This window comes from Emys orbicularis, chromosome 17 (assembly GCF_028017835.1).
Source record: "Emys orbicularis isolate rEmyOrb1 chromosome 17, rEmyOrb1.hap1, whole genome shotgun sequence".
Lineage (NCBI taxonomy): Eukaryota > Metazoa > Chordata > Testudines > Emydidae > Emys > Emys orbicularis.
Window position 1 is genome coordinate 20,937,683 of NC_088699.1, and position 71,511 is coordinate 21,009,193.

Consider the following 71,511-nt stretch of genomic DNA (forward strand, 5'->3'; position numbering starts at 1 on the left):
CATAAGCACCATGTGAGAGAGAACAAGAGTCCCTAATATCTTTCTGAGGGAGAAATTTACCCGTGCCTCTAAACTTTCCCTTACTCCCTGCTGCAAAGTAACTAAAAACTGCCTCATTCTGTTGTAGCTACATAATGTAGTACAAATGACTGTGTTGTGATCGTAGAGCTCTGAACAATGCCATGCACAACAGAGTGGAATTTAAATGTAGTCTTCCTCCTACCCTAACGAGAGTCTCCGATAAATGTCAGTAAAGTCCATTCTGAAACTCTGCCCGTGCATTTTCATTAAGGGTTTAGAGCATGTTGTGTGTTGCAGATATGTACGTTTTTGGCATACGCTTGCAGTTGGTAAGAGAAAAGATCCAGTCCCCCTGCTACTTGCCTGGCCCTCACTTTGGTAGCAAATATGTGGCTTCCAGGATGTTATTTAACTTGTGTTTTTTTTCCCCCTCACCCTTATAGTTACTATGTGGGCAACCTGTTGTAACTGGTTTTGTCTGGATGGACAACCTGAGGAGATGCAGCAGCGGCCGCAGCAGGGTGCCAGACCCCAGGCATATGCCAACCCAGGTTACAGCTCCTACCCTTCTCCTACAGGTTCTGAACAGAACTGCAAGGCGTGTGGGGTGCACTTTGCAAATTCCTCCAGGAAGGTAAGGGGTGAATTTAGCCACTGATTTGGGCACCCATTTGGTTTGACTTACATAAATGATCTGGGAGTCAGATTGTGTATTTACAGAGTCAGTTTCAAGAGCCTGCAAAACACACCATCAAAGGAGGTCCTTGATTTAGGGATGTAGAGCAGAAGACCACTTGCCTTGCTTCTTTATTTCTTAGTCACTTTCACAATTAACTGGCACAAATGAAAATAACCAACAATTATTGTTGTTAACGCACAGTAGACTTGGCTGTACTAGATGCTTTAATAAAGGACAGCAAGCTACTTATAATCAGTTAAAGGGATACCAGCTTAAAAATGTGTTGCCTACTGTTATTGCAATTACCACCTAGGATTACTGAGTTCATTTGTAGATTGTTTACTTTGTGCATTTGATAGTAATTCATGCTATAGTCTGTTTTTCCTGGTCTTCTTGTGGGTCTTTACACAGTAATAGGGGAGAAGAAAACATTTTAAAAACAGGAAAATGTCATTGCAAAACCACAACAATTAGGCAGGCGTAGTACCTGAAATCATCATAACTCATGATTTTCAAATTGACTAGGTTTGAAGGTGTGTGTCCCTTTAAGAAGCAGATATGGCAATAAGCAAAATCCATCATGCTTACAATGAAAAAAGAGCCAACTCTTTAAAACATTAGTCTTCAGCTAAAAAGCCATCACTGTTTGCAGGGAGTGAATTGCCAGTTTAGCATTCATCCCTGAATTGCTGCGCTTCTTTTTGTGACAATCTTTTTTTTTTTTTTTTTTTTTTTGGTTTTGTTTTACTTGTTATCCCAGTTTGTGTACTAGATCCTTGTGCATTGTAGCTGCCAAAACTATTAGTGTCACAAGATTCAAAATTAATCAGCAGCCTCTGGCCAGGGAAATGATTTAAACGGGGAAGTTCCCAGAGTGCTTCCTGAAAGTCTTTAGGAGCTGGTTAGAATCCACACTCCATGACTCAGCCAGTATCTGATCTGTACCATGTTCTCAGAGTTAGGGTGATGAATAAAGAATGGAGGCATTTGACCTGGATAAATTAAACTTTTAAAAAGCTCTATTTTAAGGTACTGCTTCATGACCTAGACCTCAAAAAGAGCTATAAAACCTACAATCAACTCGGCAACTGCTAAGGAGTCACATTCGTTTTGGCTCTACCCCTTTTTCAGGCATTGGAAATTTTGGACTGGGAAATTCATCGAATTGGACTTTGCATTTTTAGCCACGTTTGGATGCTCACATGTGTCTGGGAGAAGATAACTCTTGATAAAGCTGTTTTACCTGTCTGCCCGTAGAGACAACATGGATATGTCTTGTGTTATATTGTGAGAATCTTGCATTGCTTAAGAAACTAGTCTAAGGATTAAAATTTTGGAAATAATTTTTTTCGTAAGCAGGGTTCAGGCACATGTGTACTCAGAACTCTGTTCTGAAAGTAGGCAGTTTATCTGTGTATTGTAGTATATACCACTGCACTAGGCATCCTCTAAATATTGTCCCTAGTAAGAGAGTATTTCTCTACAGAATACATGGCAAAAGAATTATTCAGAATCAAACTTTGACTCCTTTTCCACAACAGGAAATAAAAGGTGAGGAATAGGTGATTTTTGTCAGTACAGTGAAAGATATGAATGAGAGAGAGGCAGCCATCGTCCCAAGGGTGGTACATTATTGGTAATAACAAAGACTTTATCTCTTTGCAAAAATCTAATACACAAACAATGGAACCCTGATTTTTTTTAAATGTGTATTTTAATAGAATCCACCCTGAAAGTGATGACCTACTACTTGAGTTATCAATAGCATCCCATAGGGTTGGTGTCAAGTTCACTGAAAGTAGAATTGTTCATTGATTCACACTTCTTGAGTTACTTATTCTCTACAGCAAGACTTCGGTCTACCCACTTGCTCCATAATTTACTCAGATTTGTGCTTCTAAATAAAACCAACAAGTGTATGTAGTGTTGTGAAGATTATATTTTACTCGTTTGTTTACCAACATGCCATTAATGTTATACAGTCTAAGGTGATACCACTTTAGGCCACCATCAGGGAAATATGGAGATATACCTATCTCATAGAACTGGAAGGGACCTTGAAAGATCATCGAGTCCAGTCCCTTGCCTTCACTAGCAGGACCAAGTACTGTCCCTGACAGGGGTTTATTTATTTATTTTTTATTTTTTTGCCCCCGATTCTTAAATGGCCCCCTCAAGGATTGAACTCACAACCCTGGGTTTAGCAGGCCAATGCTCAAACCAATTAAAGGACATGTTAGAATCTGTTTCCGCTGCAGCAGGATCACAGAAAACTCTGTATCCTATCCTAGGATGGCTGAAGCAGTTACCCAGTTAATAGTTAAATCAAGCCACTTGTATATAAAACATCATGAATATGAAAGCGAAGCCCTTTCAAATGGGAGGCCATACAGATAAATGAGTTTGTTAAAAGTGAGATTCAACAGAACGTTGACCTCTCAAGAAATATATTTTTTCAGGGCATTCAACCCCTTTGATATATATATGTCCTAATACATTGGAAAACTCAGATAGTTGTTAAAAGGATCAGGGCAGAGAACAGTGAAGACGTTTGCAATAAGGTAAATATGGAAATTTTCTTTGTATCTAATAAGATGCCTTTATATAATCATTGAAGCATCTTTAAAGGACATTAAATTGTTCTTGGTAGTGAAAACAATCTTGTTTTCCCTATTCTCCAAGCTAACTTCTGATCCTGGCTTCCTGTTTTCACAGGATGATCATTCATTTAAGTCAGGCGTTGCTGATTTTTTTCCTGCTGTTAGCAAGGTATGCCAGGCATTTTTTTTTTTTTTTTTTTTGGACAAGGTCAAGTTCTCCTTGCCTCCTCCTCTTCCGCCCCCTAACAAAGATTTACGTGTCTCAGACATTGGCTGACATTTTCAGGAAGACCATTTTCTCTGAAGCATACTTACAGAAAAAGCTTCTGGCAAGCTCAGGTGTAAGATATAAAACAAGAGCTCTAGTTAAAGCTTGAATGTTGGCATTGACTCACCTTTATCTCAAACAAAATGATGAGCCAAGTGAATTGAACAGAAGTTCTATAATTTCGGGAACCCTAGTCGTTATTGCAAACTGAACCTTTCACAATTTACAGCGTGCTGTCAAAGATTAAGTTCTAGGCAGTGTTTTGATTAAAATATAAAAAAATTAGCTGAGGCATTTGTGACAGATATGGCAATTCCCTGCAATATCCTTGGAAAAAACATATAGAATTACATTTAAGTATATTTGGAGTCCATTGTATTAAATGCAAAGGTTATGTATTATTCTGGGCTGGGACTATGTGTAACTTCTCTAGGGAGATGTGATGGAAGGCCTGGATGATCAAAGAACTATATTAAACAATATATGTCAGACAAGAATGGACTTTTGGGACAATAAATGGGAAGTATCTACAGAGAGGTGAATGCAAATTCTCCACTTCCAGTTATGCAAAAACACAGCCTTTTGAAGCTACGCCCTGAGGAGTGGGCCTTTGTCTGCTGATTATCTGTTACATGAGGCCGAGATCAAAGGAAAGACTGGTTGTTCTGGTTCTGAGCTAAGGCTATTATGAACTTGTAACCACAGGAATAAACCCTTTGTGGGGTGTGAAGGACTGACTCCTACCAGAGACCTTGTTAGAGTTGAGGGCTGATCTCTGCTAAGCTTTTTAGGATGCGTATAGGTTATTTTGTTGTTTTCAATATATTTTCTCTAATGCTTTCATCTTAAAAATAAACACACTTGCTTAGAAAGAGCTGTGTGATAACTTGTAACTGTTGGCAATTACAGCTGTTCATAGCCTTCAGAGAGAAAGCAAAGCACACTGGCCTGTTGTAGGCAGTCTGATTTGCTGGGGAACTCAGTGTAGGTAGGTAACTGTGCAGTCCTGAAAACCCTGGGTGGGAGGGAGAGTGGACACTCATCTCTCAAGAGAGGTGATGACTGAGGAACTGAGAGCCCAGAGCAGGTGTGCTTGAGGAATACAAGTTCAGTTGCTCTGAACTGGGACGGTGTTATTGCTGCTGATCCCTTGCTGAGATCAATTAGATGATGTATCTCCTGTACTATGCCACTGTGGTATCTGAACACCTCTGGAGTGTTAAATGCAGGGACATTCTAGGCGAAGGGCCCTCAGCTGTGGAATGAGGTCCCTCTAGTGTTCCTTCAGAGCCAGTCTGCCAGGTTTTAGAGTATGGTGAAAGTCATATCTGAAAAGATGAGTTTACCAGATTCTTCTAAACTAAAGCATTGTATCTCCCCTCTCATCTTCTCTGATGGCTAACTGGAAGAGGGAAAGTATTGGCCAGAATAGACGTTCTCCATTAATATTTGTGTAATGTATCCAGATGCCCCTGTGATGAGCAGTCAAGTATCAGGGGGTAGCCGTGTTAGTCTGTATCTACAAAACCAACAAGGAGTCTGGTGGCACCTTAAAGACTAACCGATTTATTTGGGCATAAGCTTTCGTGGGTAAAAAAACCTCACTTCTTCGGATGCATAGAGTGAAAGTTACAGATGCAGGCATTATATACTGACACATGGAGAGCAGGGAGTTACTTCGCAAGTGGAGAACCAGTGTTGACAGGGCCAATTCAATCAGGGTGGATGTCGTCCACTCCCAGTAATAGATGAGGAGGTGTCAATTCCAGGAGAGGAAAAGCTGCTTCTGTAATGAGCCAGCCACTCCCAGTCCCTATTCAAGCCCAGATTAATGGTGTTAAATTTGCAAATGAATTTTAGTTCTGCTGTTTCTCTTTGAAGTCTGTTTCTGAAGTTTTTTTGTTCAATGATAGTGACTTTTAAATCTGTAATAGAATGACCAGGGAGATTGAAGTGTTCACTTACTGGCTTACGTATGTTACCATTCCTGATGTCCGATTTGTGTCCATTTATTCTTTTGCGGAGGGACTGTCCGGTTTGGCCAGTGTACATGGCAGAGGGGCATTGCTGGCACATGATGGCATATATCACATTAGTGGATGTGCAGGTGAATGAGCCCTTGATAGTGGGGTCCCAACCACATCAGCCACACCATCAAGGGCTCATTCACCTGCACAGATCAAGCTCAAAAACCACACCCTGAATTCCTGTTCTAGAACAGCTGACTCAGAAGCGTGAATTTATAAATCTGCTTTCTTTGAACTTTACGCACAGTGGAGTTGAAGATTTTCTCATTCACCATAAGTAATTCATAAAACAAAAAAGAGTTTTGTCTTTGGTTCAAGAGTTTCTGTCTCTTGCTTTCAAGTCCAAGTTCCGATTCCTTATTGCTAAGGCTACGATTTAGTCACAGAGGGCGTGAAGTCCCGGAATCCGTGGCTTCCAGTGACCTCCATGATTTCAGCCTGCGGCACTTGGGAGCTGCGGGGTCCCGCATTGCCCGTGAGGGGCAGGGAGCTGCGGGGTAAGTGGCAGGGCCCCTGGAGCTCCAAGCCGCCGCAAGTGGTAAGGGAACCCCACAGCTCCTGACCCCATGGGCAGCGAGGAACCCTGCAGCTCCTGGCTGCCACAGGCTGCGGGGGAAGCCTCAAGCCCCCGGCCACGGCGGGTGCCCCTGGAGCTGTGGGCGGCGGGGGCAACCTGCAGCTCCTGGTTGGTGGGGGAACCCAGCAGCTCCTGGCCGCTGTGAGCCCTTGGAGCTGTTGGTAATGGGGGCCCCTGGAGCGCCTAGCCACACGTGCAGCTTCCCCACTGCAAGCTATATGGGAACCCGCAGATCCCCATTTTGTCACAGATAGTTTTAGTAAAAGTCACAGACAGGTAACGGCTTCCATGAATTTTTCTTTACTGCCCGTGACCTGTCTGTGGTGTGACAAAATCTTAGCCTTACTTATTGCATAACTCTAAAGAGTCTGGACGGGAGTGCACATTTATGGTGAATTCTAAAGGAAAAAAGCCAGTGACTAAATGGATGTGGGAATCAGGGGGATTAGTAATAGAATACAAATCCAGTTCAGGTTTGTAGTGATAGACAATGATCTATTGGCTGATCTGTTACATAGGCCACCAAAGTTTGGTCTCAGTCCAGCTGCCAATGGATAATTGATCCCGACACAAAAATCTCCTTCATAACTGGCAGCCTCAAGAGAAAGGCAAAGTACTGACTCAGCTTGCTGAGTCACGCCCTAGAGGTGGTCACTCGAGAGGTTGAGGCAAACTGCCAGACTTAGGAGGGGACCGAAAGTTTGTACATTACTGCGTATGCTGTACCTATGTTGTAGAGAGGGGAAGTGTCCCAAGTACGGTGGACCTGGCACCTTTTACTAGCACTGAACCCATCCACACATTTAAAAGAAAAAAAAGGCAGGAGAGAGGAAGGACTCAAGTGACTGTCCTAATGATGTCAAGTATCAGAGGGGTGGCTGTGTTAGTCTGGATCTGTAAAAAGCGACAAAGGGTCTTGTGGCACCTTACAGACTAACAGACGTATTGGAGCATAAGCTTTCGTGGGTGAATACCCACTTCGTCAGACGCAGACGTCACATGCTTCTTACGAAGTGGGTATTCACCCACGAAAGCTTATGCTCCAATACGTCTGTTAGTCTATAAGGTGCCACAGGACTCTTTGTCCTAACGATGATCCTATTGTAAGTGCTCTGACTTTCAGAAATGCTGAACAACAGAGTTCCAGCTGTCAGCAGGAGCTGCGAGTGTTCAGAACCTCTGAAGATCAAGCCCCTGTGCCCAGGGAGATGAGGGTAGTAGAAAAACTTAGCTATGAACCAATAGAACTTAAACATTAAAATTGGTTTTGATGCCCGAAGCCGACGGGCTCTCAGAACAGCTCAGATTTTCCAAAATGCTGAGCGCCCGGCCACTGTCATTCTGACATTAAAGGCCAGGTTCTTAAGCACTTACCTTGTTGCCAGTGTGCTGGGCTCCTTTGAAAACCTGGCTACTTATTTTGATGCCTAAATAGAAGCTGGATTATTTTGAAAAACTGGCCATTGTTGTAAAACTTGTTCTTGTTTTGTTTTCCTCGTGGCAGAGGCCTCTCCCAGCAGATAATTTATGCATGCTACCTGTTTACATTTTTAAACCAGCACACTGATCTGATTTACTTTGGAAGGTCTGTTACCTTATAGGATAGATAGATCTGTTGCATCCCATCTGTGATTTAGCTGGGCAGATATAAACCATTGAAAAGTGTTGCAGTGTTGGTGGAATTCATTATTGTTTAAAAACATTTTTGTGATTTGTGTAACAATTTATCGAATGTCTTTTATAAGACCTGTGTGTTGAATCCAGCCACATGTCAGAAATGCTTCTGTTTGTTCATTTTCTTTCAGTCAACAGCACACATTGTGTGCTTGACATAGCTTTCATAAATAAGGTGTTGATACCCGTGACCCAACGGAGCTGGGTTTTGGGGTGTGGGAGGGGCTCTGGGCTGGGGATGAGGGGTTTGGGGTGCAGGAGGGGGCTCTGGGTTTGGGGAGGCTCAGGGCTGGGGCAGGGGATTGGGATGCGGGCTTACTTCGGGCGGCTCCCAGTCAGCGGCGCAGTGGGGGTGCTAAGGCAGGCTTCCTGCCTGTCCTGCCACCACGGACCATGCTGCGGAAGCGGCCAGCAGCAGATCCGGCTCCTAGGCAGAGGCACGCAAGCGGCTCCGTGCAGCTGTTGCCTGCAGGCACTGCCCCCCCAGCTCCCATTGGCCGGTTCCTGGCCAATGGGAGTGTGGAGTTGGTGCTCGGGGCAGGGGCAGCGCGCGGAGCCCCATGGCCCCCCCACCTAGGAGCCAGACCTGCTGCTGGCTGCTTCCGGGGCATAGTGCACTGTCGGAACAGGTAGGGACTAGCCTGCCTTAGCTGGGCAGCACCGCCGCCGGGACTTTTAACGGGGTCCTGACCAGAGCCGCCAGGACCTTTAATAATAATAATAATAATAATAATTAATTAATAATTAATGGAGATATCCCATCTCCTAAAACTGGAAGAGACCTTGAAAGGTCATCGAGTCCAGCCCCCTGCCTTCACTAGCAGGACCAAGTACTGATTTTGCCCCAGATCCCCAAGTGGCCCCCTCAAGGATTGAACTCACACCCCTGGGTTGAGCAGGCCAATGCTCAAACCACTGAGCTATCCCTCCCCCCTAGTGCCGTACATCCTACAACCCAGTATGGGGTCACGACCCGCAATTTGAAAACCACTGATCTAGGACATGGGCTTCAATTTATATTATCTCCAGCTTGCATGTTGTGTTAACCCCAATACCGTTCTTCTATAATCACTCTAAACCTTTGTGGCTTGGTTTCTTTTTTTCTCTCCCTCTTCTGTTTGAGCAGCACATCTGCTTTGACTGTAAAAAGAATTTTTGCACTTCCTGTTCAAGCCAGCCTGAAAGCAGTCCCCTTCTCTGCCATCTCTGTCAGCGGTTCCAAGCCACAGCCTTTCAGCGGGAGGAGTTGATAAAGATGAAAGTGAAGGATCTACGAGACTATCTGGCACTACACGAGGTTTCCACAGAGTTGTGCCGTGAAAAGGAAGACCTGGTGTTTCTCATTCTTGGGCAGCAGCCTGTAATCACCCAGGAGGATAGAATACGAATCCCGCCATTAAACTCTGGCACATCTGGACAGCAAAGCTTTGTTATTCTGCCACAGACCAGCACAGCATCTTCTACCTCACATGATGCCTCTCCAATGTCTGCAGACTCCATCTTGAGTCCAATAACTCAGGAACATCAACAGGTACACCAGTGTCCAGTTAGAAGCACCTTTCGTGTACTTATTCCCTCTCATTGTCAGATTAATTATTGAGATGCTCCTTGTGTTTTTCCCATCAAAATTCAGCACATACCTTCCTTTATTAAAGATCAGTGCCATGAGCATGCAGGGCTTCTATTTACCACAAATGACAGTGCTTCAGCTGCATATTATGCACGGCTGTCCCCATGTTCATAACAAAGCTAAGTTCAGGGGGTCAAATCCGGAGGTCCTTGCTTAGGCAAACACCCATTGACTGCAGTGTTTGAGTAAGGACCTCAGACATTTTGCTGTAGAACAATTCAGAAACTAAAGGAATTCATTCTAACTTGTGGGTTTCATTGTTGCTGTTTGTCGGTTGTGGCATTTGTCCTTCCTGCATTAATGGATTTTAATATTTTTTTTTGGACGTTCAACCTTACTTTTGGATCTGGTTTGATATATTGGATACTTCAGTCACTGTTTTAAGGCAGTCTGGTCATTGCTTTGTGTTCCACCCTTACATCAGCACTGGATACCTCTGTGACTAATAAGTCATATGGCTATTTAATATCTATACTGATGCTAAAGCATATTTTACTTCATTTTCTAGCCAGGATGTTGATATCATACTGATAACTACAAGCAGCTGTTAAAATGTTATACCCTCATTCTGTATTTCCTTATTTCTTGTGCCAGAAGGCATCCAAAATTTCAAAGTGATATTGGAGTTGAAACAGTGGGGGAGAAGGATGGCTGAGGGGGCTCCTGGAGTCTGATCATGTACTGATTTGGGTCTGCAGAAATGCTTTGACTGAGGCCTAAAGTTATTAGCCCTGGCACAGAGACTGCCAGAAACTGTCCCGCTGAATTCTTTCAGAGGAAATCAGTCATCTGATTATTTATATTGCCTTGCTTTGTTGTTAGGCTTTCTACTGACTGCTGTGGAATGTTTCCTTAGGGTTTGTCTATACAAACACTAAGTTCACAGCAAGGTGGGGTGTAAATCTACCTCAAATTAGCCTGCTGCACACTAGAAGTGCCCTACTGTGCTTTAATCTACTCCCGTTTCAAAGTGTGCACTATGGAACTTTGAGTGCATGGCAGTAGGGTCCATGCAGACACTTAGTGCACTAGTGCGAGGTGGATTTACACCCCACACTTCCTGTGAACTAAGTGTTTATTTAGACATATTCTTAATGTTTAACATCTACTTTGGGCCTTCCTGGTGGGCTTAATTCTCCCTGGGCCAGCTCAGAAAGTGCACCTCTTAGTTTCTCATGAGCTATCATGAGGCATGGTATCTTTAAAAATGCAGTTCTTCTTGAGGACATCTTTCCCGCGTGGAGGTAGAAGGGCTTTTTACTGCCATCGCGTTAGCTCACTTTTGGAAATACATGCGTTCACCTATAAGTTTTCGCCAGTAAATTTCAGCTGCTGGCTTGACTCCTGTTTTCATCCGGTCACCTTGTGGGAATTCTCAGTAATATCAGCTCTTAAAATGCTTTTCATTTTCCTAGAGTTTTACAGATATTAACTAATCACAGCTCCCCTAAGTAGTAGGGGAACATTCTCCCCATTTTTACTAAAAGGCAAACTGAGGTGGAGAGGATAAATATCATGCCCAAAGCCACAGATGGGGAATCAATATGAACTGGGATTAAAGCTCCGTTCCTTTCACCCAGTCCAGTGTTCAGAACTCCTGCCCTCCCTCCACAGATGCCATTGTCCTGTCCCCATTGCAGCTTCTCACCCCTACCTGTCCACACAGCGCTCAGCTCTAGGGAAGCCATAAACTCCAGAGCAGCTTGAGGTGTGGGAGCTGGAGGAGAGAGGCAACTAATCCCTCACTTAACATCTCCAACACAATACCCCAAACCCAGCAACAACGTGCAGAGAGCACTGTGCCCTTATGGTCATTGAGTAACTGATCTGAGCAGTCTTGAAGAGCGCCATCAAGTGGTCTCTCAATGAGCAACACAGCACAAATTCTTGACATATTCTAGTGATTGTGCTGTCATGACATCACACATGGATGCCACCTCACAATGAAGGATTGTAGAGCAGTGTCAAGACTTCACATCATGATAATCAGGTGGCTTTGTGCAACGCCATTTTGAGTCTCTATACCATCTGTCTCCTCCCAGTCCAGACTCATAAGCCCCGTGAGAACATCATGTGGGGGTATATTGTACATCATCAAGTATTCTAACAGGGCTCAATATATAATAAGGTGGGACCTGAAAGGGCCAAATGTAACAACACTAAAGTTTCAAATTGAGCATGCTCTGTGCTCAAGCCCATTCATTTCCCCTCTGGATATGCAGGGAGATTCACTGCTGGTGAAAGATTTATTTCCTCTTCTAGGCAAATGGGCATGTGCCTCCAAGCCAAGACGATATGACAGAAATTGAGAATGCAGCAGAAGCACCAACAGAGGAGGAGACACAGGTTTGTGTGTGTCCCCTAAAATCAGACCATAGAAATGGGAAGGGTTCTTATAAGGATTATTTCGTCCATCACCCAGCTAGTGCAGAATTGCCCCTACCGAGGACACTGCACAGAGTAGCAGAATAACCGTTTGGAATACAGCCACCAGAAGACACTTTTGTGTACATGGAGAATGGCAGAGAACTTCGTGTCACTTTAACACAAGTGTCCTCCATAATAGAGGACATTATAATGTAACTTTATAATAGGAGGAGGTGCTTTTATCTCCCTCCTAGAAGGCCCTTGTGTTCCTCGTAACTGGAAGGATTCATATTGCAGTATGGAGGGATGAAGATCATTCACCTCCATGGATGAGTTCCTAAGAAAAGCTGCTTTGAATTCTGTCATCACATTGTGAGGTCAAATGTTCATCTGTCTTTGTTCCATTTCAGTCTGTTGACTCGGAGGATAACCTGGTACAGGGGCGGAGGGCCTCTCTTTCTGACCTCACGAGTGTTGGAGACATTGATGCGCTCTCGGTGCGACAGCTGAAGGAAATCCTGGCTCGCAACTTTGTCAACTATAAAGGCTGCTGTGAGAAGTGGGAGCTGATGGAGAGGGTGACCCGTCTTTATAAAGAGAAAGACCTTCAGCATCTGGGTAAGGTGGAGAAACTATATCCGTTTGCCAGGCTAACTGTCTTTCTCAACTCTCCGCTTTGGCATCAACGGTAGCAAGCAACAAGTCAAAGGGAGAAGGGGCTATGGTCTCCTTTCTCTTCTGATTCTTCCTTCCTTCACTCTTCTCGAATGGCTCCTCCAAAAGTTTCTGCCTCTACCCTTTGCAAGTGAGAGTTGGAACAGACAGGAGGCATCAAGGACTAAATAAACAAGGCAAGAGCATGTCAGAGTCAATGCTGGTAAACTATGGTTAGGCTTAGAGAGACAAGGTGGGTGAGGTAACACAAATTATCGACCTCACATGCCAAAAGATACAAAGTAAATATCCTTAAATCAAACTCTTAAGTTCTAAAGCAGCACTATCTTACTTTGCTTCGGTGTACATTTTGCTTATTGATGGAAATATTTTTTCATCAGTTTGTTTGTACCGTGAAACCTCTGTTTACCCATATTTACCAATGATCTAAATATGCCTGCCAAGCCGATGGTTTACCCCTGCATGTGTTTACCCACATAAGAGCTTTGTTAGTGTGGTTCAATTCAGGAAAGCGACTGCTTCGTTGTGTAGTGAGAGTGGTTGACTCTAGTGACAGAATGTGTTCTTCCTGCTTGTTAGCCCCCGCCAAAGCCAACATAGCTGTGGAAGGTTGAGCTACCACCTAATTCTTGTGCATCATCCCCAGAACCGTTACATTCCAACAAGATGCATCCATGCGTACCTGTGGCCAGCAGTCTGCACGGGTTATTACTGAGGGGCAATTGGAAGATAGCTGAGTTATACAGGTGTCACTGAGGGCTTTGATAGCTCTGCAGATCATTTGTTCCTGGTGGTGACTTGCATTTTAACTCTCAGAACTCAGGTTGAGTTTCAGGGCTAGTAGTTAGCCTCAGTTTACAAGTAAATACATGTTTTTTCTATTTGTTATGGAATCTGAGAGGAGATAAACATGGAAACCCATTATGCCAATTGTTGAGAATCATTTTAAGAACAGAATTTTTTATTTTCAGGTTTAGAGCTGTATTTATTTTTGATCATCACTTACAGGGGAATATCAACTTAAATCAAACCTCTCTGAATTTTGCCACCTACTATCATTACAGTAAGATTATAACTAAAGGACCAGAAGATTTTTTTCCCCCTGCATTTTGTTTACTTTGTGCTTTAGACAAGCACTTTGCATATAGTCACTCAGTTTGCCTCCTGTGGGGGATCTTTCGTACCAGAATATAGTGAGAAAAACATTTAGAGAAATTGTGTAAAATCACAAAATTGGAGTTCAATTGATGTCTTTTTAGAAAATACAGAAATAATTTAAGATAGTCATTTTGCTTTGTAAGGTCTTAAATTAACTGTACTTTTAAGCAGACAATCTACTAGCCTACCCATAGTCCTCCTACATACACCTCTACCTCGATATAACACTGTCCTCGGGAGCCAAAAAATCTTACCGTATTATAGGTGAAACTGTGTTATATTGAACTTGCTTTGATCCACCGGAGTGCGCAGCCCCGCCCCCCCCAGAGCACTGCTTTACCGCGTTATATCCGAATTCGTGTTATATCGGGTCACGTTATATCGAGGTAGAGGTGTGATGCAGCTTTTCTCCTCTCTTTTTATATTGCAGTTTCTGACACGGATGATCAAAATGGTAAGTAATTCGTTTGCTCAACGATCTCACCACAAAGATTCTCGGGACTAGTTGTTGCTGTTGTGCGCTCAGATAGGGGAGTGTTTGTTCTAGGCACAAATTTTCAGCTCCTCCTTCCCAGATGATCAGGTAAATAGTCCCACATTGGTATCAATGCAGGAGCAGGACTGTTTACAAGTCTCCAGTTGTGAAAAGATGGAGCTTCTCAACTTTAGTCTCACATAATTATATATAATTTGACACTGAAGCCACTATTAATATATGTGTATTGGATAACACCGAACATCCTGTCCTAACGCCATGATGTCGTTTCCTTAAATCTAATACGTAAACCCCTTTTTGTCTTCAGTTTCCTCAGGCAGTGCTGGGCTCCCTAGCACTGAAGAGAATCTCTGCAAAATCTGCATGGACTCACCAATCGACTGTGTCCTGTTAGAATGTGGCCACATGGTCACCTGCACCAAGTGTGGAAAGCGTATGAGTGAGTGTCCCATATGCAGGCAGTATGTGATCAGAGCTGTCCATGTATTTAAGTCCTGAGTGAGCTGGAGGAAGACCAGTGTTGCCTTAAAGCCTCATCTGCTGTTAGAGATGGTCAGAATCTCTACAGGTAGGTCAGAAACTGGCATGTAGGACCTCACAAGAAATCCGAAGTTCATAGGCGAGATGAGGAAAGGAGAAAGCTTGGGGAATTGTTCTGATTGAAGCCATTGACTGGCTGTGCCCTTCACACCACAGTGCTTTACCCTGCAGTGCCTAGACTCCGGGAGCCCGCTGTCAGCAGCAGACACAGAAATAATTAACAGCTTGCATTCCAGGCCAGCTTGATCAACTGCTGATGGGGGGCAAATAATCACTCGGCTTTCCAAAACTAACACCAGATTCTGAGGCGTATTTCCTCCACAATAATAAATAAGGTGGACTGCGGTTTTGGCACATGACATTTTCTTTTGTTTTGCTGCTACTGAATTCTGCCCTTCTGGTTCCCTCTTTAATTTGCTCTGTTCCAGGCCACACCTCCACTGATATTTTTATTTTCAGGGAACAAAATCTTATTGGGCTGGTTCCCTCTCCCTACGCTTTTTTTTTTTTTTTTTTTTTTGGAATGTGTAACTTTATTTTTATCTCTAGTTCCTTATGCTTGCAGGCCAGGCTGAACTTTTCTCCTCTCTGTTGCCTTTAGCTTTTTCATATTCAGAATTAATTTCTAAGCCTAGCCCTGTACGGTTATGGTGAAACATTCACTATTGCTACACATTAATATGAAAAGGAAGCAGGACTTCATACTATTAAAGATACATTCTTTCCCTTTGAAAGATAAGAGGCAGTGAAGTGGCTTAGGACATAGAGCCTCCGCTTGACGCTTACCCAGCATAGGCAGTGTTTATCTCCCTCCCTCCTACAATTTGCCGTTCCTTGGGTTATTCTTTGTTATAACACCACAGGATGGTGTGTTGCCTGCCGGGTCTGCAAGCAATCCCTGTAGAACTGAACTGGCTGTAGAGTCAACCTCCTCCAGCGACTAACACATTAGGACCCTGAGGCACTAGTCCCTTACAATGCATTGCTTTGCTTGAACGCTAGTGGGAAAAACACTATGGCTGTAGTAGTGTGATTTTTGGTCTAGGGCTGCCTACACTCCTAAAAAGGAGTGGTGAGACATTTCAATTGTGAAGCCCTGAGTGGTGTATTCTTATAATGACCTCCTAAGGCCTAGAGATGAAGCTGTCAAAAAGAGAGAGAGACTGTGAAGTTTGGAGGCAAGTGTAGGATGACTTTTTCCACTGTGAATCTCTACAGCTGGGTTGTGTATTTTCAGTCTCATTTCTTGCTGTCTGCTGATTTGTCTTATGATTTGAGGAAGATCGTGATGATCAGTCCCCAGCCTTCCTTTTTCCGCCTGTTTACCAATTCACCGTTCCACAGTCCTGATGTGTTGCCAAATATGCAAAGACTGTTTGCTGAAGAGCACAAGATAACTTCTCCATTTTCCTTTTATGGGGATGAGGCTATAGATTCACCCTTGCAAAGAATTCTACAAGGTAGACAGGGGACATCAATCACAAGCTGTTCATGACATCTGTGGTTTAGAAAGTCTCAGTGGAGCTATTGCATTGTTTTTTTCCCCTCTCTGGAGTATTAAAAAAAGTGATCTTACAAGGTATCCTGGAAATACTCCATTCTGAACTGCCAGAAAAATAATCAATTTCAAAATCATCCTATTATGCCTTAACTAAGACTTTTTTCAGCTAAATTATGGTTACACTAGTGTCATATCTTATCCCAAAAGGCTACTGGAGCCATTTAAGGCTTAACATTTGCTTCAGATTGTTTTTCACAGATAGCTGTAAGCCTTACATGAGTTCTTCTTACATTGTTATAGTACGTGCATGGGGATTCAGAATGAATGTGTGTGTGCATACATGGTATGGTATTGGGCCAGGCGCTGCAGCTCTATACAACAATTTCTATTTGGCCACTCTAATAAGAGTGGACATTCCTAAGCTCTGCCGCACTAGATATGTATGTAAAGAAGCAGCCTCTATTGATGTATCTATGCACACTTGTGGTAACAGCTGGTAATCTTAAGTAACTGCAAATGTATGTAATCTTTGCAACTATTTAACAGTGCTGTATGACCGTAGTTAATGCCTCTGCTGCAAGAAATGCATGGTGCGGGTGAGGGGGTCTTTCTTACGGAAGAGAGTAAACCATTCCTGGTAGCTGATAAAGTATCATTCACGTATAGATATTTAAAGGAAGCTTTACCTCTGCATAGTGATCTGCAGCACCTGGACAGTAGAGGGCCTTTACTTTTATTGGTGGTGACTCCTGTAGAGGAAGGACAGGAGCCTAGCCTTGCCCCGCAGATCCATGTCCCTGCCCCTTCTTTCTGTGTTTCTCTTTATTTCATGTTAAGAGAGCTGTTACTTCTGGACATTGCCATGTTTTATAATCTCTGGCTCAAGGCCTCGCCTAGCCTTTCTTAAACAGAGGGGTACTGACACACTCATTGTGCCAGCAGCTAAATTGTATTCAGTTCAATACTTTTCCCATGTAAGTAATTGCTATTGAGCTGTTCAATCATGAATGGGAAGAGGTTGTTTACATCAATCTCTACCTATGGGCTAAACTTACCAACCCCAGTCTAGCATATTCACTGTGAAAAATAATGCATCTACAGTAATCCATGTTCAGCAATAACTGTAGGATAGGGGAAGACACTTTCCCTATTCAGTGAGCAAATTTAAGGTTCTTCTGCCTCTATTCTACAGCAGAAAGGCCCCACTGCAGATCAGTCTCTGCAAGAATGATTTTAAGAACAAGATGTACAGGCCCCCCCCCTTGCAGTTTGCCTTCCTTTTCCCATTGCAAAAATTGATTTTTTTGCTGTGTGGGTGACAGAATTTATTTTAAAGTGAAACTTTAAAAAAGCCCCAGGAAACTGGTTCATAATCCAAAGGAATATACTGATCTGAACTAAAATGTATGAAAATATCCAAGTGCTTTATGTACATTGTACACCTTTTGTTCAAATGTTTTGAAAGTTAATGTTCTACTTGAAATGGCTTCTATTAAATTCTTTAAATCCTAGTTGATAGTTAAACAACTAGTTTTGGTACAGAGTTCTGCTTTATAATTTTATAATAAAGTGAAAATTTGATTTATCCAACTAGTTCAGTTTTGAGTTTCTCTCTTTTTTGGGAGCAGCATAGGGATGGGCAGAGATGTTTGATTTAGTGATGCTTTTGAAGTTTAAAAGATAAGGATAAGCATGAAACAAAATACCACGATGCTGTGTAGTATAAAAACTTGAATATAATGTAAATTCATCACCAAGCTCCTGTTCCCTATACCCAACCTGAAGCTATTCTTCCTCAAAGATGGAGAAAGCTCAACTCTCAACAGTAGAATTCTTAACCTTTATAGCGAAGTAGTCACCTATTGACTTCAGTGGCAGTTGATGGACTTGAGGGTGATCAGCCTTTTGCCATTTTCATATTACACATTTGATGCAGGTGTGTGTAAATATTGACAAGAGCCACCACAACAGCTGCAAAGCAATTTATAACCAACATGCAAAGTCCAACTACATCCTAAAGCAAGTAAGGAAATTCAAATAAAAATATACATCAATAGGCCTCACCAACAAATGTCTGAAGTAATTTTGAGTAGCTTACTAAATTGATTCCAAGAAGCCTGTTAGAACAGGAAGAAACTGGTGTGTTTCCTTAGAATTCCCAAGCAAGGTTAACATGTCTTGGCCTAAGTTTATCAAATTGCTTTATGTACCCTAGAGCTGAGTGGCACATGCTCATCACACCTGATAATGAGATCCATTAGATCAGGGCTTCTTAAATTAGGGGTCAGGACCCCTGAGGGTAACAAGGTTATTACATGGGGGTTATAAGCAGTCAGCTTCCACCCCTGCACCCCACTTTGCCTCCAGCATTTATAATGGTGTTAAATATATAAAAGTGTTTTTAATTGATTGGGGGGGTTGCACTCAGAGGCTTGCTGTGTGAAAGGGGGGCCCCAGTACAAAAGTTTGAGAACCACTACATTAGACCATCTCTAAGATGACCTTTTGAGAGGCAGGGTGGTTAGTCCACATACAATGGAACTATACTTCAGACAAAACTCTGAACACTGCCTCACTTGAGGTAAACAACAAATCCACGTGTGGATTAGAGTAACGTTCCTAGACACCAGCAAGCCAGAGCTCTCCAGTTTATGCTAGAATGGAAAAGTCCTTAAGTTAGAGGCAATGCCTTGAGAAACAAGTTATTACAAAATGAGCAGGGTGGGGTGAGCATCCCACCACATCTACATGCTTCTACCATTTTCTTTATAATAGGCCTAGGAAAATCTTCAGTGAAACAAATTAAGGCACTATAAGGAAAATTGTAAGTGCTGCCATGAGTGTGAAACAGTCCAGTCCAAACCTTGGGTGCTGAATGGCCTTCCCTGGGCTAAAGGCCTCAAGACCCTGCTATACAGGATGGAGAAACCACATGGTGCCTTCACTGCTCTGCATTACAGGTGGTAGAGGTTGAGAGGAGAGCATAGAGGCTTCATGTTATCCAAGGTGGGGCAGGGGAGACTATGCATTTGCTACTTCACACACAATGGCACGGGGAGCACGAGCATCGTGCTATCACTTTAACCTGACCCAGTAGCTACAGGTTTGGCTGGTCTGAGCCAGCCTTGCTTGTAACACTCTAGAACTATCACAACAGTATTGCAGCAACTTTCTCATAAAGCACTTGGACTCCAAAATCCATGATTTTTTACTTTCAAAGTTATCAACCCCCCATTAAATAGCCATCTATTTCTCTGCAACCCTATTTTCTATCCGAGTCCCACCCCCAGGCCATACATGAGTTGTCTATTCATAAAGTTTAGTGTCATGGAATAGTCTGCAGTATATTTAGATGGCAAAACCTGCAAATAACTCCTTGAAATTTGAACAGCAGCCAAGAGATTAGATTACCTCTACATGGCACTGATGTAACCGACTACTACCGGAATAGTCTGGTGTCCACAATTCAAGGAGGTTGAAAAACTGGAGGGGGTTCAGAGAAGAGCCATGAGAATGGGAAAAGATTGGAAAATATTCTGGCTATTGATGGGGATCCTGGAGTCCGTTTAGCAGAATCTTCTCTTGAAGGGATGATTTGATCACAATCTCTAAGTACCTACATGAGAAACAAAAGACTTGAGATCGGGCTCTTCAATCTAGCAAACAAAAGTATAGCAAGATTCCAGTCTCTGGAAATTGAGGTTAGACACATTCAGACTGGAAATGAGGCACAAATGTTTACAGTGAGGGTAATTAACCATTGGAACAACTTACCCAAGGCTGTGGTGGATTCTCCACTGCTGGCCCCTTTAAGACTAACTATTTTTTTCTAAAACACATTAATTCAGGGAAATCCTATGCTCTGTTATATGGTCATAGTGGTCCCTTCTGGCTTTATAATTGATGAATTCCAGGAGCCAATGCGCAGAATTAGCTCTTCGCTAACCTTTGACTCCAGCAGCCTGGTTGTGACGAAAGAATATCTTGGTGACACAAACCCTTAACGGAAGTTTATTTGGCCCAGTTTTAAAATGAAACACTGTCTAAACTGTTTCTGGATGCTGACCTATAGCTTTGATTGTTAAAACAGGTTAGCCAGCAACAGTCTTAAAATAAACCCGAGGAGAAAATACCAAGCAGTATAAATGGCAGAGAGTTTAGACTAGCCTTCCTTTGTTTGAATTATAGTAGTACAGCAAGTTCATACTGGTCATACGTCTATAGGAAGTTATACACACTGCCAGGGTTTGTCTTCTGTTCAGATACAGAACAGCCTGAGAAGAATCTCTGTCCTTACCGGAAAGGAGAAGACATTGTGTAGTTTTTATTTATAAAAATACCCAAACTTTAAAACAAAACAGATGAAATCAGCACCTAGATCGATCAGATGGGTTCAAATGATGGACAGAAAGAGAACAGATTCCAATGGTGCCATCTTTTAGTGAGATCTCTGAATTCATTCCAGCTGGCACTGATAAAAATCAAAGTGGTTGCTATGGGTCCTTAGAACCCAGCTGTGAGGAACTCCAGGCATTTGACAGATCTCAGCCTCTCTTCCACCTGCCTAGTCGCTGCTGTTCCCTTAAGGAGTTCCTTCCTAGAGCACAGCAGTGTTGGGCCAGGCAGCTGCCTTGAGTTTTTAACAGGGGGCCACTAGCCTCCGTTTCCGGATACACTCCCAGATCCAGTCAGGAGAGACGCGTTTGGCTCCAGGGTTCTCATCAACATCCCCTATTACGTGTGTTGCTGAGGCAGTGTCGAACTCTTGCACAAGGTCTCCATCATACGCCACAAAGTACCGGCGGATTTTGCTGAAGTCCTCCACGGAGGGCGGTAGGTACAGCTTCACCCCTGTAAATATGTCCAGCAGCGTCTGCGAATTGTGGGGAAATAGAAAAAGATGGTAAGGTGAAATAAGAGTGGGAAAGAGACTAGAGTGGCCTGTGTGCTTTACTAGATTAAGCGCTCTTCAGGCATGGACTCGCACTACGTACAGCTCCCGGTGGTCTTTGGGTGCTACCGCAACACAAATAAGGATGCAGCTTATTTAATAAAAGCCTTGGGAACAAAGACTTTCTTTTCTCAATGCTGAAAATGTTCAGTGTTGTTTCAAATGGGACCTCCGCTTCAGAGGGGCTCACCCAGCAGGTGGTGAACAGGGAGCACGCTGAGGCAGCAAGATGCCCCCCAAACCCAGATGAGTAGGAAGCACAGGGCCTTACCTTCTATGCTGCCGCTGTGCAGTGTGAAAGCTGCAGCAGGACAAGACAAGTGACAACTCGCCTGAGACACGTAGTGGTGGATTTGCAGGTGGTGCTGGAGGTAGGGGTTTATAGGGCCAACCCCTTATCCCCGCTCGGCAGCAATGCCTGCTAAGAACCCAGCAGGATGCCACAAGCTGACACTGTCAAACTGAACAAACGCCCTCCAGCGCCCCAATCTCAGTTCTTTGAAAGTATTCAGCAGGTTCCAAGCACGAGCCCCTCAAGTACAGAGTCCTGTGAGCTCAGAAGAGGGGGCTGCAAACCAAGAGGCTCTTGTTCTAATCCCAGTTCAGAGACTGTCTTACCTTTGTAAATCCCTCACTCTTTGGGTTTAGTTAATCCATCTGCACTGGGATCTCTCACACACAGACACACTCCTGTGAAAGTTGGATGCTGCAACTGAACTGTGCGTCCATAGCTAAGTGCCTTAGCAAGAGCTAAAGGGCCACTGCATTAGCCCCAAGTGTTACCTCTAGCTGGCTGCTCTCGGGGCCCAGTGACCAAAACAAGCGACAAGTGACCTCTAGCCTGCTGCTGAGATGCCCAGTGCCTTTGGCAGTTGATGTATTTCAGTTTATCTAGTGCAGCACGGTAGCCTGAGAGTTAGCACTTGCTATTCACATCAGGAGTTGTCCAGCCGACCCAAACCCAGGGACTCTTTTCCCTGTACCTGATCCCCCCCCCCAGCTCGTACAGAGCGAAGCAGGGCCTTTGCCATTTCTCTCCAGGCAAAGGCCACCAAGCTAAGAGCTCAGCAGGGCCAGCACAGCCTGCTACAACTTGCTCGTTGAAGGGTTTACTGCTGTTGGCACAGCAAAGCCCAACTTTTCCAGCCCCTGTTCCTCATCTACTGTGTCATGTGACAGCTCCTTGTCCTCACCTGCACGTTCCTGATCAACTCTGCCCGCGTCTCCTGTCGTACTAGCCCCACTGCCAGCCTCCACTGCCAGTCTGTCCAGGTAACTCAAGGGTGGCTATGCTTTCTTCCGCACCATGCTCTCCGCATGGAACGCCGCCCCAAACTGATCCATGACGCGATCGCTCTCCTTCTGCAGACCCACCTGGCAGTCACCCAACTAATGGCTAGGGCTGAAGATCAGTCGATTGATTTAAAACCCCCAAACTCTACAAGCCTTTCCGGTGCCTGGGCCACGTAGCCATGTGACTTTATCCGCCCAATGATGAGTCACTTACGTAAGCTGCACAGGTACACTAGTTAATGCAGAAACTGGAATGGCTTAGAGGCTTCATACTGCAGGACATAACGTGATCCCCAGCTGGGATCAGGACAGACACTTCCTCCCCTCTGCACCCCGACCGCTTCCACACACAGCACTGTACCAACGCCCAGGTGCAGTAAGAGTAGCCGTGCCTTCTGTCACAACATCTAGTCCAGCCCGCTGCTGGAGTCAGGACGATGGGCCCCGAGCTGCTCTGGGATGACAAGCCCCCTTATCTCAGCCACTCTGTACTCCGTGTGAAAGGAGGGGAGGAGACAGAGGCTCAGTCGGAGGGGCTTGCTGCTGCCACTTCTGCTTTTACATTTCACTGAACTCCGGTTCGCAGACTGGCTTACAACCAATCCAGTGGGCAACTACTGAGTCATCACTGCTTTGCCCAGGATGGAGGGCAGAGGCGGACTGAGAATGCACACTGCGTAACGAACACCTGGAAGAGAGCCAGGCTCCTGAATGAGCCAACGTGCCTGCTCACCGCATCTACCAGACGCCTCAGTCATTTCCTGCAAACCCAGCTGCAGTGCAACACTATCAGCGGGCTCTTTCGCAACAGAAAAATCCAGTCAGTTTATTTCGGTCTTTAATGACTAGCTAACGGGCTGCTCTACGAGAGTGGCTGGAAAAGGCTCTAGCTCTTCTACATGCTGATCTGCTAGCACCTTCCTGGGTGCCCAGCTCGCCTGCTGGTTCTCTCTCCACGTCTGCTCTGCAACAATAAACAACAGCCCCGCTGAGCGGCAGTTCTGCTTGCACCGAGTCTCCTTCCTAGCCGAGACTTGGCTCTGCATGTGCCTGGGGGGTACGAGGCCCCAGCCCCCCTAAGTAACTCACAGTACATTCCCATTCACCCTTCCTCATGGCTCCTTCCCCCCACCCCCCTCTCTCTTACTGGCTTCTCCAGAAGACTGAATGTACCTCCTCCTAGCCTGAATGGCCTTGTTGGCTTGGCCCAGAGATTGGATACGGTTCTGGCATATCTTCCTCCACTGGCCCAGAGCAGCCTGATGCTCAGGTTGAAGCAGGAAGGCTTAAAGCACCCACCTCCACATGCCAGGCCTCACGTACTGCAGCTTGGCAACCCTTGTTTTCCCAGACAGCCGGCTGCAGCCATGCCGGGGAATATGTCCCAAAGCAACGGACTCCACTCTGCTGCTCCCCGGAGCCCACTGTACTGTGCGGAGAGCGAGCAGATCCCGCAATGAGGAGTTAGAGGAAGCGCCTCCCCTCCCTCCCCTCCCAATCGCTGGATCAACTCCACAGGAGGCAGCTCCGGCACCTAATCTCCAGGGTGGGGGTCTGGGTCTCCACAGCTCCTTGGCTGGATGCAAGGTGGAAAAGCTGGAAGTGAACCGATGATGGCGCCCCCACTTAGCAGTGGCATGCTCCAGGCCAACCCTTAGTCCTTCTCCCCAGGGCATGGCTGGCTATTGCTTGCTGCTGGGAACAGCTGCTTTACTGGTCACCGGAGAATACTACTGCTACCCAAGGTTCAAGGGAAGGTTACATCAGGCCCGTAGACTCCAGTATGGCAGACACCGTAGCAGCCTAGCTTCCCCCTGTACAGCACATGGCCTCTGCTTCAGATTTGTTCTGGAACACTCATGCGCCTTAATTTCCCCCGTCTCTTAACTGCCCTGCAGCTCCCCCACTGGTCTGAAGCCATCCCCACCCAGCCGTCCGTACCTTCTTCCTGTTGTCATCCAGCTCAGCTGCTTTCCGTTTCTCCCCTCGCTTCTCCTCCGCCTTCTTCTGGGGGGATCGACCAACTGCTTTGCTGCCTGTCAACAGGAATGGCCTGGATTACTGCATTTTGCAGAGACGGGGGTGTTTTAAAGCAGGTTTGGATGCACAGATGGAGAGAGGAGAATAAGCTCCCTGCTCTAACTACTGTATCTTGGAGTGTTTTTATTATTTACCAGTTTGTCTCAATACTGGGCTGTAGCACCACATCAGCCTGGCTTCCACCTCTCAGACCCAGGGAGCCTCAGACACAGCCATTCACTTGACGTTGTGAACTGCAACGCCAAAACCACAGGCGCTCACACCTTTGCACCGTGCAACTGACACTAACGTTAGGTACATGGTGCTGCAACACATACACCAGTGTTAGCTGAAGGCAAACGGAAGCCCAGCCACCAAACCCAAATCCCCAGAGGCCCTTACACTCTGTGGAGGGCACTCTCTTACCTTCTTGCTTCTTGGCTTTTGCAGGTGACTTGCTTGGGGGTGTCTTAGCAATTTTGTGGGGTGTGGAAGACCTAGAATTTCCCTCATTCTCGCCACTGCTGCTGGCTGTGGACCCCTCCTCCTCTGCTACAACGATATTGAAATCTGACTTCTCCTTGGAGAGCTGGTACAGATCCTGTCCCGCAAGGAAACAGATACTGCCTGTTAGCCACAGTGAAGTTCCCTGATATCACATGTGAAATGCCCAGAGACACAAGCGATAAACCAGGCACCCCCTAGGGATCCTCTCTCCAGCACGTGCCCTCTGAAGCCCTTTCCTCACGCTCTCCACATCCTCCACCCTCTCCTGAATTCCTAGCAGCTGCTCCACGCAAGACACTAGGAGAACATAAAGGGTCATGATTAAACACCGAACGACAATGGCGAGGCCGAGAACAGCTGACCAACAGCTGACTGGTGAAGGCATCCAAGAACCCATTTCAGTCAGTCAAGGACGGGACAGGTAAAAGGACGCGGTCAGGTTGTGCCCAGCGAGTGTGCTTCCGGCTCTTGGCAGATTGCCATTCTGACCTTGCTGTCACACTATGATCACCCCTCCCTTACAGTCAATTCCCAGATGTCTCCCCATCCTTTATTGGGCATTGGTAGAATGTGGTAAGACTGGCAGAACTCAGGGGGTGGAGGTTACCCCTTTCCAGAAAAAAGTCTTCCTCCATCATCCTGGCTGTTACAAGAGCTAATGCAATGTGTTGCCAAATATTTCCCAACGGTGCACAAACGCTCTAGTAACTCGTATCCGAAAGCCTATTGCTGTCCAGTATCATTATTAATCACATTTATTATGCTAGTGCCTAAGAACCAACCAAGAACGGGGCCCCACGGTGCTAGGTGCTGTACAAACAGAAGCACATAATCCCTGCCCCGAAGAGCTTACAATCTAAATAACCAAACTGATCTCAGAAGCAGAGCAAAAATGCAGCCTATCACCACAAACGCCAATTCCAGCAAATGTCTTTGTACACACAATGCAATCAGAATTTGCCTGTAACTTTATGAAGGGGTTTCCCTTCGGATTGATGTCCTTACTGTGCTACACCTGTGAATATATTACAAGTCTCACCTTGAGCTGAGGGAGGTTGGTGGCCGTCTTCCAATCTTTGTCATCTCGGATCCGGGTGCAGCGAGGGAAGCGGATGGAGATCCCATCTGCAGTGTGGGCTTCTGCTTTAGAGAACTCAGCACCTGTGATCTCCCACACTGGGGCTTTCTAGACCGAGAATATTGGAGATCCATCAGCAAGAAAGCCCAACATTATTTTCCTTTGTAATCCTCTCTCTTCTACTAACTGAATGCATGTCTGAGCCCCCCATCTCTTTCACTGCAACAGATCAGGCCAAACTGAGCTAAATACACACAAATTAATCCTTTGAGTGTTGCCATTAGATCTTCCACCAGCCATAAATAGTAACTCTGTTGTGTGTTTTCAATTATATGACCAGAAGTATCACAGATTGTGTGCACGTGTGTCAACTTTGAGATAATAAATATAACAGATATGCGTGGCACTGAAGCCGTCTGCAAAATTATGGAGTGACAGTAGATATTTAAGGTTGCAATTCAATTTTCACGAGCCCTTTAACTTAGTAAAGTTCCTTTCTGCCTGACATTTCACGTGAGGTCCCTCGCCAGGATGGATTTGTTGGGAAAAGTGAGTTTGCTGGGATCAGGTGTTTCGGAGAAACAGGATTTTTCCAGAAGTAAAGGAGTCCTCTAAAGCAGTGGTTTTCAAGCTTTTTTTCTGGTGACCCAGTTGAAGAAAATTGTTGATGCCTGCAACCCAACGGAGCTGGGGATGAAGGGCTTGGGGTGTGGGAGGGGCTCAGGGCTGGGGCAGAGGGTTGGGGGTGCAGGGTGGGGCTGGGAATGAGGGGTTCAGGGTATGGGGGGGCTCTGGGCTGGGGCAGGGGTTTGGGGTGCAGGAGGGGGTCAGGGCTCTGGGCTGGGGGTGCAGGCTCTGGGGTGGGGCTGGGGATCAGGGGTTTGGGGTGCAGGAGGGGGCTCTGGGTTGGGGGGGGGGGGAAGTGTCTCAGGACTGGGGCAGGGTAGTGGGACGTGGCCTTACCTCAGGGGGCTCCCATTCCGCACTGCAGACTGTGCTGCGCCCTGGAAGCGGCCAGCAGCAGGTCCGGCTCGTAGGCGGAGGTGCGCAAGCGGCCCCGCTGGGCTCTTGCCTGCAGGCACTGCCCCCTGGCCAATGGAAGTGCGGAGCCGGTGCTCAGGGCGGGGGCAGCGCGCAGAGTCCTATGGCCCCCCTGCCTAGGAGCTGGACCTGCTGCTGGCCGCTTCCGGGGCACAGTGTGGTGTGAGAACAGGTAGGGACTAGCCTGCCTTAGCTGGGCAGCACCGCCAATGGGACTTTTAATGGCCCGGTTGGCGGTGCTGACTAGAGCCGCCCCGACCCAGTGCCTGACATTCCGCGACCCAGTACTGGGTTGCGACCCGCAGTTTGAAAACCACTGCTCTAAAGGTTTCTGTCAATTCCTCTCTTAGCAGCTTGGGCTGGAAACCTCTATTTTAAAAAATTTAAATCTTAGATGAGGTTTGATGCACTGGAATATTTTTCCCAAGAAAGGCTGCAAATGCGACATTGAGAACTTGTGCTTCCTCTCAGAGCCCCACCGCAGAAACTACTCTGTACATAGAAAAGAGATTAGTGCATTGCCTCACGCCAACCCTGGAAAGCGTGATCTGTCCGTGGAAGCACTTGCCTTTGGGTCTGGAACAATGAAGTCTGGATAATAGATCTTGTTAATTTTCAGCCAGCTTGGAATTTTACTGGGATCCTAGAAGACCAAGATGACAGGATCAAGCATAGGAAGGGTGATTATTACAACAATATGCCTGATAAAACACGAACCTGCTCCGATAGCAAATACGTGTTGAAGGGGACGTTAGCCCTTACCCTGGTTCTTGGCCCGCAGACAGAAAGCAGAAGACCAGAAGTCCGAAGTGCAGGCAACGCGATGTTTATTGGGGTTAAGCAGGCCAGCATATCCATAGCTCTGCACGCCGGCCGAGCCTTTTTCCCCCAGGGTCCCCCTTTTCCCCTTCCTTAGGGGGCATAATTATACCTGTAGTGCACGCCCTTGGTCCCACCCCTTACCATTTATAGTCATGTTCCATTTTGGAGGGTTCTTGGGGCTTTGGCACCACCTCTTTTGTACCCCATGAGATGGGTAAGGAGTGAGGTTGTGCTTCGGTCAGAGACAGGCATTTCTTTGGCCTTTTAGTGTCTCTTATACCTTCCCCCGAACCCTCCTTGCCCCTCCCGACTGGTTGCTTGACCTTATCTCAGGAGAGGAGTTTGAGGCAGGACTGTCCTTCAAGTGTGCGTTCGTATATTACACTCCCATTCTGCCCAGCAACACTTTAGCTCTCTCTCTTATCCCCCCCCACCCAATCTGCTTGTGGGCAGATGTAACAGTGTCTTTGTTCACACATATTAGTAAGAATATAAAAATATCAAAAATCAAATGGGTACACAAGACCCAAAATTCTATCTCAGGCAAATATACAGGCCTGAATACGACATCATCATGACTAACACTAACACCTGGTAGATTAGCAACAGCTCACTGCATCTCCGCACAAGTGATCTCTACCATTAAAAGGCCAAGATACTCCCTCAGGCCCCAGGAAAGCAGGTATTGGGAGGCAGTGTATTAGATCTGCAGCAACCCCTCTGCTGATTTGGGAGACTTGGCTTCCATCTATATGTTCATCCCATGTGAAAATTAAGCGTTTCCCAAATGGTTTAACTCGTTATAAACAGATTTTAGTCTACACAGATGTGCCAGGCAAAATGAATTCTCAGCCTTCTAAAATGCCAGGTAAATGCTCCAAGCCCAATATTTGCCAACTTGGTATTTAAAATTCTGCACCTAGATGACACTTAAAGTGGCCTGAGATATTGGATTTAGGCAGGGGTGAGCAAACTACGGCCCCTCAGGGCTTTGACTCATAGACTCATAGACTTTAAGGTCAGAAGGGACCATTGTGGTCATCTAGTCTGACCTCCCGCATGATGCAGGCCACAAAAGCTGACCCACCCACTTTCCCTTAACTCAGCTGTTGAAGTCTCCAGATCGTGATTTAAAGACTTGAAGTCGCAGAGAATCCTCCAGCTTGCGACCCCTGCCCTATGCTGCGGAGGAAGGCGAAAAACCTCCAGGGCCTCTGCCAATCTACCCTGGAGGAAAATTCCTTCCCGACCCCTTTGGATCTGGCCCGCGGCGCTGCTGTCACCACGTCCCTGCAGCCCCCGGGTGGTGGTGGTGGTGGTGGGGGGGGTAGAGGGCTCCATGCATTGCCCTTGCCTCCAGGCTCCACCCCCTGCAGCTCCCATTGGCCGGGAACGGGGAATCGCGGCCAATGGGAGCTTCGGGGGAGGTACCTGGAGGCGCAGCAAGGGCAGTGCACGCACAGCCCTCCGCCTACCCCCCCCCCCCCCCCCCCCCCAGGGACCGCAGCTCTTCCGGGAGCAGCGCAGGGTCAGGGATAAGGCAGGCATGCAGGGAGCCTGCCCTGACCCCGGTGCGTGCCGCTGCCACCCCGGAGCCTGAACCCCTCCTGTACCCCACCCCCCAACTCCCTGCCCTAAGCCCCCTGCTTGCACCTTGCATCCCTCCTGCACCCCAACCCCCTGCCCTGAGCTCCCTGCTGCACCCTGCACCCCTGTGCACCCCAACCCCCTGACCTGAGCCCCCTCCCACAGTCCGCACCCCTCCTGCACTCCAACCCCCTTCCCTGAGCCCCCTCATACACTCCGCACCCCTCCTCTGCCCCAATCCATTGCTCTGAGCCCCTTCCTGCACACTGCACCCCCTCCCACACTCCATACTCCCTCCCACACCCCAACTCCCTGCCCCGGCCCTGCATACAATTTCCCCACCCAGATGTGGCCCTCGGCCCAAAAAGTTTGCCCACCCCTGGATTTAGGTGTCAAAGGCACTTGCATTTGAAAGTTGTGGCCTCAGCGTTTGGAAGCAACGCTCCCATCTAGTGGCTAGTGAGGATAAGCACAGCAAACTGCCATTTGCTGCTTCTCATCGGAATGTCTAGTAGCCTGAATGGGAACTGAACGGCCAGTAGCCTCACACACTGAGCTTGGATCCAAATATAAGATGTGCCCTCCCAGGCACATGCCAGAGCCCCCCTCACCTTGCTGATCTTCACCATGTCCAGCTCCGTCTGCAGGCGAGCCAGGGTGGCATCATCGTGCCCGCCAGCACACTTTGTCACCGTGCACCATTTCTGGCTCTTGGGGTCATAGCAGCCCATGAGGAAAATGGACATCATCCCACCTGGAACAGGGAGCAGGGGGGTTCAGCATCGGAGTGCCAGGGGGAGCCCACCACTTCACGGCACACAAAGAGCCATCAAGACTCCCAGTCTCTGATCCTTGGGACTTTAGGCTTGTGACCGGGATTCCAGCCAGGCAAACCCCCACCCACAAAGCTTAACAATGAGCATCTGTACATTGGGCCACAGTGCACCAGCTGCCAACTCATTCGGCTGTGCACACTGTAGACCACAATGGAGCTGGGCTGCTAGCTGTTTTATGGGTTACAGCGCACACACACATACACACACACACACACACACACACACACAGTAAGTGGCAGGCAATAACTGGTACAGCCAGTAAGAGCACAGTTGCCTGGAAACCAATGAGCCAGAGATATTTCTCCCACCTGAAGCATAGGCAAGTTATCGACTCACGTTAGTTCAAGGAGACATACCTTTACTGCCTTGTCCATAGAAAGCTCCCAGAACCACCAGGTCTGCCGTGTCAGCCATGGCACCTTCATTCAGATAGTCCTTTTTCACTTTTAGCCAGTGACGTTTACCGGGCTCATACGTACTCTGCAAATAAGCAAGAACGCCGAATCAGAAAGGACCCCATTCAGATTTCTGTGGGGAACCATTTTAAAAAGTGGCCCAAGACTTCTAGCTGTACTTGAGCAGTGTTTCCACGACCAGTCCGTGGACTGGGCTGGTCCCTGAGATCTCAAAAAACAGGCTAATAATAAACAAGTGCCACATACTGTTTTCATCCATTGGTCTCAAATCACTTTCAAAGGGGGTTAAAGTATCATTATCCACATTTTACAAAGGGGGAAACTGAGGCATGGGGAAATGCAGTGACATGTCTATCGTCACACAGAGCCATGACTAGAACCCATGTTTCCAGACTCCCAGTTCGGTGCCCTAGCCACTGGACTACACTGCTACAGGCACAAGAGCACAATACAGCCCTGCTTCAAACGTATTTAGATAACCAGGAGACCAGATGGCAGGAAAACAATACGTGAGGGGGAAGGAAGTGAGAACAACACTGGTTTAGGTAAGAAGCAGTGAGTAATCTGGAGCTCAAATGAAATCAACTGTAAGGCATTCTCGGCATAGTTCAAAGGCTTTTATCTACTTAAGAGCAGAGTTCAAGGTAAGATTAGATGAAAACAATTTTACATTACACATAGTGCAATCTTCTCCTGAGAAACTGTTACTCCAAGATTCCAGAGAAAGTCTAAGCAAGGAAAGATCATGACCATAAGCAGACTTGCCTTTATATCTTTCAGCACCAGTCCTTCCAGCCCCTCCCGGATGACTCGATTGATCATATCTGCCAGATCTGAAGCTTTCTGGAAGGAAAAGGAAACTGTTGTGATAAGATTACCCTATCAGATAGAGGTGTGTTCATGGACATTCCTGTGCCTACCGTTACAGCTCTCAGGCAGGAGCAGAAATGCATACAGAAAATGAAGTAATTGCAGGGGAAATGAACAAGAAGCTGGTTTCAGCAGGTGATTTTCAGAGAGACAAGCCCCATTACCTGCTTTTCTCTATTGTCAGTCTGTGCATGTAATGACTACTGCCACCAATATCTCCAAACACAAAGAACGGTCATTGACCTTACAGTAAATGTGGTTATTCTAGATGTGTCATCCAAATGGATTCCAGTTCTGGGGCACATGACTCCACACATGCGAGAGCAGATTCTTTTGGCTGGCAGTGTCTTTTGGGGCTGTACTTAAGTCTTTGACATCCTCGTGCTCCTCACCTACAGGTAGAAGACGGTGGAGCAGACCCAACTGTCCCTCAGTTCCTTCACCATACAGCATCCAGATGATATAAGACTCTGTTGTAGCGGAAGAGGAGGAGGGCTGGTCATGGAATCCATGTGGACTACACACTCACTAAGGTAAGTAACCGTTCTTCAAGTGATTGTCCATATGGATTCCACTTCTGGTGACTAGAAGGCAGTAATCTCATTCAGGAGGTCGATATTAGGAGTCCTATTTAAATGACAGCAGGACAGCTCTACCAAAGCAGGCATCAGACCTTGATGCCTCAGCTAAGGTATAGTGCTGCGTGAAAGCATGGATTGACGTCCACCTGTTGAGACATCTCAAATCTAGAATCAGGTGCTAGCTTCCCTTGTTATCTAATCCTCAAAAAGATCAGTAAAACCTCTTCCCTCCGAGTTCCAAATGCACCTCCTTCCACTGCTCCAAGGTTTAGAAGGAAATCCACTTGTTTTAACGGTAGCGACAGGGAATGAGGTGGGAAGGAAGCAACTGAAATTGGATGGAATATCCCTTGTTATAATTTCTAAAAACCATTAATCTGAGTCCAGGCCTCCCAAAAATAAAAAAAGGTGTTGCCAAAGAGGGAGCGGGGGGCAAAGGGGCATAAATCTTGGGATGGTTCTAATTGGCTCTCAATGATGGTGACAAACTTGCTGTGAGGTAGACACAGGGTGTGCAGTAGGGGAGAAAGAGGCAGAGGGCCTCCTGTGCTGGAACCCCTGTTTCTCCCTCAGTGGCTCCAATGTCCTTTGTGCATTGTAGTAATAAGCAGAAAGTCACTGCTTCCTCCTAGGAGCTGGTGTGCAAACTCCCAATGAGTGGAGAGTGGCTCTTGAATCTTTCAAAGCATGCAGGGATTCATCAGTAAATGCATTGGACAGATCACAACCTTCAGCTGGAAGGTCCCCAATAGTCATTTGGACCCCTCTCTTTCAGTATTTCCAAAGATTAGAGCCATGAAGCCCCGCTCATGTTGATGGAAGGGGACACTGACCGAGCTGCTGTATCTGAAGCATCTACTGCAGCCAATAGTGATGTTTGGGCTACTAACTATCCCTCACAATGGATTTCAGCTGCTCCCTATGTTCTTGCAGGAGCTTCTCTAACTATACTATTAACTAGTCTACGAAAAATTGCACGGTGCATAGAGTAAGCAGACGGACACTACAAAGGTTCCATATTGCTGCCACAGATAGTAAGAAATGATGAGCCCACTCCACCCTTTATGCCCTCAAGCAGGAGAGCAGGTGCAGCCCCAAACACTGAAGGCCAAAAGAATCTGAGCACACCAGAAGTGGAATCCAGGAGGACAATCACTTGGATAACAATCACCACAATTGCACCACTAAGTATACTGCTGCTCCATTAATCATGGGGCTGCAAAGTGCCCAGTTCATAGGCCAGAGAGATTACCATTTAAGATGCCTTTTTACTGGTTGAAACTGAACTCACTGTGACATGCTTCATCTCGGAGAAGAGTATCCGGTTGGGGATTTCCACCATGTTATCATGGAGAAACTTTCGACGCTCACGCAGGGGCCTAAGAAACACAGTACAGACACATCAACCAATGAGAAGCAAAAGATCCCCATCAACACAAAGTACTAGTCACATGAACATTTAAACAGCACTTAGCAAATGCCTTCCTACATTTATTTCCACACAGAGAAGTGGAAAGTTCTGTTTTTAACAACAACTTGCACTTATAGCACTGATAACGCAAGGAGCTCAAAGTGCTTTGCCAATACTGAGCAAGCCTCACAACCCCTCTGAATTAGGTGGTCTTCATTACACATCATATATTACGTATACATTATACAAATGAACTGTGGCACACAGGAGTGACCTGCCAAAGCTCACAACAGGAGTAGTTAGTGGCAGAGTTCTGAACACAACCAAGGAGTCCTGGAGTCTACTCTTTTGCTCTTAAATGTTGAGCACATTATAAGCAACACTAAAAATGTAGGGTGTTTTATTTCCTTCCCAAAATTCTGGCTGGAAATCTGTGTCCTATATTCCATTTGCCAGTATGCCAGCCAGAATTTTTAGGAGGAAAATGTGCAGAGCTATCTTCAGACTAGGGTTGATATTTTCAAAAGTGCCTCACTTAAAAGCCCAAATCCCATTTTCAAAAGGGACTTGGGTACTTAAAAGCCTAAATCCCACTGTCTTTCAGTGTGACTTAGGCTCCCAAATGCTTAAGTCAGTTTTGAAAATGGAACTTAGGTGCTATAGAAAATCTTGCCCTACACTTATTTCTCCATCCTGAACTTCAATGAAACGGTCTGCCAAACACACCTGTCCATCAGGCTGGTGTCATTGAAATAGATGCAGTCAAACACGAACAAGCAGACATTGGCATCCTGGAAAGCAGCTTTCTGCAAAACAATTAAGATCAAAGAAATCAATCTGTTTTTACCATCAAAAGCTATTATGCAAGCAGGAATACAGGAGAAATGTGACTATATGCAAAGTGCTCTCAAGCATATAAAACACTAAACAGAAAAATATTTCCCCCTCTTTAATCTTTCATGCTAAAATTGTATTTTGCAACAGCCATAAACATTCTTACAAAGCCGGATTTAAATTTACAGTGTCTCTTTACACACAAAATATGAAAATAAAACATGTTAATTTCCAAGTGACCTGGTAATAAAAGCTACATGATATTAATGGCTTAAAGCAACCCAAGTAAAAGGAGTTACTGCTATGAGGAAAACCCAAACAAACCTTCCATTGATTTCAATAACCGGCTCCTTAGAAATCAATAAAACAGTTCCAATTTAATTTTCAGTTTATGGCCCTGATCCTCACCTCAGTTTAACATAGGTCTGAGCTTTAAAATCATACTGATATAGACCTAAAGCTCAGGTCAGTATCATTCTGTCCTTTTCCACCTGCTAAAGAATGTTGCAAGCAATCCTGAATATTCAATGGCAGAGAAGCCTGTAAGTGACTGATTTTTCCCTGCAATCTTTTTTTTAATATCCATCCTGGGCTGAAGTTTCCCAAACATCTGGACCACCATTTGATCAGACGATCTTCTGATAATCTAGTGCACTGTGCCTCAGCTGTACCTTCTAATTTACACTATCACATCCTTGGGCCAGGGACCAGATCTTCCTCTAGCGTTCTATTCAGCACTGGGTATGTGAATGGCCCTAAGTGATAATGAACTGCATGACAAAAAATTGTAAGTTGACAGACTAATCGCATCTAAACAACCAGCTTTAACCTTCAGACTGCGGCAGCAACACATGGCAAGTGCCCACTTTGGTACCTTATGCACTCCAAGGGTCCCGAAGGGTAGCGGTTTGCCGGCTTTGTTGTCAATCAGAAGAACTTCCGCATCCAGGATCATACTATGTCCACCAGGGAAAGCCTGAGGGATGAAGTCCTTAAAATGGGCTACCTGAAAAAGCACATAGCAATGACTTACTTTCCTTACACTCTCTAAGTCTGCCTAGGGGTCTGTCCCATTCTTTTAGCAAAGATGGGGGCCCCCCACCCTTCATGCAGTCCTGGGAGGAAAGCAAACACAGCAATACACACAATGTTTTCCACTCAGAACGCAATGTACTTGGCTGGACAGCTTCTCACTATCCCAGCAGCAAACGATTGTACACTGGAGAGATAATTGAATCAGAGCTATAAACACATGGGAACATACCGGCAGTAACCTGCAGGAGGAGCGATTTCCCCCTTTCAACTTTGTGTAGCAGATAAGGCTGTAGTATTAAACACACTGCAACCATCCATAACACAATGCCATTCAACCCATGCCTTGATGGCAGCCAAAGCATCCCCGACAATGAGAGGTGTAGGAAAGAGACTGGGGTAGGTACAAAGGAGAGGCAGAATCATAATCCCTCAGACTTTCCCAGGGCGGGAGAGGGAGTTATGGAGAAACATGGAAAGGAGAGGTAGGAGGGAGGAAGCAGGTTTGTATATAGGACACGAATTCTAGAAGATGGAGAGTGAGTTCAGACTTAGGTTTTCAGAACAAGGTACAAGTCTGAGCCTCTCCATGTGCCTCACAGTACAAATCAGTTCTCTCGCACGCCATAAATACTCCTCCTAATGTAAATCTTACCAAATGGGACAAGCGTCCTGCATCATACAATCGTTTGCTGCTGGGATAGTGAGGATGCTTTCACACACGGTGTCTTTGAATCAAAGCAACCATTGAACATGTGGTGTCAAAATGACTCTCAACCCTCAGTTCCCAGCAGTTCCTGGGCATTTCCCACAAATTACAGGATTAGAAAACACCCTTTATAGTGATAGACTCAAAGAGCTCAATCTATTTATCATAACAAGGGTTAAGGGGTGACTTGATGACAGTCTACAAGTATCTACAAAGGGAACAAATATTTAATAACGTGCTCTTCAATCTAGCAGAGAAAGGTACAACATGATCCACTGGCTGGAAGTTGAAGCTAGACAAATTCAGACTGGAAATACGGCATGAATTTAGAATGATGAGAGTAATTAATCACTGGAACAATTTACTGAGGATAATGGTGGATTCTCCATCAGACAATTTTTAAATCTACATGGGATATTTTTCGGAAAGATCTGCTGAGGGAATTATTTTGGGGAAGTTCTCTGGCTTGTGTTGTACAGGAGGACAGACTAGATGATCACAACGTCCCTTCTGGCCTGGACCCAGATCTCACACATCCATACTGCACTATGCAGACTTTTTGACTCGGGTGTGCAGCTTGAGCTGTATCCACACTGCAAAATGACAGGGCTTGCGCCCAAGGACTCAGGCTGTGACCCAACCCCCTAGAAGGGTCCTACGGACCTAGGTCCTGAGTGCTTGCTGACCCAAGTCTGACTGCTTTGGGTGTGGAAGAAAGCAGGGCTTCGGCTCAAACCTGAGTCAGAGCCCAGGCTTACTGTGCAGCATAGGCATGCCCCAAGAGCTTAACAATGAATTCTGCCCACAGTGCTGAATGCAGCTTTCAAAATTCATAGAACATTTGATATGGTACACAACGGTCTGCAACAGACACTGGGCTTCTTGGCTCCAGGAACTGCTGGGGAATTCACAGTTTATCACATGAGCCTGGAGAGGAGAAAAGCAAACAGAAGGCAAGTTACAAAAGGGAGCTTACGACTCTGCTTACTTTGTGAGGGAGGACAGGTTTGAGGCTTCGGCTGAAGTAGCTGAAGTGATCTCCATTCTTGTGGACCTGAACTCGCTCCCCATCGTATTTGATCTCTGCATACATCCCATTGGGGCACTTCTTCATGGCGTAGTCGATTGACTTGCAGGCTTCAGCCTTACAGAAGACAGGAAAGAAGAATCCCATGAAAACTTCACTTGTGAAGGTAGTGACTGAAATTACTTTTAACTAGTTTCTTGGAATGACAGATTTCCTGCTGACAAGTTCCCCTTTAAACAGATCGTGTTATCAGGGAATATCTCCTGACCTTCAGACCAAGTTCTCTTTTTCTTAATTTAACTCAGTCAATCTTACTTAGAACTCCGTCTCGCTCCACGTAAACTTCACCTCTTCCAAGTATTTAGAGGCTGTAAGTACCTTCTTCCCCTCTAGGGACCACTTAGCCAAGATAGAAATATTTAGTTCTCTTTTGTTCCAACAAAAGAAAAACAAACTAACTCTCTGAAGCATTGTGCCCCAAAAGAGCGGAAATGATTTTCTACAAAACTTCCCAAAGAAAAGCCAGAAGAAACTGAAGAAACGTGAGTTCCAGAGAGAGATTTTTGCTTATTTCACATCACTACAATAACACTTATACAACACACTTCGTGCAGGCCTCTCCATGGAAGAGCAGTTTAAAGCCAGGTACTAGATCTGTGCCTCGCACCCGATCTTACATAACCATTTATGCGTCTATTGATCCTTAAAGGTCAGGATCTCAGGACAGTTTGTATGAGGATCCTCATCTCTCCCTCCTATGCAAGGTAATGAGGAAATCCACATTACCAGCATGGGCTGAACAGGGGTCATCAGTGAGGCCTGGACGCTGAGGGTTCGCTTCAGACCTGGCAACTTCTCAGCCTCCTGCTGGTTCCTCAGCACTCGCTCCACCACATTCTGGAGATTGCGTGAGGCTTTGAATGCCTCATAGGCATTAGGATCTAAAGCATCCAACCTTTAAACAATTAAGGGGGAAAAAGAAAGTCACTCTCTCAAGCCAAGCCTCTCTGCAGACAGTTAAGGAGGCTGCTGCTGGCTTCCGTTTTTACATCTCATACAGTAAATGTGGAACTCACACATGCTTTGCACCAGCATTCATTTTCAGATCATGCTTTATTAGCCGGATGATGCATTTCAGGTCATTCCCCGTGCACCTAAAATGAAGAGGATTCAATCAGAAGATGTTCATCTGAACTGCTCCTTCCCTTGATAATAGGGAAAGGAATCTGCTCCAAACCTCAGCACCACGGGATAAACAATGCAGCAGAATGAGAGTATGACTACACAAACACAGAAGTTAAAGATGAGGACCCTCTTCAAATTTGAGTCCCATAGAGTTTTTAGCTTATATAGTGTCACTACAATAGCAGTTACATAACACAACGTGGGCCTCTCTGCAGAAGAGCAGATTAAAGCCATGCCACCGGCCCCCCAGTCACTGCAACGTACTTTCTAGAGCTCTGAATGACTGAGGAAATGGAGCTCCCATCACTTTCCTTGGAAAGCGAGGTGTATAATTGATCTCACTGTTACATGTGTGTTATGCAAATCACGAGGCAGATGGCATAGCTGCATTTCAGCAATACGATCACTGTCCATGTTGGAGGTATGCCCACTGTCTGCTGAAGTTAGAGCAGATACAAGCCACTGTCTGCTGAAGTTAGAGCAGATACACTCAGCAGGTCACAGTACTGAAATCAGGGTGTCTGGTATTGATTGAAACACTCACTCAGCTCCCAACAATCTATGCAAATAATCAAAAGAAATGCATTAAGGGGATGGCTCAGCCAGTGATCTAAACTTTAGGATAAGGCTCCAAAACTCTCCAGAAGCATAGGTTCAAATCCCAGCAGGGTCAAAACCTTTCATCCTTCAGCAGGAAACTGAGTTCCATGCAATTTACTGCATGTGGTGGTGAGTGGGCTTTTAGAAGAGACCGTGTGTGAAATGTCTAAATATTAAAGATGCCACAGGATTTAACACCGGGATTTGCCCTTTTCTCACTGTTGCACAATGGGTTATTTAGCTGATACAGTCATCTCTGGGAGGAGGGCTATCCAGTGCTGTTCTACGCATACAGTTTGCAAAGCAGTTTGCAATGATGCTACGTAAGAGGTCAGAAGAGAGACTTCTTTGTATCAAGCTTTAGACCAGCGTTTCTCAAACTGGGGTCTGCGAGGGTATTCCAGGGGGTCCGCCAGCCCCTCCCTCAACTTAACTCCTCTCTGTCCTTCCCAGTGCCTCCTGCATGCTGGGGAACAGCTGTTCAGCAGCATGCAGGAGGCACTGGGAGGGAGGGGGAGGAGGCGATCAGCATGGCCGGTGGACCCCCTAGAGTACCTACCCTCAGTTCCCCGGCGTGCAGGTGGTGCTGGGATGGAGGGGGAGGAGTGGGGACGGGGCATGCTCGGAGGAGGGGGTGGAAAGAGGCGGGGAAGAGGAGGGGCAGGGGTGGGGCCTTGAGGGAAGGGGTGGAGTGGGGTCGGGGCCTGGGGCTAAGTGGGGAGCTTGAGGGTCCACGAAATTTTTTTAATCAAAATGAGGGTCTTCAGGTTGCTGAAGTTTGAGAACCGCTGTTCTAGATGTTGAGCATTAGTGTCATCTCAGTGGGATCTTGGCCCTGGGACCCAAGTAAATGGCAGAGCTGAAAATTTGACTGACTTCCTATAACTCTACTTGTAGCTCAGTTAAAGGATGATTATCTCAAGTCAATATTTTCCAGTGAGGGACAAGAAAGACCAACTCCAATATAAATTAAAGGAGAGTTACCAAAAAGATTGAGAACGTGTAGGATCTGGGAAAATGGAAAAACCCAAGAAGGTCTCGCTGCAAACTCCAAGGAATTCATTCTTTTGGCAATAACTAGCAATAGAATAAGAGCATATTTGCAAAAACCAAGAAACAAGTACTTGACACACAGCCATTAGGAAAAGCAAACAGGAAACTGGCTGCAGTGGAGCTCTTATCACACATCAGTTGGGAAAAAACTGATGGTGGTAACAGTTCAGTCTCACTGACAAAGAGGTATTCGCTGACTTCTGCACTATGCAGCATTCCTATCCACATCAGTTGAACCATGAACTAAGTATAGATGGAATGAAGTATCAAATACTTGACTTTAGACAGATGAGTGACACCAAGTCTGTGTGGCATGGTCAATATCAGGGTCCAGATTTTTTAAAGTGATTTTGGGTGTCCAGCGTGAGATGCTTTCACGGATCTGATTTTCAGAAAGTCCTGGGCACTGCAAATCAGGCCCCTTTAAGGTATCTCAAAAGTTAAGCCTCAAAAAAATTGAGGCACTAAAAATAATTTGCTACACTGGAACATCTTGGCCCAAGTGTTTATCATTATTCAGGTCTGGAAGGATCAATTCAAAAGCCTTACTATGGTCAAAGAACAAAAATGTATGAGATGTTACACTCTTACAGGCCCAAAACCAGATGGCTTGAAGGACTTCAGTGTCCTTCAAATTTAACCCCCCAGTAATTCTATTTCTTCATATACAGAAGTTGTAGAAAGATAGTTAACAACTTCATTTTGAAATGTAACAAATTAATGTAAATTAATAATACGGTAACTGGTCCACAGCCAGAAACCTATATGGTGACCGAGCAAGACACATGCCCAGGTTCTTTAGGGTTTCTTCCCTCACAGTGGCCGAGATTAGATCAGAAGTTTCTCTGTTCACCTTCTGCTCACTGCTGGTGCTAGATACTGACTTGATAGCCAAGACTGAAATTCTTTACACGCAGCATGAGCAAAAGCAACACGCTCTCCACGCTGATCAGTACTCAAATGAGATTCAACTCTGCCATTGAAGGACCCTTGATAGATGCGAGGAGCAAGTTCAGTCTGTATGGCCTTTTCATCAGTAACAATTGTGGTTATAGTTTTTAATGTGCACACTTATCCACTAGGAACTGCACTGAGACCAACACATTTCACACAGACTGTCAAAAAGCCAGAGTGCAAAGACTACCAATGTGGGCTGGATTCAAACCAGTTATCTGAATACAAGAGACAGATCCTCATCCCCTTAAAAAATAACCAGAACCACTCACTGGTTTGTGTTCATGGCCTCAGAGTCAGATTTACCAGTGTCTCACCCTACCTGCTAGCGATATCCTGCAGCACACTTTGCTGGTCGTCCTCCTTGGAAAGCTTTGAAAGTTGAGTGAGGAACTCATCCACTTCCTGGATGGTAAGGAGACTTTTGGCAGCAGGAGGGCAGGACTTGCTCTCTTCAAAAAAGATGCGCACAGTTTCGGAAACATCTCCCTGTCTCCAAAACAAACAAAACCAGGGTGTTTATCAAACCTTTGGCAGGAGACTAAGGCAAAAGGGATGGAGATGAAGTATGGGTCAATAATTAGATCTTTAGTAGGAGGGGAAAAAGGGAGTCTGATGCCAGACCTCTATGAATGGGTCACAAGCAAAGAGCAAGGAAGGGCAACACTGACGCAGCACTGGGATTGTCTTCCCAGCCATTTCCTTTTTAAGTGGTATATGCAAGACACAGACATTGTGTCCTGCTGTCATTATATTTTCCACCACTGCAACATTTGGGGCCTTTAATTTCCTCACCATGAATCCAAACTTGTAGAGTTTATGTGCCGTGAATTCTTGCTGAGTTCACTGGAAGCTAGTACCCTCTAAGTGGGCCCATCATGATCCTTTGGATTATAATTTTGCTTTTATTTTAAAGTAAGTCCTTGCAAAACAATCAGTTAAATGGGACAAAAATAAGAACCCCTGGGGTAGCTGCAGCAAACATTTCAGCGTGTCAAGTGTGACCAGTGTATTGTTCATAACTTTTACATTAGCATAGCTTTAGTCCTGGATGCTAGGGGTTAACTGATGCGCATCATAACGCTAGCCTGCATTCTGTTGGAATACCATTATACAAGAGGTCCAGTTTGTGGAAAGCTTCATGATGAAAGAGAACCACCAACTCCAGCTCTGAAATCTTATAATCCTTTCAAGCGAAGGAAAATGTGCACGGTTTCAGTATCAAGGGGCTGAACCGTGAGAGATGAAACGAACACGCGGTCTCCATCCCTTTACTGACCTGCTCCAGGTCTCGGACCATCTCCTCCTGGCTGCAGTTGAAAATCCTGCTGAACAGCTTGACAATCTGCTTGTCGTTCACGTTGTAAACACTTTTAACGACACCTGGTAATAGCAGCTTAATAGTCAGGTAGAGGTCACCATGGAAGCCGTCTGGAAAAGGGTGTGTGCATCATTAGACACGGTCAGACATCGGTCTCAGTGACAGGCTCTAGATTCATGTACGCAGGGGCCCAGCAGGTAAGTACAGCAACACAACCACGGCCCACCATGTGTTGCCCTACGGGGTACTACTCTACATTCAAGGGCACCTCCTAGTTGGTCCCCCATAGCTAATTCTGATACTGCAAATTTAGCACCAGCTACAAAAATTTCTCCTGATCCCACCACGGGACCCAGTCTTATTGAACTTCTTATCTAGATAACAGATGAGAGCAAGGCAGTCCACACTGTAGGCACTGCCCACATCACAACAGAGACAAAAGTGGTGCAGCGCACAACTCTGTGAATCACATCTTACTCATGGACTTGACGGTCCTTTGTCCCCATCCCTGACATAAAGCTGGGTGGCCTTTGCCGTTCATTATTTTCAGATGCCCTCCCAACACCGAAAAATGCCAAGCAGGAGTCACACACACCTCCCGCAGTTCCTTTTTGCAAGAAGTCCTGAATGATCTGCGTTTTCACGTTATAGCTGGGCTTCTCGGCAACCATGGCGCACAACTTTCTGAACTCCCGCAGCAAGCAATCCTTATGCTTTGGGTCACACTTCTTTGCAGAGAGGCTAGACTTGTGGGGAGAGCTTTCAGGGGCTTCATCAGAATTGCCCGGTTTAGCTGTACAAAAGGAGACACAGCATGTATTTAACTTTTAATAAGTAGGTTGGGATGATAGGGTACAAACTTTGAAGAAGAGGGTCACTACTGTCCAGGTAAATGAAAAGCAAGAACAATCCCAGCAAGCTGGCAAAGCTTCAGACGTGAGTAGTGAAGTGCACAGCAATGAGATTTGTAAAATCATGATTAAAAATCTAAACGTGCATTTTTAACAAAAAATTCAACTACTTTAGTATGTACTTTGCACTCCGAGCACATGAGAATTTTCTGGAATTTATGAAATAAAGTTAAAATCGCAATGAGAAAGGATCTGTCAGCATGCTAATTTTATTTTATGCTCACTGTATAGGCAATTCTCCACTCCAGCATCAGGTTTCCCCAATATTCTCACAGCAAAAGGCAACCTTCAGTGGAAGGAAAAGGCTTGACAAAGCTGCAGGCTCCCTTATGATCCCTCCCTAACCATTTTTCATTTCTTCCCACTCAACTTCCAGAGGCAGATGCCAAGATGAAGCCCATCCCACGAGCCACAAACCGGATTCGGCCTCCTGAAGTACACTACAACCAGTTCATCCAAATAAAACAAATTCCAAGTCCCCTGATTTAACTAATTTGAAATTTGTTTTACTATGCAACAGGTGAACTTGAGGGGACACAATCCAATTTCCAGTTGCCTATGGATAAACTAGGTTCTACTGTAATAATGTAATTACTCTGTGTACCCAGTGAGCATCTGTTTGTCTTGATGTTAGAGACAAGAGGATCAATACCCTAGCAATAACTTAATTAACTAAACCCAGGCCTCTTTACTGCTCACAAGGTGATAATTCCCCTCTATTCGACATTGGTGAGGCCTCATCTGGAGTACTGTGTCCAGTTTTGGGCCCCACACTACAAGAAGGATGTGGAAAAATTGGAAAGTCCAGCGGAGGGCAACAAAAATGATTAGGGGGCTGGAACACATGACTTATGAGGAGAGGCTGAGGAAACTGGGATTGTTTAGTCTGCAGAAGAGAAGGGTGAGGGGGGATTTGATAGCTACTTTCAACTACCTGAAGGGGCAGTTCCAAAGAGGATGGAGCTCGGCTGTTCTCAGTGGTGGCAGATAACAGAACAAGGAGCAATGGTCTCAAGTTGCAGTGGGGGAGGTCTAGGTTGGATATTAGGAAACAGTATTTCACTAGGAGGGTGGTGAAGCATTGGAATGGGTTACCTGGGGAGGTGGTGGAATCTCCATCCTTAGAGGTTTTTAAGGTCAGGCTTGACAAAGCCCTGGCTGGGATGATTTAGTTGGGGACTGATCCTGCTTTGAGCAGGGGGTTGGACTAGATCCTGAGGTCCCTTCCAACCCTGATATTCTATGATTCTAAGGTTCAGGAACTAATCAGCAAATACGCAACTTATTACAGAAGCTTTCAGTTACAGGATACTACTCCACTTGGGAGGGATGAAGAGATCTGCACAGCTTCTGGACAGTTATATTCTGAAATTTATTTCTACACTTGCCAACTCTGTGGTTTCCCTTCCCTCACCCACAAGAAAGATGGACGCTCAATTTCTTAGAGCTAAACTGGACAAAACTAGAAAACAGCATAAGAGAATCCTATATGGGCAAGAAAGACTGGGTGAAATAATGGAGTCTTTCCATCTCTAGCTTCTGTTATACAATTCTGAGCACGATGAAATAACCTACAAAACTAGAGTTTGTCCAATACAATAAAACATGTTTACTGAATTTTCATTTAGAAATGAAGTTTTTTCCAGTGGTACCAAGGCAAAGAAGGCCTGTGCTCACATTTCTGCAATTTTGAGGGAAAGTGATTTTACTTTAACAAGTATCACTAAATATTAAAAAAATCCCAGATTGTGCTACCTGGTTTATTTCAGCCTCTCTTTCCATAGAAAAAGGTGCAGTTTCCAAATCCCAACGGCTCTTCAAAGAACCAGCCAGGTAGCCAGTGTAAGTCACAAAATAAAAACGCGCTCCACTTCAGTTATAGGTTTCAAAATAACATCATTGTTCATGCATACAATTGAGTCCAGATCCTGCTCCCCCTAATGTCAATCAGAGCTTTTCCACTGACAGGTGCAGGTCCTTCTGATTACAGATAACTGGAGTCAACATTTGATCTAGACCAGTGGTTTCAACCTGTGGTCCACGAACTCCTGGGGGTCCGCAGACTGTGTCTAAGATTTCCAAAGGGGGTTGCATTTTTTAGGGGCTTACAAATGAAAAAGATTGGAAGCCACTGATCTAGACTTATAAATAGTTCTCCAGTTTCCTTACTCTTTCTGGGCAGAAGATTTGGTAGGTTTTATCCCTTTTGTACACATCACCAAAATAATGCAAACATCAGTTCTTTTATGACTGACAGCTTAGAAAACACTTAACTTTGTCTACACAAAGTAAATAAAATATAAAGTTTTGTTAGCACTCAATCATTTCTTATTCACTAGATATAAACTACTGAGGTTTGACTCAAATTGAAACTCCACTGCTAATGCTATTATAAGAGGAATGAAGGTTCCCCCAGCATCAGCATAATTCCCACCTGTGAAGCCAGAGAATTTCTTTGGTGATGGATTGGGGGTAGCTAGTAGCTCCTTCTTGGGACTGGTTATCTGTCCACTGGGGGAGAGCTTCGCCTGGATTATCGCCTTTTTCTTAGGTGTGGTCGCAGCCTTGGAATTGGCCTCTGTAGAACACAGTAAGAGGTAAAGCATGGGGATTACGGGTTGCGTTGACCCCGAACAACAAAACCAGGTAAGTAATTTACAATACTTTGCAATGAGCAACTTCTGTCAGAACTTACAAACAATCAACCCGCATAACACATGGAAGGAGGGGGTAGGTAAACATTTTACAAATAAGAAAACAGAGTGGTTAAGTGATATGCCAAAGCTCACAGCAAGATAGAGCTAGTGGGGAATGGTAGCCAAGATTTGAGGCTCCCAGTGTCTTGCTCTCACCATTAGACAACAGTGCTTCCCTCTTCCACTCTTTTAGTGCTTGAATTCTGAGACTCTCTCTTCACTGCAGAGTTAACTCAGGCACTTGTTTAGATGTTGCCTCTAACCCCTCCGATCCACACATAAAACACTCTCACGTGAGTTTAGGGATGCTTTAAACTTGCGTTAACTGGCCCATCTGGGGGGATAGGCTAGAGTCTGGGTGCCACTTTCACTCAGGCTGGTAATCCTCCCATTTTTCAGTGAGGATGCAGGCTAAGCTACCTGGGGCAGGGACCTTCTTTTTGTTTTACAAAAAGAACAGGAGTACTTGTTTGGACAGTGCCTAACACAACGGGGGCCTGGTCCATGAACATGGCACCACGGTAATACAAATAATAATAAATAGCTCAAGTGCTGATAGTCCTCCAATGACTTCCCACAGTTCCCCTCAACTGCCCCCAAGGACAGACAAGTTCTCTCAACTCACTGGGAAATCAGAGCACCTCAGCTCCCTGCAGTTCAAAGAACCATGGGATATGTTCCTAGAAGTTCTAGTGATACACAAATGAAGGTGCAGCACCAGTGAGGACACAATAACTCAGGTATACTTTGTGGTATGGCTGCTCACACTCAAACTAGGCTAACCCAGGAAATCACCCAAGTTAACTCTGCCATGAAGACATACCCTGAATATCATGGAGCAATGAGGAAGGATCCACTCCAAAGCCTTAGCTGCCACAACCTCTTTGGAAAAAAAATAAGTTTTGATTCTTAGATGGTTTCTAAGGTAGCCAGGGTCTGTAACAACTGCAGAAGCAATGCACTTTGCCCCAGTGGAATGATACAAGACTCCTCCTCTTTCAACAGTGACCACTGTCAACTGATTAAACAGCTAAATTATATGACTGACTCCAAAAGGTGAAAAGCTTTTCAAGGAAAGGGCTTAAAGATGAGAAATTTGTGAAGGGAAGTCCTCAATTCAGACTGGGAACAGGAAAAAAATCACGACTCAGTGGAATAACTGGTGTTGTAGAAAACAAAAGCATAGAAGCAATGTTTGAAAAAGCAAAAACGACCAACTTCAGTGCAAGCAGGCCATTTTTAGGAAAAATTAGATGGTAAAGGCAGTGGCAACTAGGTGACAGCAACTGAAAATGGTTTGGGGAATTACAGCATACAACACTAGCTTCCAATCTTTCTTGAGCAAGTAGATTAATTTAACCAAAGAATTTAGCTATACTTGCTAGCACCTGACACCTCCCATTCACTTGTACATGAGGGAACTTGGGCTTCTCCAAATCCACGTTGTGACTTCACACCTCTCAATCTCCAGGATGGATTACAGCATCACTGAATGGAAAGCAGCCATCCTAGAGACTCATAATGCAGAGGAAGAGACAACCGAACTAGTCACAAAGAACTGCAATTCCGTTTACTGGTCCATATACTGTTGGGTAGGAATCGCTGACATATAGCATTGCCTAATATTACAGATTATTAAGGCCCAAGACAATGGCACAGAAGTTCTCCCTCAAGCATCTCACCTGAGATATGCTGGTTTATCATCTCTTTCTCCGGATCCTGGAGCTCTTCCCAACCCTCCAAGTCTGTGATGTCCTCAATCTTCTTTGTTGTGGCCCGAGCCCTCTCGAGCTTCTCAAAAATGCACTTCACATGGTACCACTCCTTCATCTCCCCACCCGACTCTGTGAAGGGGTTGGGGACCACCTTCCCAATGCGCACCATCCCCTTCAAGATCTTCTCCTTACATTTCTTGCAGCCGGCTGTGCCGCGCTTGGCATAGTCCACGCAGTACCTCTGCTCCGCCATCTCATCAGGGACTGTGCAGACCCTACGATGCCAAACATGCAAAGCTGAAGGAACAGCGAAGTCTTCAGCACAAGCTCCCCGGCTTCTGCTGGCAGAAAGGAGAGACTTATTTCTTACCAGCAACCGGGACCAAGTAAATGGGCTGGCCACAGGGAGACCCAGAAGGCAGCTTTCAAATCTCAGTAGAAAAGCCTGTCTCTGGGGCAAGTAAAGTCCTTCCCTTCTGCTTAGTGTCCTGGCGGTCTGTGAGAAGAGGATCTTGAAAGCAGCAGGCATACAGATCCGGCGAGGTAACACTAAGTCAGAGAAAAAGGGGAACAAAACAAGGCGCCTTCCTAAGTCTCTGAGCAGCGTAAACTGCCCCCAAGTATTGTCCCAAGTGCTTTCTCGGGGCTGACCACAGAGACACGTGAGCGAGCCATGTGCAGGCAACCAGCCCGCACTCCGCGCCGCAATGCCCCGGGCCGGGCGACCCGGCTGGAAGAGCCAGGCCCCTGCCCGTGCCCGGCTTGGGAGGCCGTGGGCCGGGGTGTGCAGCAGCGCCGGGCACTGCCCGCTGCAGGGAGCCGGGGGAGGGGCCCGGGCAGTCTCACAGCACAGGCCGCTCTGCCCCTGCCCAAGCGACTCCGGGGCCGGGCCGGGCCAGGACCCAGCCCCGCGGCTCTGGCCGGCGGGGGGAGACAGGCCGGGCCCCGGGAGGGGGCAGGGCCGCCGGAGGGAGCAGGGGACGCGCAGCCCCAGGCCCCGCCGCCACTTTCCCCGGGCCCCCGCGCGCCGCGCCGCGCCCCAGGCACCTGGTTCCGGCAGCCGCGGCAGGAGAGTCCGGGGACTGACAGGCCCAGCCCCCTAGGCCAGCCCCGCCGCCCCCGCGTCCCCTTTAAATCCGGGACTCGCGGCCACGCAGGCTGGCATCGCGCATGCGCACGGGCCCGCGAGAACGGGCGGCTGGGCCGGGACGGGAGTAGGGCCCCGCGGCTAACCCCGCCCTCTGGAACTGGCCACGCCCCTCGGGAGTGACTCCGCCCCCAGCGTTAGCCGCGCTTCTCTCGGGGGCGTTTCAACCGTCGAGGAGAGACCCCCCTTAGTAGGGTCGCCAACCCTCCAGGATTGTCCTGGAGTTTCCAGGAAATCAAGATTAATCTTTAATTAAAGATTATGTGATGTGATGAAATCTCCAGGAATTCCTCCAACCAAAGTTTGCAACCCTACCCCTCAACAACTCCAGTCTCATCTTAGATCCCGCCCCCTCAAAGGAAACCCCTCCCCTTCCCTCTCACAACAAATCCCTTCCCCTCAGCACAGACCACGCCCCCTCAAGGCAAATCCTCCCCCTCAGCAAGACCCACCCCCCTCAACACAGACCCCGCCCCCTCAAGGCAAACCCTCCCCCTCAGCAAGACCCACCCCCTCAACACAGACCCCGCCCCCTCACAACAAATCCCTTCCCCTCAGCACAGACCCCACCCCCTCAGCACAGACCACACCCCCTCAAGGCAAACCCGCCCCCTCACAACAAATCCCTTTCCCTCAGCACAGACCCCACCCCCTCAACACAGACCACACCCCCTCAAGGCAAACCCTCCCCCTCAGCAAGACCCATCCCCTCAACACAGACTCTGCCCCTCACAACACATCCTTTCCCCTCAGCACAGACCCCCACCCCGTCAACACAGACCACACCCCCTCAAGGCAAACCCCTCCCCCTCAGCACAGACCCACCCCCCAACACAGACCCCGCCCCCTCACAACAAATCCCTTCCCCTCAGCACAGACCATGCCCCCTCAAGGCAAACCCCTCCCCCTCAGCACAAACCCACCCCCTCAACACAGACCTGCCCCCCTCAACAGAGACCCCACCCCCTCATCAGAGACTCCGCCTCAGCATTGCAAACCCTGCCCACTCAGCACAGACCCCATCTCCTTATGGCAAATCCCACTCCCTCATGACAAACCCCTTCCTCTCACCATAGACCCTACTCCCTTATTCATATATTCCAAGGCCAGAGGGGTCCATTGTGATCATCTAGTCTGGCCTCCTAGCACAGGCAGAGAACTGCCCCAAAATAATTCCTAGAGCAGATCTTTCAGAAAAACATCTGATTCTGATTTTAAAATGGTCAGTGATGAGAATCTCCCAGCACCCTTGGTAAATTGTTCCAACGGTTAAATACTCTCACGGGTAAAAATTTATGCCTTATTTCCCATCTGAATTTGTCTAACGTCAACTTCCAGCCATTGGTTCACGTAAGACCTTTCTCTACTAGACGGAAGAGCCCTTTATCAAATATGTGTTCCCCAGGTAGGTACTTACAGACTGTGGATCAAGTCACCCTTCAATCTTTTCTTTGTTAAGCTAAATAGATGCAGCTCCTTCAGTCTATCACTATAAAGCAGGTTTTCTAATCCTTTAATCATTCTCGTGACTCTTATCCGAACCCTCTCCAATTTATCAGCATCCTTCTTGAATTGTGGGCACCAGAACTGGACACAGTTTTGCAGTAACGTTGCACCAGTGCCAAATACAGAGGTGAAATAACCTCTCTATTCTTACTTGAGATGCCCCTGTTTATGCATCCCAGAATCGCATTAGCTCTTTTGGCCACAGCATCACACTGGGAGCTCATGTTCAGCTGATTATCCACCATGACCCCCAAGTCTTTTTCAGAGTTGCTGCTTCTCAGGGTATAATCCTCCATACTGTAAGTATGGCCTACATTCTTTGTTCTCAGCGGGGCCGGCGCTTCCACTAGGCGACCTTAGGCAGTCGCCTAGGGCAGCAGGATTTGGGGGGCGGCATTTTGCGGGCCTCGGTGACAATTCGGCGGCGGGGGGTCCTTCCACTCCGGGTCTTCGGCGGAAATTCGGCGTCGGGTCCTTCACTCGCTCCGGGACCTGCCGCCGAAGTGCCCCGAAGCTGCGGAGGAGTGCTGCTGCCTAGGGCAGCAAAAGCCCTGGCGCCTCTCCTGGTTCCCAGATGTACACCTTTGCATTTAGCCATATTAAAATACATATTGTTTGCTTGCACTCAGCTTACTAAGGCAATGTCTACGCTACCACTTCTGTCAGCAAAACCTATGTTGCTCTGGGGTGTGAAAAAACACCCCCCCTCCCAAGCAACATAAGTTTCGCCGGCATAAGTGGTAGTGTGCACAGCGTTATGTTGGCGGGAGAGCTACTCCCACGACATAGCTACTGCTGCTTGTGCGGGTGGTTTAATTATGTCGACAGGACAGCTGTCTCCCATTGGCACATAGTGGCTATACAAGAGATCTTACAATGGCGCACCTGCATGGGTCTGTAGTGTAGACATAGCCTAAGAGATCTAGATTGCTCTGAATCAATGACCTGTCCTCTTCATTATTTACCACTCCCCCAATTTTTGTGTCATCTGCAAACTTTATCAGTGATGATTTTATGTTTTCCTACAGGTGATTGATAAAGATATTAAATAGCATAGGGCCAAGGACCAATCCTGGTGGGCCCCAAGTGGAAATAGACCTGCTCAATGACAATTCCCTGTTTACAGTTACATTCTGAGATTTATCAGCCAGTTTTAAATCCATTTAATGTGTGCCATATTAATTTTATAATTGTTCTAGTTTTTTAATCAAAATGTAATGCAGCACCAAGTCAAATGCCTTACAGAAGTCAACACCCTTACCTTTATCAACCAAACTTGTAATCTCATCAAAAAAGGATATCATGTTAGTTTGACAAGATCTATTTCATGTTGATTTGCATTAATTACATTACCCTCCTTTATGTCATTATTAGGGCTGTCGATTAATCGCAGTTAACTCACGCGATTAACTCAAAAAAATTAATTGTGATTTAAAAAATTAATCGTGATTAATCGCAGTTTTAATCGCACGGTTAAACAAGAGAATACCAATTGAAATTTATTAAATATTTTGGATGTTTTTCTACATTTTCATATATATCTTGTATTCTGTGATGCAATTGAAATCAAAGTGTATATTTTGATTACAAATATTTGCACTGTAAAAATGATAAACAGAAGAAATAGTATTTTTCAATTCACCTCATACAAGTACTGCAGTGCAATCTCTTTGTCCTGAAAGTGCAACTTACAAATGTAAATTTTTTTTGTTATGTAACTGCACTCAAAAACAAAACAATGTAAAACTTCAGAGCCTACAAGTCCACGCAGTCCTACTTCTTGTTCAGCCAATCGCTAAGACAAACAAGTTTGTTTACATTTACAGGAGATAATGCTGTCCTCTTCTTATTTACAATGTCACCAGAAAGTGAGAACAGGCATTTGCATGGCACTTTTGTAGCCGCATTGCAAGGTATTTACGTGCCAGATATGCTAAACATTCGTATGCCCCTTCATGCTTCAGCCACCATTCAAGAGGACATGCTTCCATGCCTATGACGCTTGTTAAAAAAATAATGCGTTAATTAAATTTGTGACTGAACCCCTTGGGGGAGAATTGTATGTCCCCTGCTCTGTTTTACCCATATTCTGCCATATATTTCATGTTATGGCAGTCTCGGATGATGACCCAGCACATGTTGTTGTTCATTTTAAGAACACTTTCACAGGAGATTTGACAAAACGCAAAGAAGGTACCAATGTGAGATTTGTAAAGATAGCTACAGCACTCGACCCAAGATTTAACAATCTGAAGTGCCTTCCAAAATCTGAGAGGGACGAGGTAGGGAGCATGCTTTCAGAAGTCTTAAAAGAGCAACGCTCCTATGCGGAAACTACAGAACCCAAACCACCAAAAAAGAAAATCAACCTTCTGCTTGTGGCGTCTGACTCAGATGATGAAAATAAACATCTGCACTGCTTTGGATGGTTTTTGAGCAGAACCCATCAGCAGCCTGGATGCATGTCCTCTGGAATGGTGGTTGAAGCATGAAGGGACATGTGAATCTCTAGCGCATCTGGCATGTAAATATCTTGCAACGCCAGCTACAACAGTGCCATGAGAACGCCTGTTCTCACTTTCAGGTGACATTATAAACAAGAAGTGGGAAGCATTATCTCCTGCAAATGTAAACAAACTTCTTTGTCTGAGCGATTGGCTGAACAAGAAGTAGGACTGAGTGGACTTGCAAGCTCTAAAATTTTACATTGTTCTATTTTTGAATGCAGTTTTTTGTACATATTTCTATATTTGTAAGTTCAACTTTCATGATAAAGATATTGCACTACTGTACTTGTAATGGGGGAATTGAAAAATACTATTTCTTTTGTCTTTTTACAGTGCAAACACTTGTAATCAAAAATAAATATAAAGTGAGCACTGTACACTTTGTATTCTGTGTTATAATTAAAACCAATATATTTGAAAATGTAGAAAATATCCAAAAATATTTAAATACATGGTATTCTATTATTAACAGTGCAATTAATCACGCGATTAATCGCGATTTTTTTTTTAATCGCTTGACAGCCCTAGTCATTATTAATCGAGTCCTGTATGAACTGCTCCATTATCTTGCCTGGGATCGATGTCAGGCTGACAGGCCTATAATTACCCATGTCATCACATTTACCCTTTTTAAAAATTGGCACAACATTAACTTTCTCCCAGTCTTCTGGAATGTCAGCTATGAACTAAGATTTATTGAAAATCAACTTTAATGATCTAGGGAGTGGCTCAGCCAGCTCTTTAAAAACTCTTAGATGCAAGTTTTCTGGACCTGCTGATTTACAAATGTATAACTTTAGTAGCTTCTGTTTAACATCCTCCAGAGATATTAGTGGAATGGCAAACCCCTCCTCTTCAACACAGACCCTACCCAATCATGGCAAACTCCTTCCCCTCAGAACATACCCTGCCCCCTGCTGGCAAATCCCACCCCCTCAGCACAAACCCCACCTCCTCATGGCAAACCCCTCCCCTTATGGTAAATCCCATCCCCTCAGGCCTGCCCATACACCTTGTGGCCCTAATTGCTTGGAAATCCATGGCCTGGAGATCATTATTGCTGTTACTAACCAGAAGAATATAGAAGTGTAAAGAAAAAATAAAATAACTTCTTACATGTTGGAAGGTTAGACACCTAGACTGGTTGTTGCCATGGCTATAAATAGGTTCACCTTACATGACTAGCAATCTAAGACCAGTACAGGAGCCAATAGGAAAGCAGGACTTCATTATCAACATTCCATCAGCTTTATAATGGAAGATAATGACCAGGACCCAAATCCTTAAATCTCAGGTTTTGACCCAATTTTTTTTCACACACCTATAACATAGAACAAATTTAGTTGCTGCATTTATGGTACAGTGCTGGAGAGATTATCAAAGCAAAAGGTCACCCTCTCCAAATCTTCTGGGAATCCTTAAATTGATATTTTTTGGGTCTGAAATTAAAGTCTTGATGCAAGACTTATTTCAGTTACATTCCAATGAATCCAATCTTCTCAGTATTGAGAAAATGTCCGGAATTACACTATATCAAATAAAGGGAAGATGTTTGGAATATTAATAACTGCTGTGAACAAATGTATCTCTCCTCTATGGCCACTAAAGTAGGTACTGAATCTGGGTATTAGCAGGAAAGAGATAAGAGAAATAGACAGGATTACCGAAAACAAGCATGTACATGGAATTATTATTTGAAGAAAAGTGGAGTAATGCTGGTGAAATAAGGGATCAAGTTGCTGCATAATGAGCCTGTTCAGCTCAGTTTTACTAATTTATTTGCATATTATTTGTCAATAGGGTTTATTTTGATAGGGCTTAGCAAGGAAAGCCTATTGCAGATGGCAGAGCCACAACTAGAATGGTGAGTACACATTCACTTTGAACAGGATTCATAATTTATGTGTGTGAGAAGTGGTTTCCAAGACTTTCCCAGGTTCTGAAGTTAGAAAAGGTGTATGTTTGAATGACATTTATTTTCATGGTCATATCTGTTTGGGTGAAATTCACCTCTGAGTAGAAGGCTATGCGCCACTTAAGTTCCACTAGAAACCTGTCTTAAATGGGATTAGTGAGGTCTAGGACTTTTGCTATTCCTCTGCACAGGGGTGAATATCATCTGTTGAGAACTCATAGACAAGGCACACTTTCATTCAGTTCATGCGCATTCACACAGGTAGACAATGGGTTCTCTGGAACCAAAAGTGGGAGTAGGTCTTGGTTAATGCAAACAAAAGAGCTCTGATCTCAGGAGAACAAATTTCCTCTGCTATTGCACAGTTATTATGGTCCCGCTCCAATGCCCAATGATGCCAATGAAAAGATTCCTGTTGACTGCAATGGGCTTTTGATCAGGAGAGTTACAAAACCAAATAAGAGTTGGGAATTTAACTCCCTTAGACTCCAGCGCTTGCTAACAGGCAACTACTGGAAAGGGCAAACCTCTTTCAGCAACACACAGTCTCTGGATCTTACTTCTGATGCGGCAACTGAACTCTAATCGCAGGGACATTATCTCTTCTAATACTAGTGTTGTGGTATCATTAAAAGCAACTAAATATCAGGGCTTTAAATTAAGACACCCCTCAAAATGGAACACAGGGAAATTTCTAATGACGTTTTTTGTTTTTGTAATGATTCACAGACAAAACTGGACCCTGAATGAAAAAGGCCCTTGAATACCCATGTTTAAAGAAAATAAGTAATTTTGACAGAAAAGGGGCATTGTGTTTTCTATAACGCCCCCACCCCAAATAGATTAAATGGGTAGGATGATCTACACACACTGAATTTGATATTGAAATATCAAAATGAAGAATTGCTAAGTGGTAGGATTAAAAGCTTTGATAGCTGTATTTTAATGATTTGTAATTATGGATAGTGAATGAGTTTAGATGAGGTAACACTTAGGCCAAGGCCTTGCTGGCATAAGTGGTTTTGCCAATATTTATTTTACATAGAATTGCTGATTTGCTTAAAATGATGTTATTGCTGACTGCAAAAAGGTAGTATGTGCTGGAAGTTTTGAGATAAAATACAGAGCTATACCTATCTCATAGAACTGGAAGGGACCCTGAAAGATCATCAAGTCCAGCACCCTGCCTTCACTAGCAGGACCAAGCACTGTTTTTTGCCCCAGATCCCTAAGTGGCCCCCTCAAGGACTGAGCTCACAACCCTGGGTTTAGCAGGCCAAAGCTCAAACCACTGAGCTATCCCTCCTCTATACAATACACAAGCTTGTAAAAAGAAGCCTTATTTCTGTGAAGACCCAGGAACACGGTGACAAAAAACAACATGACTTAAAACTGCATAAACAGCAACAAATGCAGAAATTGTGTAAAGCTTGCACATGCATAATGTATGGGTTGCATAAAACCCTTGATGTGCTAAAAGCTGATTGGAGAAAAGTTAAGGAATAAAGATTGTGGACATTCATAATAATCCAAGTGAACAAGGCCCAAATCAGAGAAACACCTGACCAGAAACTGAAGGATGGGTCTGAAGGACAAGACCAAGGGATCAGGGCAGGTGATGGATATCATCAAGTACAGGAGAACTTCCCAGCGTCCTGGCATATGGTAACTTGGGTCCTCTACCCATTCCATCTTGTCTGGTATTATTTCCTTGCATAAATGTGTGTTCAGATACCATAGTGACAATAATTGTGTTTGAAATTGTATAAATAAAGGCAAAAATTGATTAAGCCTAAATTGGGTGGACCTGTGACTCAGTTTCCCAATTTAAATCCCGACATTGGCATATTATTGTGTGACCCAAATGATGAAATGACAATTCACAGGTAAAGTCAAGGCTGAAATATCCAGAATGGTAATTTCTCCATTCACAGATTAAAACAAAAACAATATTTCAAAAGACAGGCAATGGCCAGCTGAGGTCAACCAACCAACTTCCACTCTGTGCCTGCGTAGCAGCAATTTTGCATGCTGCTCAAGCATCACCAATTGCCCGAAAGACCGATGCTGTCATACATGACTTCTCATGAGGAGGATTTGCACGATAACTTTAAGGAATCTTCCATCTAATGAATCCATGTTGTTTACCAAAATGTGGTTCCTCTCCTTCCCCTGCAGTAACCACAGTCCCTACTGCATCCCTCTCTTCCAGGGCTTTAGCATCAGCTGCCTCCGATTCTCCTACACCTGCATGTGCCAGAACTTCAGCCCCTCTGGGACTCTCTCTCCTACCACACACGTTTCCAAAAACACCAGGTGACTCAAAACAGGGACCTACATTCCACTCCAAGATACCATCGTGGACACGAGGAGGGGGACACACCGCTGTTGCTAGTGTTGTTGCTGCTATGGAGACCCTGAGGCCTGCCTCCATCCCCCAGCTTTAACATTAATGCCAGGCTGATGTATAGACCTGCAGAGAGGGACCCTCTGTTCCTGCTACCAAGACTCTGAGCCTTGGCTCCATTCCCCAGATTAATATGAATGCCAGACTGCTATCTAGCCCTTCAGGGAGGGATCCATTCCATAAATATAATCCTTGCCTACTCAGTCCCAGTCTCCACTTTTCAGGCTTCTCATCCCAGTCCCAGTCTCCTTACCTAGCCAGTCCCAGTTCCCTTCCCCCCCAACCTAGTTCCTCGTCCGATCTGTCTATTAGCTTCCCCCCACTGGCTCCCACTCCCAGTGTTCCTTCCCAGGCACCTCATCCTATCTCAGGCTGTCTCCCTACCCCCACCCTGGCTCCTTGTCCCAGTCTCTTTACCCAACCAGTCCCAGTTCTCCCCCCACATCCCTGCTCCTTGTCATATCTGGCTCTCTTTCCCCCTACCCTTTTCCCCAACTTTTTGCCAGTCCCAGCCTTGTTGTCCAGCTAGTCCCAATTTCCTCCCTCTCCCCAGCTCCTCATCTGATCTCAGCGCCCACCCCCCCCAGCCAACTGCCCCCCAGCTTACACTTCCCACTCTGGTTCCAAATCTTCCCCACCCAGCTCCCAGCCACAGTCTCTTTGCCTAACCATTTCCAGCCTGCCTTTCCCTCTGGCTCCCAGTCTCCTTGCCCAACTCGTCCTAGTCTCCCCATTTAAACTACCAATCACAGTTTCTCTCCCCTCACTAGACTCCTCAATCCATTCCTTTTCTTCCCTCCAGCCTGTCTTTTGTCCCCTTTGCATTCAAATCAGATGACTTTCCCCTTCTTGGTGCCAGCAGGGGGATCACTGAAAGCACAGGAGAGATGGGCTCCCCATTCTCAGTTCCAGTGCTTGGCCCAGCCCTGGTCCTGAGCAGCTGGGAGCAGCCATTGCAGGGTTAGTGTTAGGGATAGTTTCCATTGCAGGGAAAGTCCTCCTGAGCCTCTGGGCTGGAGCAAGCTCAATTGTGGCCTCAATAATTTTTTAACACAGGTGAAACAATGTACTTTTCCTTAGCTTCATTCTTGGAAACAGATCAACCATTTTGGCTGAAATTTCCCAAAACTAATTAGCCAGAGGCAGACGCCCAGCATCAAAAATTTCAGCCCAAAGGGTTAAAATTTGGCAAAAGTGATAAGCAACTGAAAACAGGGTCTTATAATGGAAAATGTTGGGCAACCTAACTAATAGGTGCTACTGCCAGCTCTACCTATAATAACATCATCCTGTCCATCATCCTTTCTGTATTGCTAGTCAGCCTTCTCTACAATGATGTGTTTCCCCATAGCTCATGGTTTCTTGAAGGACGGCTTTTATAGTGGCAGAGTTGTGAGTCTGGTAAGCTGAAGATGGCTAATTTATGATTGTACATTGTCAAAGTTATTTTTTAAACAGCAGAGAGTAATTAAAATCAGCTATAAAATAACTGTGGGGAAGTGCCTGAAATAAATACAATAGAGACAGCTGCATGCTGAAATAACTTTATTTAAAATGAAATTAAAAAGAGTCTCCATCCTAATCAGGAACATAAATCCAGACTCTTTCCCCGCCCCAGACTGCCTGAGCTGTCTCTTTAAGAAAAGAATGCTGTAGCTGCCTGAAAACAGGTGTTTACTGGGTCTGGGAGCCTCTCAGCTGCTGCTGATTAAACCCAATTTATCAGCCTCCTCTTCCTATAAAACTCCCAGGGAGCAAGCCTGCTGTTTCATTGCTCTATGGGGAGGAAGGATGTGTGGGAATTTTTGCAGAAGTTAGGGCTAGAAGTTAGATTAAAATGCTTCAGCTTTTTAATATCTAAACTCCAACAGCGCTTTTATCTTTGGATAGGGGAGAGACTATAGGAGCCATTAGCTCAAAATGAGTGTGGAAGAGCTGAGAACATCTGAACAGGGACCTCTCTAAATTAGGTTTAACTAGTTTATATAAATCAGGATATCCTTCTCTCTAGTGTACTTAGAGGGACTACTAAATTAGCCAGGAAGTTTAAATATGGATGTTTCCACTACAAATAGGCTGGGTCTTTAGAATCTAGTATCAGAGGAGAAGGGGCTGACTTTTCTTGTATAGAGATTTGAGAACTTTTCTTTCATTAAGACCTCGGGAGCCTTTAGCTCTAATCTATAGCTGTACAGGACTTCAGCTCAACAAGAGAAACTTCTCCTGACTTCTGTCTCCCTTCCTAAACCTATTATGTTAGTAACTATTGCCACATGGTAACTTAGCTGTCTCCTCAACCTTATCTTTGTTCCTCAACTGAATGTATTGAGTGAATGGTTTTTAGAATTTTTTTTAAACCTACCTAGTCTTAATCTCCCTGTTCTAAGCTATTTGAGGCAAGGTGAATATTGGCACCTGAAGCTGATAGCAACATACATTCTCCCTCTTAAAACTCATTTAGTTAATATCCTGGAATGTGTGTTATGGGGGTGAAACAACTTCAGGGAACATAGAGGAAACTCCATTGTGTAATGCTGTGAAGAAAACCAGGATTTATGAATGGGCAGTCTGACCTCTAGTGGCTATAATTAATGTCTACAGTCCTACCTATCAGGAAGCTAGGTTAATGAGTGTATGTGACTCAGGTGTAAAGCTGGTATGGTGTAGGAGTCTTTTAGCTCAGGTGTTGAACAGAATCTAATTCCTATCTTTACATTGGTGTGAGTAATTAGCTGCAATGTGTGCTTCCTGACAACCATGAGCTCTTCTCTAGCTGCTGCAGTAGCTTTTAGGCCTTTCAATTGTCTATAGGACATACTGAGTCAAAAACATTCCCTTACTCTGAACAGGGGAAGCTACACATGACCTCTAATTGCTTTATATAAATCAAGTTTTTCAATCTCCTTTCTAGAAGAAAACACTTTAAAGGAAAAGACTGGCTAGTTGCTAGCAACTGGCTGCTAATGCATCCTTGCTCTAATGCAGGGGTTCTCAAACTCTTGTGCTGGTGACCCTGGTCACATAAGCCTGAGTGTGGACCCCCCATCAATTAAAACTTTTTTAATGTATTTAACACCATTATAAATGGTGGAGGCAAAGCAGAGTTTGGGGTGGAGGCTGACAGCTTGTGACCCCCGCCCCTGTAATAACCTCACAACCTCCTGAGGGGTCCAGACCCCCTGCTCTAATGAAATGCCTTGGAGGGGTCATGCAAGACATGAACATGGTCTGGACTGATGCACTACAGTAACTAAAAAGCAGATCTAAGTAAATAGCAAATGAGTGGATTTCTGGTCCCCTGTTTCTCTAGAATCTCAGGTGTGCTTCCCCTCCTGCGCTTAGAAATGCAATGCACTTAAACACATGGGCTGAAATGACTTATGGCTTAGTGAGGCGGGCATTAAGAAATCCTATGGATAGACATATACTCAAACTGCTTCCCTCCCCCCCCCCGCCCCACTCGGTTTCCAAACATACTTTTCTGTATCTGAGTTGCACTTTGCTTTTGATTCTGCTTAACAGCAAAACATTCTTTCCACAAACCAGTGTCTGTGAATACATGATGATTATACAAAATAACCAGAATCCATTGTCCACTTACACAGAAACCCCTTTATTGATTCTAACTATTAAAGGTTTAAGTGGTGCTTGAAAAATGCAGACAGAAGTGGCTTCTTCTAATTATATTACCAGTAAAGACGTCAACTTCTGGATTGCTGGCTCAGCATAGGTGGGGAAGAGGCTACACAAAGGCACTGCTTTGCCATATTCACCCTCTTTTCCTACTGCAACCTCAAATGTACCTCTAAATCAATAAAACCATTCACCATTATAAGCCTGCCTGAAACTTTTGGGTGTACCGTCAGAATTTTGAACTAAAATCAGGTGAAATGCAGCGGCAGCAATCTCCTTGGGTTACTTTATTAAAATGAACTTACTGGGTTTTCTAGATGAAGCACCTCTCTAGGTAGGAGTCATTTAAGAAGCAACACTAGAAACCAACTCAAATAAGCTGGTAGACATCCGTTGCGTACTCAGTGTAGGCGTTGTGGAGGATTGCTGCCACATAGCATGATGGCAGGCTGAATAGTTAGTATAGTGGCAGTGCAATCTGACCATTTTATTAGTAAATCAGTATCAAACCTCTGAGGGCACCCAAACTGTGAGGAGCTAAACTAACATTTTGCTCTTTTCACACTAATTTGAAATCTGGATTGGGGTGGGCTTTAATACCCAGCCTTAAATAACTCTGCTCCATCCTTCAGTATAGTTACCACTTTACCATTTGATATGACATGTAGCAATTTCACTTGAGGAATCTTTCATCTTGCCTATATATTTAACTTGGGAAGAGGTACCATTCTTTGCTTTCAGGGAAAGCAAGTCATTGTTTCAACTACAAATCTGAAAAGTGTGGGTGCTTGGAATGTCTTAATATTTAAAGGCCCAGTAATCACCAAATGCGATCTTCCCTAGCTCACGTAGAGCAGAGTTTGTCACAGTACGTCTTTCCCATCACAAGATGTTGGACTTGTACTGCCAAGCCAGGCAACTTTATATTTTAGCTTTTAGGAGACTAAGTGCTAGATGTGAGTCGAAACAGTAATTTTGAATCTGCTTAACTCAGTCGAGTCTCAAAGTAGAAGGGTATAACTAAGAAGGCATGGTGAATGACATCCTTGTCTATTTTGGCCTGGTGATACAAGTCAGAGGTATTCTTTGGTACTATTCTGTTTACAAAATATACATACAAGCCTGTTTGTCAGAAGGCAGTAGAAGAAGCAGGTAGTTTCCTTGCTTGGAAATTCCCAAGTCTGCATTTCCAAGTTCTTTGCCCAAGAATCATTCTATTTCAGCTCAGTGTCACGCTCACCACGGCTTCTCGCTTTCTGCCTTTCACACCAACCCAGAACTTAGCTCCTGCCTTTGTAATTTTACCTGGTTTAGGTTTGCTCAGGTCTTGGCAGACTGCCTTGGGCAGTAGTTTCTATTGTTTCTACCTATCTCTCTGCATGAAGCAGGTTAATTGCTGCTTCTACTTAGCCTGAAAGAAAGGTGTTTAAAGCCAATAGGTTTGCTAATCAGGTCACTGAGTCCTTGGATCAAAGACTCTCCATGGCAGCTATTAACAATTTCCAGCATAGTACTCAAACTGTAGCTATAGTTCCCTGTCCCTCCTTGACACTAAACAGTGCGGGGGGGATGGGGCGGAGGGGGGGGAAGAGGGAGAAGTCTGCCTTCAGCCCTCTGTAGCTACATTAGCACTGACCAAAAAAGCTAATTGTTTTGAGCCAATCCCCAGGAATGAGTCCCATATTGGGATTCTCTGAAAGTGTCAATAGAATAGTTAATAGAGTGTTTTTGTGAAACCAGTCAAAGACAGGCCAAATTAAGTCCCTGCACAAGAGGATATTAAGAAATGGGCAACATGAGAGCAGATGGAGTCAATGTTGACATGCAACATCTGGAAGGGATGTGAACTATTCATACACCCTTTTTATGGGGTTCTAAACAGCTCTGTGGGAGACCAGGGTATTGTTGTAGGCAGTTCACTGAGCACTTCTGCTCAATGTGCAGTAGTGGTTTTTTAAAAAAGCAAACCACTTACTTTTAGGATGCATAATAAAAATGTTACAGTGCTGCTGTATAAAGCAATTGTACAGCATCACTTGGAATACTATTTTAGCTCTAGTCCATCTATATCAAAAGATAGAAAGGGGACTCAAATGTGGCTGAGTGATTAGAAGCACAGAATCCATTAAATACTGAAGATTGGGACTAATCTTGGAGAGGAGATGAATAGAGGAAACATGGTAAAGGTATGCAGAATGAATGGCTACAAGTTTCTAATCTACCTTCCCTTATTCTTTAGAGATGGTAAAGAGAAAACATCTGTTTTAAATTTACCACTCTTCAATTTCAAGCCAGAAAGGAAATTTTCCACGCAGTACACAGTGGAACTCCTTGCCACAAGATGTCACTGTGGCCAAGAGCTTAGCAGGATTTAGAAAAAGTGGACGTTGCTTTTATCAATCCAAAGGTAAAAACTAAAAGCCCTCCTAGGACTCGAGGTTTATCTCATAACTGCCTCCTGCAGGGCTTCTTGAACCTTCCTCTGAAGCATCTGGTACTGGCTGCTGCCTGATAGCTGGCAGTGCACCTTATGAAAAGCATTGCGGTTCTGAGCTACAGCCCTTTCCTTTAGGTCTGAAACAATGATTTCTAGTGGCTTCTCTGTGGTCTTGAAGCTTATTTTTCTCCATGAAAACTCTTCATTCTAGTCATAGCACAAAATCTGACTGATTTTTTTTTTTTAGGTGAGATCTTAATATTTGTTTGTCCTTTTCCCCCTAATATGGAATTAAGTCCCTCCGATGCTCAAAATAGTGAATAGCAAGTTTACTTCAGTTTCCAGTTGGAGCTCATTAGGATTCTAAAGGCACTACTGTCTGGCATCTCTAAACTTTTTTTTTTTTTTTCTTCAACTGAAAGTTGAACTGGTGGCTTGAATAGAGCCATCTAGTGCATATCTTAACCAAGATTGCCTAGTTTTAGGGCTTTTCTTTCATGTCGAACCATCAAATATTTATAAAGAGAACCTGTTTGGAACTGAATGCAGGCTGATTTCCTTCCAGGAATATAAAATGAGCACAAACTCCTAGCAAACCGCACCTTTTGGAAAAGGAACCTGATCTTAAGATTCATGAAACAATATACTACATTGGGAGTTTCTTTGCCCCACTACTAACAGTCCGAGTTGAACATCAACTTGCTTTCCTGAACGTGCATATTGTTCAATTTAATCTTCGTCAAAATCAAACTGGATAGATTTAAGACCACTCCATGCATTAAATGAAACAGGCCGGGGTGTAGACACTGTCTTGAATGATACAAAAATAGGGTAACAACATAATCAATGTCTTGTTCGTCTGAAATAAGTATGATTTCTTGCTCCTTTGAATTGGCAAGGCATTCTGATGACGTTTTTACTAATCTCAGAAAATGAGACCATATTGGGAGTCCTATTTCCATTTAGTATTCTGCCCTTGATAGTCAAAGCTTGATATATATTTTTCAAATCATGTTAATGGTGCCTTTAACTCTTTTCCAAAGTCTTGATGCAGGAGTTACAATACAGCTTTACACTAGCCTTCTCAGCACCCCCTACGGTGCTTCATGATTAAATCATTGGGTTTTTCTTGCAGACAGTTCTCCCATTTCATTTTAATATCTGAGAGTTACAGGGTCTCATAAGTTTGATCGATTCAGTTCCCATACTTTTATTGCTGCCTATATAACTTCTGATCCTTAAATCTGACAATTATGTCCCCAAGATGACTGGTTTTTAATGTTTAAAATATTGCTACCTTCCATCAAAGATCTAGTAATAGAACAGAATTGTCTGGGAGCAATGAAATGGTGTGCTTATGAATCAACTTCAAAACATTTTTCAACTCCAATTGTAGCTAAATCTGTCCCAAGTCCTCTAGAAACTAACAAAAATCCATCTCAGGAGCAACTTCTAATTCAAGAGGGGGGACATGAATTCCACCCAAATGTGCAGAACAATGGGTGTAGGAAGGCATCTAAAAGGAATCATTCCAGATAAAACTAGAGAGCTACATGAAATAAAGCATCACAAACATCTGTGCCCCATGTTCAAGCCACCTTAAACTTTTTTTAAAAGGCCAGTTAGCTTCCCAAAAGCTAGATCTGGTACTGCACATAAGTAATCAGAGAAAATCACCAGTTTGGAGCTGAAGATGAGCTGTCAACTGCTACAGATCAGAAACTTAGAAGGTCAGAGACCAGTTAGCATTTGCATTGTATTAAATAATAATAATAATTAATGGAGATATCCCATCTCCTAGAACTGGAAGGGACCTTGAAAGGTCATCAAGTCCAGCCCCCTGCCTTCACTAGCAGGACCAAGTACTGATTTTGCCCCAGATCCCCAAGTGGCCCCCTCAAGGATTGAACTCACAACCCTGGGTTTAGCAGGCCAATGCTCAAACCACTGAGCTATCCCTCCCCCCCCCCCCCCCCCCCCCCCCCCCCAAGAAGCACCATACTGCTAGAGGTGAAACACAGGCTTATAAAATAGAAACCACTTGGGAGCCAGACCTGGGTAGCATGGCCTTGGGGCAAGCTGCTCCTACAAATGGGATACCAGCCAACTCCAGGTGTTGCATGGATCAATGTTTGTAAAGCACTCTGAACACGAGATGCCACACATGTCAAGCATTCGTAGATTTCTCTGCCTCAAAAGGAAGGATGCAAAACTAATTTAAATGCCAGTGCAAACTACCCCATCTTCAAAGGAAAGGTAGTTCACTGCTGGCTATAGAAATATACAGCTATCAAAAAGAGGGCTTACTCTCCTCTTGGGCTGCCCGCTGCCAGGCTGCATGGCCTCTTAGAGCTTTTGAAGAGGCAAGGGGGTCAACTCCTAGGTGTTGCCATAGACTCAGAGGCTGCTACAACAGCCTTTCCTCGCCATTTTGAGGTTAACCTGTCATGTCAGGGCTGGGGGCTTGTGAAGAGAACAAGCGTCCCTTGCTCCTGGACTTTCTGGCTGTTTTCTGACCAGATGTTGCCACTTAGTTAAGGCCTAGACTGAAATGTGCCATCAGTAGAGCTAGCTTTGCTGTTGTGGTAGGAAACCAATGCCAACAGATGGCTTGAGCAAAACACATTGCTGTGAGAATGGATAAACTCGTGTGATGTGCAGCAGCAGCACATGAACCATTTCGGCATAGAGGGGGAAGTGTCCCATATCAACATACTGAAGGAAGCTAGTTGCTAACATATGCAGTGAGGCATTGCCTCTAACAATCACCATTCCTCTCTTACATGCTAAACAAGTAGTCAGGTCTCTAGACAGTTAAACTGAGCAATAAAGCTCTCGCTTTCATTGATTATCAATTGAAGAGACTTCTTAACTACTCATTCTATTGAACAGATGTGAATTCAGACTCCTTTTATGTGCAGCCTTAACCAAATGCATAACCAGGGCACTTGCATTCTTAACAGGAATGAGCAAATAGCAGCTGGACACATGCTCTGCCAGGCAAGTGCATATGATGGTAACAAATCCTTACATTGCTCAGACCCAAGAAATGAAGATACAAATCGTCCACTCTTATTAGAAGGTGGCAGCTCTTGCATTCAGCCCAGCACATTCCTGAGCTTGTGGGTTTTTATTTTTAAAGGAGCAGGGTTAACCCATGTGTCCCATTTAGACAGTCGCAGGGCGAGTTAAATGAACTCTACTTTTCCAGAGTTGAGGAACAATCGACATTTTTGCTGAATTTTGCTTCTTAGGAGCAGTCACATTCCTGGCGTAAGTCCTGTTCTGGACACCTTCATTCCCAGAAAGATGGTGAGACTCTAAAGGAAAGATATTAAGAGCTTAATGTGCTTAAAGTAGCCACAAACCAGTGATAAAGGATTTATTTAAGGCGCTACAAGGAGGCCCGACTTGGAGCAATGGGATTAGACAAGCCATTAGTTAACAAATTGCATTAGAATATTTCCATCAATTTTAACTCCATCAAACTACACTGCTTAGAATCTCAAGTGGTAGCTGCTTACTACAAAAATGGCACCCATGTGTCTGCCGGTGCTATTTGAACAGGTAAATGACTGTTGGCTTCAAATACCTCTCCAGTAGTGTAGAAAAGGTAAACCAACCTCTCACGTCTCCAGTGGAGAACTACTTGTCCTGGTTTAGTTTAACTGGAAATGAGACACCCACACTGTCACTAAACCTATTTAACCTCAACTGAGTTGCTTGAAAACAGAGTAACTGCAACTGAAGGAAGTCCAGAAAACCACTTACGGAGAAGAAAGAAATGTGTGGACTCAACAGTTCACATAGACAACCTCTACTGGTGCAACCTTCTGATATAAACAAGGCCTAAGAGGGAGATTTTAGCTGAACATATGGAGATGTGTCCCAACTCAAGGCTTCTTGCCTTGCTGCATGACAGATGCCACAAATTGCAGCAAAACTTTGCTCTTCTCACTGTACAGCTATACAAGAGGCCTCCATTGTAGCAACGTTCATCCGCTTTGCACAGTTGAAAGTGCAGTTGCATTCCCTCCCATGAGGGAAGGAATGCAACAGTTGTAAAATAGCCACCTGGTGTCAGTAGCCTGTATACACTTCAGAGGCTGCATTCTGCAATTGATCAGTATACTTATGTTGCCAATAGTGCTGCAGGGAAACTAGTTGTAGGACTCAAACCAAGGTCTCCAAGTTTCTGGGCAACCTATCCATGGCCTTGCTTACTGTATGGAGTGGCCAACATTCCAACAAGACAAGATGTTTGCTCTTCTCTTGAAATTGTTTCTTCCCTGAGATGGATTCTAACAAAGCCGTCAGTTCCGATTCTAATATACTTTCCAAAAGTCCTTAAAGCAAGGTAAGCCTTCAAAAATGGCTTCCGGTGTCCCCTCCTCCAAGGTAGACAAACCCAGAAAGGTTGAAACACTTTTTTTTCCTTTTTTTTTTTTCTGTAATGGTTTGCTGAACTTGCTTAGTTTCAAGAACTCCCTTTATTTGTATCCAGGGTACTTGTAGTTTTGCTTCTGAGCACCAAAGGCAAGAGCTCTGGGAAGTGTAAACTGCCTGCTGGCCACTTATCCCCGTTCAGAACACCGCTAAATTGGCTCTTGTAGGGTTCTGAGGCAATGGATTAGACACCTCGGTGCTTGCCTGGTTAATGAATTGTGATTTTTAGTTGGCTTGGCAGATAAGACAGGACTGGCCAAGTAAGGAGAAGAGGAACAAGCTGGCACATCTGCCACCAGATGGCGAGTGGCTCTGACCTACAGCCCTTGGGAGGACAGGTTGCATGTTTGATTATACTTAAAACACCAGTTATAATCCCAGTGTCACTGGGCCAGTCTGAAATATTCAGATCCTTTAGGACTGCAATCCTGATTGCAGACTTGGAAATGCAAAACCAAGAGGATGAAAGCCCCCTCTAGGCAGGTGAATAGATCAAAGGAAAGATTAAAGGGAGAAAATAGAAATGTGTGTATGAGGAAACTTAACATTCCTATATAGACAAGGTGCCAGAGGTAAATGGAACACTGAAACCCAGGAAGCTACAACAGATGAATCAGCAGGAAGCATTTCAGTGTTTGACTCGTCAAACACTAAATTCTGGCAAAATAATGAATGGACACCTCCCGCACAAGCCTGCTTTTCCGTTTCAAAGCTGAGGATTTCACAGTAGAACAGATGGCTCCAGCTAAAGCAGCTGTAGTTGAAACATGTATTTTGTAGAATGTTTGTACAAAGACTAAAGTGACTATGTAGACACCATGTCTACTGTGCAGGAAATCTTTGTTGCTCGATCTTTTCTGCCATCTCCAGTTCCATCGCTCAGCATATCGGTATGCATGACAATGGGTCTGTCTTTTAACCATAGCTGCTGGAGCTGGGATGCAGACTCCTGCCACGTGACAGGGCCAGGAAATAAAGATCCGTGCCTTTATTGCCACGCTTACGTCCTACCTCTGATAAATCTGTACAGGAAACTGGGAAACTGACATGTTCCTATAGCTCGTGAAGTTATTAAATGCAGAGCATATCTTGATGGAGTATTGTCACTGTTCAGTGTTAACCTATTCCCTTTTTAGGGAATGATGGCTGTGATATAGCCAGAGTATAATCCAGACTAGTGAGTAGCTGTCGCCCCTGCCCTCTAACTGGGGGTGTGTGTGTGTGTGTGTGTGTGTGTGTGTGTGTGTCCTTTATGTTGCTGTAGCCTCCGGTCAGGACTACTCACAAACCACCTCCAGCATGGAAGTCACTCCCATCTGTGTCTGTGGGCATTTGCGGCTTGTCAGTCACATCCAAGCACCTATCAGCCTGAACTATACCACAGGGTGACCCCAGCACACTCCCAGTCCCAGATTTTTCTCCACAAATGTGTCTTGTACTGTCCGGCCCTCTCCTGGACAATACAAACTCATATAAAGTCTGCCATTTTATTAATGGGAATGATATGCTCATGTCCTGTTATCCCAAATGTAGTTCCCCAGACACACTGGATTAGATAAATTACAAGTTTACAGACTGAGTACAAATAATGAGGCATAAATCAAATCTTTACAAGACAAAGAGCAAACGCAACTAATGCCTAACTTAACAAAGTGTTAAATTCAAAGCAGAGTTTTTCTCACAATATGCTCACAGCAGCCCTACCGGCCAACCTTTCTAGGCCTGGACCCCTTCTGTTTAATGTCCGATTCTTTTGTTCCTTCTGGTGCAGTGCAGAGAGCAAGGGGGGAAGGGTCCCTTGGGTTGTTTCCCCTTTCTCTTTATAATCCTCTTCTCCCCCTTGGAGAAGCATCTGCAGCTGGGAGCATGGACAGGCAGTCTGTGTGGATGGGAACCCCATGCTGTTTCTTTGCTTAGATGAAGACTTTCTGCCCATGCCCTTTTTCCTGCCAGTGAATAGCCACTTAGCAGGTGGTGGCCATTGACCTTGTTGACACCTGGCTGAGGCATCGGCTTGCCATTTGCCTCTGAGGAACTGGTTTAGCCACTCATCAGGCTAGGAACATGTCTTGGTAACATCATACAGTGGACCCCCCCAAAAACTCCTCGCATCCCCTTCTATCAATTGGGGTGGGTTTTGCCCACGTGGGACTGCCCAAGAGCATTAGGTTAATAGTGTGACGACTTTTTTCTCTGACAAAATACGTTCTGAACTATATACATAACACTCAGGTTCTTGTGATGCACATACCTGGCAAAGTCTCTCAGTTTCATTGCTTTCACAAGCAGAGTTCATCATATACTCGATGATTATCATATTTACTTTATTGGTAGGAAACAAATGGTCATTGTCAAAAGCATTGGCCAGCTCCTCCACAAAATAGATAAAAGGTATATTTACTGAGCAGTTCTTTATACAGAGGTTGCCAGCAACTGTAACACCACAAAATGTTTTCAGGCATAACAGACACTGTTTGTTCGGCGTTATCCAACACTTTATAAAAATTGTAACGTTTCCTGCAGTTGCTAGGCCCTGTGAGAATTGCAGAAAAGGGGTGTTTCCACCTCGTATCCATTTTCAAAAGCCACAGGGCAGGGTTTTAAACCTTTCTCTGAGGACCCTCTTGTTGTAAACGTCTTTCTGCGTTTTCTGAAGGGTCTGTCTCTATTTGTGTCATGGAGTATGGGGGACTCAGGGCCCTGCACCCCCGGCTTCCTGCGATTCACCATGACTCTCAGCCAGCCAGTAAAGCAGAAGGTTTATTTAGATGACAGGAATACAGTCCAAGACAGGTCTTGCAGACACAGACAACAGGACCCCCTCAGTTAGGTCCATCTTGGGGTCCCAGGGCACCCCAGCCCCTTGGGAGGTCAGAGCCCCGTCTGCCTCCCAGCCATATCACCAGCCAGCTCCTGAAAAACTCTCCCTTCAGCAACCCCTCCCACAGCCTTTGTTCAGTTTCCCGAGCAAAGGTGTCACCTGGCCTCTAACCCCTTCCTGGGTTCTCATGTTACATGCTCAGGTATTCTCTGTCGGTCAGTCTCCCATCCCCCCAATGCAGACTATCCTAGCCACACTCCCCTGTCAGCATTCAAAGACCACAGTAAGAACAGTCCCAGTTCGTCACAATTTGCCACTGACTTTTATTCCTTGCGATAGAGGGTTGCTGCACCTCAATCTTTCTTTGGGGTGTTCTCTCCCAGGTCCGCGCTATAGTCCAGGACTAGATCTTTCAAACTGTCAAAGTTGATCTTTTCACACTTGGCTGCATTCAGGGTAATCCCTTTGATTTTCATACAGGCCTTTCCTCCCTACAGCCTGTACCTGTACGTTTTCAGGCCAGCTGACACAAACTCGGTGATGTGTTGATCTGGCAGGATCTCGCTTGTGAGGTCCCCTAAATAATCCCACAGAAGAGGGTTCCAGTCACCCTCCCTTTTCACAAATATCACAGATTCAGTGTCGTGGTACAGGCACCCTCTTGCGGCCTGTCTAGCAGGTTGTATAGTTCTAAGCGTGCATAAGCGGTGTTGAAACAGACTATGAAGACGTTGGTATTGCCGGAGTCTGAGTACCGGTCTATTGCATACTTTCAAGACCCGCACGCTGTTTCATTGTTGATAAACTCCCAGGATGAAACCTTGTAATTTAAACAGGTACTGAAAGAGTTCATCAGGATCTCTCTCAATCCTGGTATTGGATCGGTTTGTTCTTTGGCCAGATTTACCCCACAGAGAACTTAAAAACCTTTTAGCAATTTGGCGCTTAGCAGGGTTCAATGTGATCTTGTGTTGGCATAAACGCATGCCTTCTTTCCACTAGAAATCATTAACATGCTGCTTTTGTTTTT

The 71,511-nt window shown here is 45.2% G+C and overlaps 2 protein-coding genes across 3 annotated transcripts; one reads left to right on the forward strand and one right to left on the reverse strand.

Moving 5' to 3' along the window:
• Positions 1–469: 469 nt before the first annotated feature.
• Positions 470–14,898, forward strand: RFFL (ring finger and FYVE like domain containing E3 ubiquitin protein ligase). 2 transcript variants are annotated; one of them, XM_065418411.1, is made up of 6 exons: positions 470–655; positions 8,973–9,377; positions 11,739–11,822; positions 12,254–12,461; positions 14,107–14,130; positions 14,480–14,898. In XM_065418411.1, exons 1-6 carry the CDS (start codon positions 470–472, stop codon positions 14,668–14,670), a joined length of 1,098 nt encoding a protein of 365 aa, XP_065274483.1. In that variant the 3' UTR covers positions 14,671–14,898. The 2 variants fall into 2 exon arrangements, with proteins under 2 accessions (XP_065274483.1, XP_065274484.1); XM_065418412.1 differs by having other exon boundaries at positions 14,489–14,898.
• A 5,311-nt stretch (positions 14,899–20,209) lies between these two features.
• Positions 20,210–48,768, reverse strand: LIG3 (DNA ligase 3). The gene is made up of 20 exons (XM_065418204.1): positions 48,710–48,768; positions 47,630–48,211; positions 45,686–45,829; positions 42,936–43,133; positions 42,299–42,450; positions 41,342–41,508; positions 38,304–38,381; positions 38,014–38,182; positions 37,189–37,344; positions 35,334–35,465; positions 34,352–34,431; positions 33,506–33,593; positions 31,529–31,606; positions 30,704–30,827; positions 30,123–30,265; positions 27,671–27,745; positions 26,023–26,169; positions 24,903–25,077; positions 24,399–24,493; positions 20,210–21,086 (listed from the first exon to the last, which is right to left on the reverse strand). Exons 2-20 carry the CDS (start codon positions 48,189–48,191, stop codon positions 20,853–20,855), a joined length of 2,997 nt encoding a protein of 998 aa, XP_065274276.1. The 5' UTR covers positions 48,192–48,211; positions 48,710–48,768; the 3' UTR covers positions 20,210–20,852.
• Between the last annotated feature and the right edge of the window lie 22,743 nt (positions 48,769–71,511).

What these genes read in the sequence shown, in the direction of transcription:
- RFFL (XM_065418411.1), top strand. Translation starts at nt 470, where the DNA reads ATGTGGGCAACCTGTTGTAACTGGTTTTGTCTGGATGGACAACCTGAG. An exon ending in GAAAGACCTTCAGCATCTGG is followed by an intron (nt 12,462 to 14,106) that starts GTAAGGTGGAGA and finishes TTTATATTGCAG; the next exon opens with TTTCTGACACGGATGATCAA. An exon ending in TGACACGGATGATCAAAATG is followed by an intron (nt 14,131 to 14,479) that starts GTAAGTAATTCG and finishes TTTTGTCTTCAG; the next exon opens with TTTCCTCAGGCAGTGCTGGG.
- LIG3 (XM_065418204.1), bottom strand. Translation starts at nt 48,191, where the DNA reads ATGCCTGCTGCTTTCAAGATCCTCTTCTCACAGACCGCCAGGACACTA. An exon ending in CCCCTGTTCAGCCCATGCTG is followed by an intron (nt 37,345 to 38,013) that starts GTAATGTGGATT and finishes GTCTTCTGTAAG; the next exon opens with GCTGAAGCCTGCAAGTCAAT. An exon ending in CCGAGATGAAGCATGTCACA is followed by an intron (nt 31,607 to 33,505) that starts GTGAGTTCAGTT and finishes TTTTCCTTCCAG; the next exon opens with AAAGCTTCAGATCTGGCAGA.